This window comes from Schistocerca americana, chromosome 5, assembly GCF_021461395.2.
Source record: "Schistocerca americana isolate TAMUIC-IGC-003095 chromosome 5, iqSchAmer2.1, whole genome shotgun sequence".
NCBI classification, from domain to species: domain Eukaryota; kingdom Metazoa; phylum Arthropoda; class Insecta; order Orthoptera; family Acrididae; genus Schistocerca; species Schistocerca americana.
This window is the reverse complement of record NC_060123.1, coordinates 48,077,681-48,149,769: the sequence shown is the minus strand read 5'-3', so window position 1 is coordinate 48,149,769 and position 72,089 is coordinate 48,077,681.

Genomic DNA, 72,089 nt, shown 5'->3' with positions numbered 1-72,089 from the left:
ATGGAATTGCCGGCCGGGGTGGCCGAGCGGTTCTAGGTGCTGCAGTCTGGAACCGCGCGACCGCTATGGTCGCAGGTTCGAATCCTGCCTCGGGCATGGATGTGTTTGATGTCCTTACGTTAGTTAGGTTTAAATAGTTCTAAGTTCTAGGGCACTGATGACCTCAGAAGTTAAGTCCCATAGCGCTCACAGCCATTTTTGAACCCAGATGGAATTGTACTTTTGTAAAAGTAGAACTTGTTCCTCGAGAGAAGACTTTGCAACTGTGTAGTTTAAGAGGTACTTTAACGTTGAAAGACAATTGTAAATATTCGACATTCTCCTGTGGCAACGGATCGTATGAAGTTACGCAAATCTTTTAAACATTCTTCTAATAAAGTGAATTAATGTTTCACACGTTGTAGTTCCAATCAGCAGTCTCCCAGAACGATCAAAAAAACCACAGTTACGACCAGATGGTTCTCGTTTCATCAGGTCATAACAATAATAGTTTTAAAGATTTGTGAATAAAATCTGGCCGGCCGAAGTGGCCGTGGGGTTAAAGGCGCTGCAGTCTGGAACCGCAAGACCGCTACGGTCGCAGGTTGGAATCCTGCCTCGGGCATGGTTGTTTGTGATGTCCTTAGGTTGGTTAGGTTTAACTAGTTCCAAGTTCTAGGGGACTAATGACCTCAGCAGTTGAGTCCCATAGTGCTCAGAGCCATTTGCACCATTTGAATAAAATCTGAGAAAAACAGTCTTATCGCACGAAAAATAAATAAATGTTTATGCAATTAAGACGGTATTTATCAAATTTTATTGATATACGTGAGATGACTGTTTTCTTAGAACAGCGTTACGGGAAGTATTAAATCCTAGTTTTAATGGTCGCCTTGTGGTTAGAGTCCTTGCGTTACGGAACTGAAGAAAACAGGTTCACACCCTGTTGTGTACTCACATTTTCTTTTTTCTTCTTCGTGTTTGTAACCAATTCTGGCTTCAAAAATTATATTTATATTCCTCCTTGTCAGAAATATATCGCCGTTTATCTAAATATGTCGTGAAATCCGAGAACGTTGTTAGGCAGCAGAATTGACAAGAGTACGATAAACCACGTTAAGAGTTTCAATTCCAAAGTTATAGGCAAATTCCGCGACTAAAAACAGCGACGTACTGACCCAGTTTTTCTTCATTGAATGCTTACTGCTTTCCAACTTAATGTATTTCTTGTGAATTCGTTTTTCTTTCTTTTTGCAATATTGTAGCACGTTGGTAAGATATTCCATGAGCCGTCACTGACCATAATAATTACTTAAATATATTACAAAACGCTTTTAAGATTTCGGAACAGAGTAGGAAAGATCACATTGACACCATCTACATAGGTCACCAAACACACAAGAGTTAAAAAAAAAATTAAAGATTGCTTCTAACTCCATTGCTACCTCCTTCCGCAGCTTGGAAGTAATTTTTCTCACGTGATACTGAGGCATCTTTCGGTCCCACAATCCTTGCATGCATCAGACTGACTATAGATTCTTGCAATCCCTCATTGTGCCGCGTGGCTGGCTCCGAAAATTTAAATTGATTTGAAGCTTGCGCATGGTCGCATGACAGTGTAAGAGAACAGACAATCGGTCCGCTCGCAGAAGTAGCAAGTGCCCCCATTCCTAAACAATATTGTCCGGAATAGTGGCAATGAATTTCTCCCGATGCCGTGAAGTCCGAGCAGTTTATAAACTTCCTTGTGAGTTGTAATGCAGCTGTTATGATGGGTGGCTTCTTTGGATACAGTGCTGTGCCCTTATAAAGGTTGGATTGTGACTTTTGCACGGTACCGAAGATTGCTTTATTTATCTATCGTACGACAATAATTAAACAAAACATAGAAAATTACTACATGCTAGCATTTAAACACAAGTCTCCAGGATAAAATAACACAAATGACAACGGATATATATCAAGGTGTTACATGTATTTTATTATACCACTCGTCGCTGTGAGTAAATATTTGCAAGAACTCTTGTAGGTACCGGTGGAACATGTTTATACAGTATGTGCAAGTATCTGTCGTTCCATACCATAGTCACACGATAGTCATGAAGACATACCCCAATTGTGGATAGCGTCTGTGCATCTTCCATTGAGTCTGGATTCGGCTCATGGGAGTCCTAATATGCCGAGGGTGATCAAATCCGTTTCAGGGCAGTTTCAGGAATTGTGGAGAGGACAGTTTTCTTGCCGTCAGCGTTCCCATTCATCGATGCCACTGAATTCAATTTCTGTAAGAGTCCTGGCTGTGATAAGATTGAGATGTCTTGATGTTAATCTTTTTCGCTTCGCAGAGGATACGTCGTTCAATGTTAGAGGGATAGGATTATCAGCAATCTTCTGGTACAATAGCGCGCTCTTCCTTGTGATATCAGCAGGTGGAATGTGGCTCAAGATAGGTAATCAGTACGTGGGAGTAGATAGTATTGATCCACTAATAATGCTCATGGCTTCGTTAAGCTGTACCTCTATCTGTTTTGGTAGGGGACTATCAAACCAGACAGTCGCACAATACTCTGTTGCTGTATATAGCAATCCAAGTGCCGATAATCGAAAAGTGTCTGCTGACGATCCCCAACTAGTGACACAAAGTTTATGGAGAATGTTGTTTATGCTTTTGAGCTTAAAAGATGTTCGAATGCTCCTTTAGAAAATTGTTCTATGTAACGTCATTCGAAGGTGTTATGGATGCATGTTATGATGCAGTTTGTCTGCTACAACACATTCATCAAGGAATCTGTGAGCCAATCTATTGGACAGATGATAACATGCAACTTCTTTTTTATTTGAGTTTGGCTGCAGCCTCCATTTACGGAAATATGGGCCTAGACGTTCGCACCAGTAGTTAGGAACTGCTCAGTTGGTTCGAATGTTTTGCGTTGGAATATCTCTTGCCCAGTGGTCCTCATAGTCAAACTTTCGGACGGATCCCTGTAAGAAGCGATTATTCGAAACTATTGGACAGCTAGTATCTGTTCCCGTAGTAACAGTGTAGTTATTGTAAATGTCCTTCTAGTTAAAATGTTGTCAACCATTTTTATTGCCCGTCTGCTGGGACAAGTTGTAATAACTTGTAGAAGATCAGTACACGCCTCCAAACCACGTCACATGCTGCCCGTATATCAACGAAAGCAGCTGATGTTTTCTGCTTCATTTTGTATCCTGCTTCAATAAATGTGGTTAAAGAAAAGACTTTATCAGAGCTGCTCTGGTCTGGTCGGAACGCAGCCCGCTCAATAACAAGATTCTGAAAGATCACGGGACTAATCCGATTGTTTCGGATTCTTCCAAGTTACTTACAAATACTGCTCAATAGTGCGACTGGGCGATAGTTCCTACGCTTGTCTGCTGTCTTGGCGGACTTTAGTACTGCTACGAATTTTTCTTGGTTCATATTTTTGGGACTGTTCGAGATACCATAATGTCAGAGAACAAACGTGCCAGTCATATTTTTGCATGCTTCCCACTACTCAAAAGAAATTCTGGATGGACTCCATAATTTTACTGTGCATTTCCAGGTTTTAGAATTTTAAAAGCGGCAAAAATTTAAATGCAGAGGAAGTTCGTGAGAACTCAGATTGTTTCTGGGCAATGTAAGTTTGCATCTGATGTACCTTGTATCAATTTTATTCCTTGGTGCTCTTGATGTAGACAGTGCTCTTGTTGTAAACAATAAATGTGACACAATCCTAGTAGCTGATATATCAATGTAGTCTCCTGCTTTAATTTTGTTTCCATCCAACCTCCTTAGTAATGACCATACTTCTCTAATTGATTTTGGAAAACTGAGAGACTAAAGTGTCTCTATCCATATAGTATGGATATATCGAGATTATGAAGTAGGTTGTCCGATATTTCCAGGGCACCGCTTTTTTAAAATCATCACATTGTTCATTCCAACCTGTGATATATTGCTTCCGCTAGTCCCTAAGGATTATCTTATCATACGTCTGACAAGCCGCTCATAGCTTTCCTGCTATGTTTTCCAACCAAGACATTTGTCCAGATTTGTAGCAAATACTTTCCGTTATGCCTTTAGCAAGTTCTATCTATGTCGTTGAAACGATGATACGGGGGTCAATGACCTCTGGACGGTGATAAAGAACAGCCACTTCATGACAAATATCTAAAGCCGAAACGTTGGGGATTTTCTCTGCCAGGGGACTGGGTGTTTGTATTGTCCTCATCATATCATCGCCATCATTCGTGAGAGTGACTATATGAAATTGTGTAACAATTGGACTGTGCCAAATTGTGACTCTCCAAGGGCGCTGATGACTGCGGAGTTGAGCGCCCCACAAACCAAAGATCATCATCATGATCATCAACATCATCACTAAAGACGAGAAGCTGAAGCAGACAGATAATCGCAAAGATCTCCTGTATTTTTCGCAAGACCAGGACTCACATGGTTCTTCTCAGGACGCTCCAGCTACAAACATTGGTGCAGAAGACTCATACAAGACACAGTATAACAGCTGAGATAGGTGTAAGAATTTAAGGTGGAGCTTGACACTATTTATTTATTTTACTGGCCTTACCCAGTAGATTCACTTGGTCAGCATATCAATCTTGTTATGATAACGTCAGTGGTAGACGGTAGATGGATTCTCTTCCTGTAACCACCCTTCAAATAAATGAAAATTGCGTCTAATGCCGTACGTGTGAATGCATGAGGAAGTTTTAGAATTGTGTAACTGAGTTGTAAATTAGGAACTGTCCCGTTATTCACTTCTTTGGACGTACAAAACCGCTTAAAATCACGTGCAGCTGGGCCAGCACAAAGGCTCTCGTCATTAATACACCGGGAGAATTATATCTGGGCAGATACCACTTCCCGAATCGCGTTAAGTGCCTCCTAAAGGGAGGGGCTATGCGGGTCGGAGCAGATGGAGCTAGACTGTGCTAGGATGGAACCAAAATAATTTGAGGGAGGTCAGTCGGAAAACTGATAAATTAGGAAGTGGCAGCCGGACAGGAGTCGCGGAAAGAGCACATAATATGACTGTTCCCTTATTGGAAACTAGGTAATGGTTTAACCTTGCATGTCAGATAGGTAAAAAAGAGTCGTTAGTACATGTAAGTGTAGCCAAGGTGCAGCAGGATTACAATAGGAAATTAGGAAAGATTAGAGAGTCCTTCAGCTGGGTAGCTGCAGTGGATGAGCTGCTGGCCACCCGTTCGAGGAAGTCAAAGTGCCAAGGCACAAACATCTTAAATTTGAATGTGTGAAAAAATTAGTTACTTTTGCAAGGATTCGTAGTACTTGATGTCGCCTCAAACATTATTGACAGTAATCAGAGTTACAGAATTGCGAGGGACGTAAAGATAAATTCGGCAACGAACCGTACAGATGTTGAGTGTGTTCCACAATGAGGAGAAAGAGGAGACAGCTTCCTAAAAGGAAGACAGTCTACATACATATAAACATATAAACGTATATAAATGTCAAATAATTTACATATGTTTCAAACGTTTTGTTGCCTTAGGCACGACACAGAGTAGGGGGAAATGGGGGTTACTTAAGGAGGAGCTTAAATTGGATTATGAAAAACTTGTGTGGCTGTTTAGTAAGTGACACACTTATGCCCTCTAAAATACATTGCAAAAGTTCAGAAACAATGTTTTACACTACTGTGTTTAAGTTCCATGTACAAAGTGAATCAAATGAAAATGTTGCTGTGATTAGTAATGCCAAAAGACGGGGACTATAATGGGCAGAGGTACCTTCAAGGAATTAAGCTTAAGGAATGTTACGTGGTCACAAACATGGAAAAAACACAAATATAACATTAAAATTAAGGAAGCCAACTCTCAGGTCAAGACGAATGTATGTAAAATCATATCAAAACTCCATACGAAATCCAAAAAAATTGTAGCCTGATGAAATCTGAGTAAGCGAATATTTCCTGTTTAGTTTGCAATTGTGTTTACACAAATATCAGGCTTCTAGTAATCTGGTTCATCCCCCCTTGCACAATATGTACGTGTCCATGGACCACAGACTGTACATCTGTATCGTATTTCACCGTCCCTTCAATAGTCTGCACAAAGTAGACACTTTTCACCGTCAATGTTGTCGTCCGAATTCATGGGGTATCAGGATTACAGCGAGCTGCCGTTTCTGTTCTAGCCTAATCTTCGGGGCGTTGCTTGGTCCTGGAATTTGTGATATTTCTGCAAATGACTTTCTTTTGCTGAAAGACATTGCACGTTGAGTTTGATTCCATTGCATCTTTCAGCTAGGGAACCTTCCTTTCTGAAGACTCGAATGCGGCTCACGTTGATTCTACCTACTTGACAGATATTGTGAGTTTCCTCTACTGCTAAACCATCCCTACGACGCATACGCCCAACTTTCTTGAAAATATTAACTATTCTGTTCATTTCTTCAAGTTCCATAAGACCGATGCCATAAAATATGGTTGCCAACTTCTTGACACGTTGTGCAATTTCTTTCTCCTGCCGAACAGTCACTATCCATTTGCGACCCAGTCTAGTGGAAGTTTCATCTCTCCTGAAGGGTGCTGACAGGAATTCCTTTCTCTTTTGCCAGTTACCTTCTAGATTTCCTATCTTTGCAAGCTTAATAGTATCTTGCAGCTGCACTTATGTTCATATGACCTTACTCGAAATTCTATTACGATTTCCCCCAGTCTGCATGAGAGTAAAATAAAACGATTATTACATGGGGGAATGCTGGTCCTGGAGGCAGTGCCTGTCATGTTGACCGCCATAACCACCACCCACAAGTCATCACACAGTGTGACCCAAAAGTAACTGTACAAACTTTATGGGTGTACTGTAAGCATCAAAAGAGTAAAACGTTAAAAAAGTTATGTATGAAATTCCTTTATCTCCCAGATATGCATAATCTCATTTGTGGTAGGCATTACATCATGCGCCAGTGCAGGTCTTTCGCGGGTCGTGTTCGTCTGCCTATCGACTGATGTCGTTTCGTACACCTCTCTACACTGCTCGGTTGGATCTGGCACGAAATGCTTTTCTTTATATGAGTTCGGTATGGTCCGTTGTACTGTTTGGTGCTGCTGTGGCGTACCACCACCAGACGTACTAAGCACACACATTCTGTCGCTAGTTCATACAGTGCAGTCGTTGTGAACGGTACAATAGTAGAAAGCAGTGTACGGGGAGTAAGACGTCGGTACCAGCATTTGTTGCCAAACAGAAGAGTACCAAACGATCAGACGTTCACAACTGTGGACAGGCATTTGAAAGACTTTGGCATTCGTGGTGTGCCACGCTTGGATCGTCTTCAGCTGGGTAGAGTGTATGATGAGAATGTCTCGGCCTCAGCTGGGTGCAGCGTATGATGAGAATGTCCAAAAATGGGATAAGAAGATCTGACCATAAATACTCGTCGTATAACTGTCACTATAGAGGTCCCTCAGTCAACTGTAAGGCGCCCACATCAGAGACAGCAGTTCCATCCATTTCACCTGCAGAACGTACAAGAGCTAACACTGTCAGAGTTTCTGCCAGTGTTTACTCGAACACCGTGCTGCTGATCCACTTTACGCTCGTCGAGTGTTGTTTACTGCTGAGACTCTTTACCCGTGCGGGTATCATGAGCACTCATAACATCCATGTGTGAGCGTATGAGAGTTCTAGTGTAAATACAGTACGAGGATATCAAAGTCGCTTTGCAATGAGTTTTGACGTGGTATAGTGGGCAACCAGTTACTCGGATTTTATGTTATTCCACAGCGCCTGACCAACAGAGTGTATCGACGCATTTTGGAACATGAATTGGCCAGTGTGCCGGTCTGCTCTATGTTGTTCACTCACTAAACGAACTAACTTATGGTTTATGCACAACGGCGCCCCCGTATATTTCAGTCGGGAGGCAAGGAGGGTATCTCAATATTGCTTATCCCGATAAGTGGATATGTTGTGCAGGACAGTTGCTTGGCTCACCAGATCTCTGGATCTTAACCACTTGCGCCCTTTGGGGCCGTCCCAGAAACTCGTGTATGGTACTGAAATTGACAATATAGCACAACTACAGTGGAGAACTGAAAACTGCTGTGCTTCTGTGAAGAAGGAGATGAACGGAGCATGCAACGAGGCCGTCGAGCACGTCGCTGTCTCCAGTCACGTGGGCATCATAGGGAAATTTGAGATAAAATTTTATATAAAATTTTACGCTTATTTTGATGCATAAATTAGACACACAGAGTGTGTACAGTTACTTTTTAATCACCAAGAACTGGTGTTGAGGTGCAATTGTGGTCCGTACTCTACTGCATATCTCGGAAATAAAACAATTTCATACATGTGAGACATTAACTTTTCGCGGCGAATCGAATGTTCAAATAACTTGCGGGTTTGTTGCCGGGTGACGTCGTCGACCACCGCTGATATTTCGACAGGAGCACACCCTGCCATTCTCAAGGCACAACTGGAAGGAGGAAGCAATGTGCAAGGGAATTTAGTACCTCGGTTCACAGAGGAGAAACAAGGAAGATACCACACACAGAACAAGTAACCGCAGAGTAAACACACAACCAAAGATAACCTACATCAGAAAAATCGATAGTGACTAATAATGAACAGGTGAGGTAGTACTAATTCTGTCCCTCTGTTTTTTGATTAGACACAGAGCCGGATTCCAAGAAGCATTTAAGCAAAATCTACAATCTCCGTTTATAAGGTTGCTTGATAGTTTGATATAAACAGCTTCCTTAATAACACTACCCCAATAGCTGGGCGTGCAAGCCAGAATCTCCGTGTTGTTGTTTCACGGACGTCAAAACGGACTTCTGTGCAACGGGCGAGTGACGATAGCAACGAAGCGGCACCCAAGTCTACGGCCTTTTTGCCTTACGCAGGCAGCATTTCCAACAGGATTGGCCGTATTTTGCGGAAATATGATGTGAATTGGGTTTTTCGACCACCTTATAAGATTAAGGCCCTGTGGGCGTCCGTGAAAGGTGATCTTGGTTTGCGTAAGGCTGGGGTCCATCGTATTCCTTGCAGTTGCGACGACATGTCATATATTGGTCAGACAATCAGGACTGTGGAAGACCAGTGTATTGAACACAAGCGTCAGACACGCTTACAACAACCGAGCAAATCAGCTATTGCAGAACATTGCCTTGACACCGGTCATCCTATGGAATACAACAACACAGAGATTCTGGCTTGCACCTCCAGCTGTTGGGATAGCCTACAACCAAAAAAAAAAGATGTGAGATAATGTCTTTTAACCATAATTATGCCTCAACGATTATAAGTATTGCAGACAAATTTAATAGGGAAGATGTTTCGTTTACTTACGATGAAGAATCCGCGCCATTATGTTCCAGTGCACACAGCTTATGACCTTGCAGCAGTGAAAACTGTATAATGCACTTTTTTTTATTCGTATGTGTATGAACATAATGTAAAGCACTACTCAGCACTAAAATTTTTCTTCATATGGAGGTATGAATACAAAGATGGTGGCATTACAAACTTAACAATGCCAAAGACTTCCACTCTCAGAGCTGTTTCGTTATGTGCATGTATGTGACCGTAGAAATTTACAGATTGCTAAAGTTACATTACTTACTACTTACATTGAAAGAAACCTGATTAACATTAAGATAAACAAATAAAGCAGTCAGTTATATAGTACTGCTGTAGTGTGAGTACGTAAATCTTATGGTATATACTGGAACAAAAGTAAATGATAAGGGACAGATGTACATAAATAAATATTGCGACTATGGGGGACATTTCATTGGAGGTTTCTTTAACTTTATATTGTAAAGTAGCGAATGAAATTTTGAACAATGGTTGCATTGGGTATCTCGTTTTGTTCATTGAGGAGATTTTGTGATTTGCTTTCATGAATACATATTTCAATCTCTTCAAGCAAATTCATTTAGCTACCTTGCTCGGCATAGTGCAATACTTGTACATGGGCCGGCCTGAGTGGCCGAGCGGTTCTAGGGGCTACAGTCTGGAACCACGCGAACGCTAAGGTCGCAGGTTCGAATCCTGTCTCGGGCATGGATGTGTGTGATGTCCTTAGGTTAGTTAGTTTTAAGTACTTCTACGTTCTAGGGGACTGATGGCCTGAGCAGTTAAGTCCCATAGTGCTCAGAGCCATTTGAACCATTTGAACTTGTACATGGTCTTCAGAGCTCTTTATTCCATGCCTGTTAGTAGTTGTGTGCATAGCAAATGTGGATTTTCAAATACTGTTCAGACGTATGGCACCTATATGCTCTTTGGACCGAATCTCAGTGCTTCTTCCAGTTTGTCCTAAATAGTAAGAGGGGCAATTTTGACAGCTGAGTTTGTTTTCTTTAGGCGGTTATTATTCTTTAAGTTGTGGACTTCTAATGCAGGAGTTTGTTGTTTGTGTGGAAGTTTATTTTAATCTTAGTGTTTTTAAATAGATTGCTTCTTTTATAGGGTATGCTCCCTATGAAAGGTAGTGCAATATATTTTCTGCTGTATTCTACTGAGTCTTGTGTAAGTAGCATGGTTGTCTGGTGTGCAGCTGATGGCTTTTGGATTTTTTGTGATACTTTGTTTATCAAGCCGAGCTCCGGGTGGCCAAGGAGGTACTGGAGGAAGTGAAACTTCTGGGTGGAGAGAAGCTTCTTGCTTGCACTGACTCTGTTACTGGTCTGCTGGCTGTTAAGTGAATTTTTCCAACAGATATGGTTGTTAAGGATGGTCCAGGGGTCCTGCACGCTATCCACCACCTTCACAGGTAAAAGAAAGAAGTGTTCACCTGCTGGGTCTCTGGACACGAGGGAATGAGTCAGATGACGGAGCAAGGAAAGCAGTCTACTACTGTAATACCACATTTAAAATTCACATTCCCTACAAGCTTTAGTGTGATGGATGACGCAGCTAGTGTTGACTGAGTGGGAACGGCAGTGGCTGGAAGTGGGTAACAGCAAGCTGCAGTCGGTCAAATCGACCATTAACCCGTGGTACACATCTTTTTTGAGCTCCACTTTCGTAGATGACATTGTTCAATGATGCTTGAATCTCTCTTGTGGCTGCAAGATGGTGATGCTTGCGACGTCACACCTACGGCCCACCATGTTTAAAAGTCATGTGTGTTGTATGCTGATAGGCGGGAAATCTTCTGTCTACCGACGGACTTAGCCGCCATTTTAGGCGATAACGAAACAATACGACGAAAATTCTTGAAATACTCTATGGCATCAGGAGTTCTGCCCACTTTGGCTGAAATGGTTCAAATGGCTCTGAGCACTATGGGACTTAACATCTGAGGTCATCAGTCCCCTAGAACTTAGAACTACTTAAACCTAACTAACCTAAGGACATCACACGCATCCATGCCCGAGGCAGGATTCGAACCTGCGACCGTAGCAGTCGCGCGGTTCCGGGCTGAAGCGCCTAGAACCGCTCGACCACCACGGCCGGCTTCCTGCCCAGTTTAATTGGGTAGAGTTTTTTTTGTGATCAACCAGGCTGTTTACTGATTTCATCTGTTTTATTGTTTCTTTTAACCTATGAAAACAGTATGATTGGATCTAACGGCACTCGCAGAAATTTCTATTATTGTTGGCTGTTTTTATATGGCCACTGCTTTCCGTTTCAACAACAGAACAAAAGTATTCCTCGTTCTCCAGTACCATGAAAGGATGCTAATGTCAAAGTTGTTTAGCACCAATAATTTCAAATCCGTCCACCCAGAAATGGAGGGCAAGGGAAGACTTTGGAAGGATGCGGAAATATATCAACTTTGCCATTTCCACAGGAAACGTCCCATAATTCACCTTAAGTGATTTAACAAGTCCACAGAAAACTTTGTCAGTTGAAAAATTTTTTTCTCTTTGAGCATTGTGGATTTTTTCAATGTGCGATGTAGCTATTGTATCGTACGTGGAAAGTCCGAGTGTAAATGGCTCTGTCAAGTTTATGTGGATTTTAGTGCCCTCTTTCAGTGTTTGATAAGTGATGAAGGGACAGGCAAATCCAATACTGGCTCATTGCCTGAACGCATCGAATAGCCCTAATGGGACCATCAGGTTTAATGTCCCAATTCAATGCACATAGCTCATTCAACATCACTAAAGGTTTCACTGCAGAGACGCTTGGAATTAAGTGCAGGACACTGGCGCTAAATTTACTTGTATACTTCAGAAACTGTAGGTGACAACTTCTCCTCCGCGATGTTGGTTTTGACTAAAGTGGAACCAGATATCTCAGAGCAGAGTCACACGGCACGAGTTTGATCAGCGACGTGGCGTATGTATAGGGATTGTAATGTTGTTTTCATTCTCTGCTCCAAACTCTAGAATAAGATGTAGTTCAGACTTTATTTCTACACTTGTCTGCTCCAAAGGGTACAGTGGGTTCTTACAGAAATGGCTTATAGTAAGTTTTTTTTTTCACTCATTACCAGGACAGTTTGTAGCTCAGCGTAGGGAAATATTTGGAAATAAACGTGAGGAGGCCACTAATTTTGATATTTGCCTTCCAACAAAGCGAAACCTACCTAAATGTTACGCTGATCGGGGGAATAGAGCTTCTTCAGCTTCTTTCTCTCAAAAAAGTGTGATCCAATAAACAAACAAAAACTCAGAAGTTAATATGGCTTTTTCTACATCCTTCTTTGTCAGCTCGATCTGTTGTGGAACGTGGTTCTTTTCAGCCAAAGACACCAGCAGTATGGGAGTTGGGCGGAGGGAATCCCAACTGGGAGTGACTGTGAGAAGATTTCCAATTCCGGTGTTCTTCTGATGAACAAGAGAATCCTCTCGGAACTCTTGATCAGAAGGGTACACAAGAGCTTTACTAACTGTCGGATAATGTTGTCCCAAGACGATTATTGTATACATGTCTTTGTCTATGTATGTGTCTATTTATGTATGTATCTATGTATGTATACACTATGCATATTGTATTTGGCTTCTACTTTTTTTCTTCACAGGAAGACATGGTTGGGTGCAGTAGGGCAAATCTGTTTTCGGAAAGTAGCTTTGATTCTGTCATAACAATCCTTATTTATTTGTGAAAGGGTGGTGGGGGGAAGATATTGGATATTCTGAGGGACAACTCTGCTACTTAACACACAGCCACAGGAAATATCAGTAACCCCGGACCAAAGCTGCCAGTGCTACAACCTTACTTTGTCGCGATGACAGCCATTGCGTTTAGCATAGCATGTCTTACGGCAGTAGACAGGTCCCTAGAGATTGCCTTCATTGGATTTCAGAGCTGAGAGCCGAAATTCAAAATTGGCCTCGGGTGTGCCGCATATTCACTTGTTAGGGATGAGGACCGCGCTTCAGCTCTGGTGCGCCGTCCGAGACAGCCTCTCTCACAAGCTGTTGGACGTTGGTTGTGACCTGCTGCAGACTGTCCAGCCGGAGCAGGGCCCCACTACTTCCTCTACCAGCCGCCAGAGTGAGCGCCAGCCGTCACCGGCCATTGGCGCTAACGGTATCTATTTCCAGCTAGTCGAGTTTTCATTGGCGCAGCAGAGCCTGGTCAGATGACTAAGTGGTCCTTACCGGACTTTGTACGTCATGGTGGTTGTTACTTGTCGCATTTTTGACTGGCGTGGCCACTGGCACATTTGACACAGATGGAACTGTTGGAGCCGTACTTGCCTCAAATGGCTCTGAGCACTACAGGACTTAACATCTGAGGTCATCAGTCCCCTAGAACTTAGAACTACTTAAACCTAACTAACCTAAGGACATCACACACATCCATGCCCGAGGCAGGATTCGCACCTGCGACCGTAGCGGTCGCGCGGTTCCAGACTGAATCGCCTAGAACCGCTTGGCCACAATGGTCGGCGAGCCGTACTTCACCACAGGGCTAAGCGCTTGGCATTTGAAGCATTGTGGTCCTCTCACCAGGTGATTCAGCATCATCTTTACCTTTATCAAAATTACTGGGATTTCCTGGAAGGAGAGTAATCTTTCAAAGTCAGGAACGGTTTCCTTCTGCACGTGAACCTCCGATGGGGCTGGGCGCTCATCTTTAAGATGAAAAGACTTGGCCACTTCCGTCTGGTCCGCTGGAGGAAGTACACAGTGCCCCACCAGTAAGCATAGTCGTGGAACACCTCACAGGTGACAGTCCATGGGAACCCATTTTGGCCAATCTTTGTCTGCCGTGCGTAACGATCAGTGGATGAGGAATTTTGTGTAATTAGAACGTGTGGTTCACTACTTTTCGTCTGTCGGTAGTCGTCAGTTATTCCTGCAAGAACTGGTCGTCAAAGGTGGTCTTGACTGTGCGTCAAAGGTTGTCTTGACTGACAAGCAACATTTAGCTGTTGAGGTCAGGTATCGAAGTTCTCACCATGAGACATCACCGTCGTACGAATGAAAATTGTAGTGGAGACATTTCATATCGCTCGGAGAACGAGATTTTCTGCTTCCCCCTCTATTAGTAGAAACTTGCTTCTGTCCTGCATTTTCTATCCGCTTGCGAGAGTCAGCTGCCTGCAGCCTGCCATGTTTCTTAGACATCTTTCTCCTTCCTGCCATCTGGATTGACCGCTGTACCATACTCTTAGGAGTAACGGCACGGCTGGTGCCCTACAATGAGAACTGCCCGAGGCGAGCACGACAGGCGAGGAACGTGTGTGACTTATGTGTGCCCTTTCATATTTCATCTAACTTCTCTCGAATCATAAGACTGCGAGCTAAACTGTCTCTTTTAATCAAAACTCAGATCCTGCACAAATAATTTTGTGACCGCGGCACTAACAATGTCATGATACAGTGATAAATATTGGTCAGAACTCTACATACCATTGGTACCAAATAAAATGATCTGATTTTTCTAAATTTCTTATATTTTAATTGGGTATTGTATGTTTCTATTCTCTATCGCTACTGCTCACGTAGGTCGCTGTTCAGATTTTCATTCATTCTTCGGGTGCAGAGAGTACCCTGGAATTCACTGTTCCTTGGCTTTGCCGAAAACATAACAGATTGACTGCGAGAACAGCAAAAGTATAATTCCGTGTTTGTCGAAGGAGCGTTATATCAGATCTGATAATATCTACTGGAAGTGTATTAGAAAAGCAAAGTGGATGGTAAGTCCTCCTATAAGTCGAGTCCTCTGCCGGTTGCTGATATCGACAAGCTTACAGCTGTGTGCAGAGTCGGGGTCCCCTCGTTTGCTTTTCTTAAGCTCCGCCTGTTTGCTCTCTACGGACGAATCGATACTCTCAGAGGACTGCGACCACACTGTTTGTTCGCCACATTAAAGCAGAAGTTGCAGGTATCTCCCAATTATCTCCTGACGACTCGTTTTCGAGAGAAATGCCTAGTTTATTCAAGCAACAGATAATCTCTAGTTCACAACGTGCAATATGGTTCACGCTGGTGAGTTTTGGTGGCGCAGTTTCCTTTTGAAACATCTTATCGAGCTTTCAAACCGATGCTGAGGTAATCTTCTATTCAGTTGTATTTTTTCAATCAGTTCCAGCACTTTCTTTACTCAGCATATTGTGACAAAGGCAAGACCGCGTTGTAAGAGTAGTGTCCTTCGATAATGAAAATACTCCCAAGGTGAATGAATCAGCAATGATAAGGGCTTATAGAGCGTGGAAGGTAATAGACACTAAAAGGCTAAAGATAAAATGAGTATGTGCAAAAAATTGTGATATCCTAATGGCAGCAACGGTGAGAGGTCTGTGCACTTGAAGTGTATGCTGAACTACTACTGTATACAGATTACGATGCCCAAGGCAGTCATACAACTCAATTACAGAATGACGAGAACCCTGCACACATATTGCTTGAATAATCCATCTTTATTTTATGGTTACTAGTACATGCAAAGGCGCAATTCACTTACCAGTATGTTCTGTTCGAGGTCCATTAAGGGAACTTTGTAATGTAGTTCCACTTATTTTGCATCAGCAAAATAGTAGGAAAAATATACATAATAGTAGGTGATTAGGATTACAGTATATGAAATTAACAGGGTGTTTCAAAAATAACCGGTATATTTGAAACGGCAATAAAAACTAAACGAGCAGCGATAGAAATACACCGTTTGTTGCGATATGCTTGGGACAACAGTACATTTTCAGGCGGACAAACTTTCGAAATTACAGTAGTTACAATTTTCAACAACAGATGGCGCTGCAAGTGATGTGAAAGATATAAAAGACAACGCAGTCTGTGGGTGCGCCATTCTGTACGTCGTCTTTCTGCTGTAAGCGTGTGCTGTTCACAACGTGCAAGTGTGCTGTAGACAACATGGTTTATTCCTTAGAACAGAGGATTTTTCTGGTGTTGGAATTCCACCGCCTAGAACACAGTGTGTTGCAACAAGACGAAGTTTTCAATGGAGGTTTAATGTAACCAAAGGACCGAAAAGCGATACAATAAAGGATCTGTTTGAAAAATTTCAGCGGACTGGGAACGTGACGGATGAACGTGCTGGAGAGGTAGGGCGACCGCGTACAGCAACCACAGAGGGCAACGTGCAGCTAGTGCAGCAGGTGATCCAACAGCGGCCTCGGGTTTCCATTCGCCGTGTTGCAGCTGCGGTCCAAATAACGCCAACGTCCACGTATCGTCTCAAGCGCCAGAGTTTACACCTCTATCCATACAAAATTCAAATGCGGCAACCCCTCAGCGCCGCTACCATTGCTGCACGAGAGACATTCGCTAACGATATAGTGCACAGGATTGATGACGGCGGTATGCATGTGGGCAGCATTTGGTTTCCTGACGAAGCTTATTTTTACCTGGACGGCTTCGTCAATAAACAGAACTGGCACATATGGGGAACCGAAAAGCCCCATGCTGCAGTCCCATCGTCCCTGCATCCTCAAAATGTTCTGGTCTGGGCCGCCATTTCTTCCAAAGGAATCATTGGCCCATTTTTCAGATCCGAAACGATTACTGCATCACGCTATCTGGACATTCTTCGTGAATTTGTGGAGGTACAAACTGCCTTAGACGACACTGCGAACACCTCGTGGTTTATGCAAGATGGTGCCTGGCCACATCGCACGGCCGACGTCTTTAATTTCCTGAATGAATATTTCGATGATTGCGTGATTGCTTTGGGCTATCCGAAACATACAGGAGGCGGCGTGGATTGGCCTCCCTATTCGCCAGACATGAACCCCTGTGACTTCTTTCTGTGGGGACACTTGAAAGACCAGGCGTACCGCCAGAATCCAGAAACAATTGAACAGCTGAAGCAGTACATCTCATCTGCATGTGAAGCCATTCCGCCAGACACGTTGTCAAAGGTTTCGGGTAATTTCATTCACAGACTATGCCATATTATTGCTACGCATGGTGGATATGTGGAAAATATCGTACTATAGAGTTTCCCAGACCGCAGCGCCATCTGTTGTTGAAAATTGTAACTACTGTAATTTCGAAAGTTTGTCTGCCTGAAAATGTACTGTTGTCCTAAGCATACTGCAACAAACGGTGTATTTCTATCGCTGCTCGTTTAGTTTTTATTGCCGTTTCAAATATACCGGTCATTTTTGAAACACCCTGTAGCTGCAGCAGCAACTGCGCCAATTCAGCTGGACACAGAGTCTAACTGGGTTTGGATGACAGACGCGGACATGCCACTACACATCGTTTCCCCTCTGTGCCAGAGTTCATTGTAGTGGCAGACGAGTAGAGGTGTGCCATTCTCTCAGCATCCTATTACTAGGTCCATGGTTTGCATAAAAATATTTAAAAAACCATAAAAACAACACATTATCATGCCTAATACGGTGTAATTAAACCACTGGCGTTCAAACCAGCTTCCAAAATGGATGAATATAGGTCCTGTATGATGTTCAACGGAATTTTGTACCATTCGTCCTGCACAGTAGTAGCAAGTTCAGGCAACAAGGATGCAGGTAGATTGTGATTACTCACACTTCTCTCCAAAGTAGACTACCAACACTCAATAACATAGAGATCTGGTTCAAATGGTTCAAATGGCTCTGAGCACTATGGGACTCAACTGCTGTGGTCATCAGTCCCCTAGAACTTAGAACTACTTAAACCTAACTAACCTAAGGACAGCATAAACATCCATGCCCGAAGCAGGATTCGAACCTGCGACCGCAGCAGTCATAGAGATCTGGTGAGCGCGGTGACCAGGGAAGATGCGACAGTTCACCCTCGTACTCACAAAACCAGTCGTGGACGATGAGAACTGTGTGATCAGGAGACCTGTCGTCTTGGAACAGAGCGTCGCCATTGGGGAATGAACATTGTACCGTGGGATGGACCTGATCAACCAAACTGCTCACATAATCCGTGACAGTAACGTGACCTTGCAAATCCCCGATGAGCTCATGAAATGCCACTATATGGTTGCCCAAATCATTGCACAATCCCCGCCATGTTTCACTCTCGGACACAAAGTCGGCCAGAAGTTGGAAACGGTATGCAACAAGACTTATCCGACGAAATGTCTTTCTTCCATCGTTCCGTAGTTCCACTTTCTCCCGTTACGGGTATTGTCATCACTAGCCTTGATATTCCAGCTCACCCCATAATTCTCAAATTCTGGAGCTCCTTTTATGTTGCTCCGCAGTGACAGAGTTCCGCTGTGAATTTTACTGCTGTCGTTCCCGTATTTCTCGTCAAAAACCTCTTGAACAAGCGTCTGCCACGATCACTGAGCAACCACTTTCATCCGGGTTGTGACTTGGCGGATGATATTTATCCGCTTTCCCTGAATGCAGTGTAAATCTTCAATATGTTGTTTCTTGAAACGCCAAGCACTTTGGCGGAAGCTCCCACCATAAGACCACCAATAATTTTCCCATATTGGAAGTCACTTACCTCCAACACAATGAACTCATAACTAAACGGACTACCTTTCTGACTACGGCTGATACCTGCAACGTACTGAGCACACTGCACAGATGCCGTTTGTGGTTAAATACACTCCTGGAAATGGAAAAAAGAACACATTGACACCGGTGTGTCAGACCCACCATACTTGCTCCGGACACTGCGAGAGGGCTGAACAAGCAATGATCACACGCACGGCACAGCGGACACACCAGGAACCGCGGTGTTGACCGTCGAATGGCGCTAGCTGCGCAGCATTTGTGCACCGCCGCCGTCAGTGTCAGCCAGTTTGCCGTGGCATACGGAGCTCCATCGCAGTCTTTAACACTGGTAGCATGCCGCGACAGCGTGGACGTGAACCGTATGTGCAGTTGACGGACTTTGAGCGAGGGCGTATAGTGGGCATGCGGGAGGCCAGGTGGACGTACCGCCGAATTGCTCAACACGTGGGGCGTGAGGTCTCCACAGTACATCGATGTTGTCGCCAGTGGTCGGCGGAAGATGCACGTGCCCATCGACCTGGGACCGGACCGCAGCGACGCACGGATGCACGCCAAGACCGTAGGATCCTACGCAGTGCCGTAGGGGACCGCACCGCCACTTCCCAGCAAATTAGGGACACTGTTGCTCCTGGGGTATCGGCGAGGACAATTCGCAACCGTCTCCATGAAGCTGGGCTACGGTCCCGCACACCGTTAGGCCGTCTTCCGCTCACGCCCCAACATCGTGCAGCCCGCCTCCAGTGGTGTCGCGACAGGCGTGAATGGAGGGACGAATGGAGACGTGTCGTCTTCAGCGATGAGAGTCGCTTGTGCCTTGGTGGCAATGATGGTCGTATGCGTGTTTGGCGCCGTGCAGGTGAGTGCCACAATCAGGACTGCATACGACCGAGACACACAGGGCCAACACCCGGCATCATGGTGTGGGGAGCGATCTCCTACACTGGCCGTACACCACTGGTGATCGTCGAGGGGACACTGAATAGTGCACGGTACATCCTAACCGTCATCGAACCCATCGTTCTACCATTCCTATACCGGCAAGGGAACTTGCTGTTCCAACAGGACAATGCACGTCCGCATGCATCCTGTGCCACCCAACGTGCTCTAGAAGGTGTAAGTCAACTACCCTGGCCAGCAAGATCTCCGGATCTGTCCCCCATTGAGCATGTCTGGGACTGGATGAAGCGTCGTCTCACGCGGTCTGCACGTCCAGCACGAACGCTGGTCCAACTGAGACGCCAGGTGGAAATGGCATGGCAAGCCGTTCCTCAGGACGACATCCAGCATCTCTACGATCGTCTCCATGGGAGAATAGTAGCCTGCATTGCTGCGAAAGGTGGATATACACTGTACTAGTGCCGACATTGTGCATGCTCTGTTGCCTGTGTCTATGTGCCTGTGGTTCTGTCAGTGTGATCATGTGATGTATCTGACCCCAGGAATGTATCAATAAAGTTTCCCCTTCCTGGGACAATGAATTCACGGTGTTCTTATTTCAATTTCCAGGAGTGTAGAACAGTCCACCATTCGGGCTTGGCTAGTATTTGCATGTACATTCAAGCGTCAGTTTCTCGCTGTTTTTCTACATTTTTGCATGGCTCCTTTTGTTTTCAAGAGTGAGAGGATGGGAGAAACTGCTGACCAGTGGAACATCCTGCATTTCGAAGCAGGACAGGACATTACAGAACGTGTACGGTCTCACGTTTTTTCATTGAAAGATAAAGTCTCAGAGACTACGACATCACAAGCAAGATTAGGAGACGTGAGCCATATATACTGAATGGCTATTACCCTATGAATGAGTCTTTTTCCGTAATCTGGTTGAACAAATGAGTGTACGGACTAATTGTTCTGCAATGTATCATGGTACCCGCTCCCTGTCATAATTACATTTTCCTAATATTAGCCGTGGCTAGCTCAAAAGTTTGTAATGTTCCTTACATTTGTTTAGGAGCTTCAACGACGTAAGCGACACTTGAATCGTATTAAGCATGCGGCAGACACGTTTAAAATTGTTGCGTCAGTGGGCACGTACGGCACTCAGTGTCGCCTACGCTTAAATACATAAAAAAACAGTTTTTTCATTTTTTGTTGGAATTAATTATTTATTGTTTAGAACATCATTCGTAACAGCAACTTTTAATATGATCTGCATAAATAGGGTAAACAGCGGCATTTCACGCCGCGCTACCAGCGGCCTTGCCAGCACACTGAGTTGTTCTCTTCCGTTGGGGGTAGATGTCTTTCGATTTCGCGCTGCAGAATCTCACGTGTTTTCAAAGTACTGATTACTCCTCATAACAAGGAGGTAACATTTTTTGATTTTGCACAGTTGTTTATGTGGTATACACAAATTTTTCTGATTAGGGTTTGTGTTTTTGCGTTCGTTCGTTTAGACGTAATAGCCTTAGCTGCTCTAGTAAAAATCTTAGCATCTTAGCTGCCATCTTGCGCCACCCTAGAAAGTCTTCGCAAATACTGGCTGATAAACGTATTTAAAAGCGGATATTTAATTATTTGTAGTAGCATGCACGTGGTATAGATAGAGCACTTCGTTTTAAGCCAGATAATATATTAAATTTATATATCACGAATTAACCAAGCTATCACGAACTTAACGAGTTTTTTTTTTTTTTTTTCTTGTGCATTTTAGATGCATCCAAAACATCGCAAATATGCCAACCAAAATATTATTACAGCAGCAAGGTCGGTAAAAGAGGAGAAGTACTCAATTTACAAGGCATCAAAGCAATGTGAAGTGCCATGGTCTACCCTGAAAGACTTTCTTAGCAGGACTGAAGGTGAAAGTCTACGCTACCCAAATTAGGGAAACTGTTTGCTTTACCTGTACAAATGGATCAAAGAATATGGAATTACATACTTTCCATGCTGGAATTAGGATTCGGAATACTGTAATTCAGATTCGAAAACTGGCATATAAGCTAGCTACAGCAACTGGTAGGAAACATCCCTTCAATGAAGAAGAACAAGCTGCAGGGGACTGGTGGTGGAAAGATTTTAAAACACATTATGGGCTTACCTTAAGAGTGTCTGAAAATATACCTGCTTATACGTCTTCAATGGGAAATAACTTTTATCAAAATTTTTTTATCAAAAATTAGAAGCATAAGTCACAGATCTAGGAGTTCAAGATCGTCCAGATCTAGTATGGAATTGCGATGAGACTGGGCTCTCATGTGGTGAAAGCATCCAAGATCGTCACAGCAATTGGCAAAAAGTATGTATATAGCAGAACGTTTGCTGATTGAGGTGACAATCACACATAGCTTGCCTGTGTCAATGCTAGTGGCCACTGGATGCCACGTATGGTGATATTTAAGGATGTTCGAATGTCAGAAGAACTTCTGAAAGACGTAAGCCCGCATCTCGTGGTCGTGCGGTAGCGTTCTCGTTTCCCACGCCCGGGTTCCCGGGTTCGATTCCCGGCGGGGTCAGGGATTTTCTCTGCCTCGTGATGGCTGGGTGTTGTGTGATGTCCTTAGGTTAGATAGGTTTAAGTAGTTCTAAGTTCTAGGGGACTGATGACCATAGATGTTAAGTCCCATGGTGCTCAGAGCCATTTTGAAAGACGTAATTCCTGGCGCCATTGTGAAACTATCACCAAAAGGATTGATAAATGGAGAACTTTTTCTGCATTGGTTCAATCATTTCATGCAATGTATACCTCCTGCAAGACCTATAATTGTAGTACTAGATGCCCATGGTTCCCATATTTCAGAGGAGGTCGTTGATCCGTACAAGAAGAACCAGATCCTTCTCCTGACATTTCATTCTCACGCTACTCACACTCTGCAGCCATTGGATGTAGGGGTATATAGGCAACTTAAAAGATCACGAGGAACATCCCTAAAGAGCTACATGGTCAAAAATCCAGGTCTCAGACCCGACAAATCTGATTTCCAAAAATTGTTGGAACCTGCTTACTACAGTGCTTTCAGTACTGAGAGCATCATATCAGCTTTTAGGAAGACTGGGATATGTCCATTTAATCCTGCCGCTGTGACTGATGAGGCAATATTAACATCAAAGCTGACAGACAAACTTGCAGCAGACAATCTGCAATCAGCATCAGATGATTCAGAAAGTCATTCAGAGGTGAATGAACTTCTTGCACTACCTGTCTTAACAGATGGTGGGAACAAATGCAAGCGGAGGAGAAAGACAGACAGCAAGGCCAAATGTCTGACTCCAATTCAAGAAGCAGCTGCCAAAGGAAGCAGAGGTAGACTGACGCATTTTCTAAAATACACTCCTGGAAATTGAAATAAGAACACCGTGAATTCATTGTCCCAGGAAGGGGAAACTTTATTGATACATTCCTGGGGTCAGATACATCACATGATCACACTGACAGAACCACAGGCACATAGACACAGGCAACAGAGCATGCACAATGTCGGCACTAGTACAGTGTATATCCACCTTTCGCAGCAATGCAGGCTACTATTCTCCCATGGAGACGATCGTAGAGATGCTGGATGTCGTCCTGAGGAACGGCTTGCCATGCCATTTCCACCTGGCGTCTCAGTTGGACCAGCGTTCGTGCTGGACGTGCAGACCGCGTGAGACGACGCTTCATCCAGTCCCAGACATGCTCAATGGGGGACAGATCCGGAGATCTTGCTGGCCAGGGTAGTTGACTTACACCTTCTAGAGCACGTTGGGTGGCACAGGACGCATGCGGACGTGCATTGTCCTGTTGGAACAGCAAGTTCCCTTGCCGGTATAGGAATGGTAGAACGATGGGTTCGATGACGGTTAGGATGTACCGTGCACTATTCAGTGTCCCCTCGACGATCACCAGTGGTGTACGGCCAGTGTAGGAGATCGCTCCCCACACCATGATGCCGGGTGTTGGCCCTGTGTGTCTCGGTCGTATGCAGTCCTGATTGTGGCACTCACCTGCACGGCGCCAAACACGCATACGACCATCATTGCCACCAAGGCACAAGCGACTCTCATCGCTGAAGACGACACGTCTCCATTCGTCCCTCCATTCACGCCTGTCGCGACACCACTGGAGGCGGGCTGCACGATGTTGGGGCGTGAGCGGAAGACGGCCTAACGGTGTGCGGGACCGTAGCCCACCTTCATGGAGACGGTTGCGAATTGTCCTCGCCGATACCCCAGGGGCAACAGTGTCCCTAATTTGCTGGGAAGTGGCGGTGCGGTCCCCTACGGCACTGCGTAGGATACCCTACGGTCTTGGCGTGCATCCGTGCGTCGCTGCGGTCCGGCCCCAGGTCGACGGGCACGTGCACCTTCCGCCGAGCACTGGCGACAACATCGATGTACTGTAGAGACCTCACGCCCCACGTGTTGAGCAATTCGGCGGTACGTCCACCCGGCCTCCCGAATGCCCACTATACGCCCTCGCTCAAAGTCCGTCAACTGCACATACGGTTCACGTCCACGCTGTCGCGGCATGCTACCAGTGTTAAAGACTGCGATGGAGCTCCGTATGCCACGGCAAACTGGCTGACACTGACGGCGGCGGTGCACAAATGCTGCGCAGCTAGCGCCATTCGACGGCCAACACCGCGGTTCCTGGTGTGTCCGCTGTGCCGTGCATGTGATCATTGCTTGTACAGCCCTCTCGCAGTGTCCGGAGCAAGTATGGTGGGTCTGACACACCGGTGTCAATGTGTTCTTTTTTCCATTTCCAGGAGTGTATATTCTTCTTGAAGTCTGATGGTATTTCGCCTGTCTCATACATCTTGCTCACCAAATGGTAGAGTTTTATCAAGACTGGCTCTCCCAAGGCCATCAGTAGTTCTAATGGAATGTTGTCTACTCCCGCAGCTTTGTTGCAACTCAGGTCTTTTAGTGGTCTGTGAAACTCTTCACGCAGTATGATATCTCCCATTTCATCTTCATCAACATCCTCTTCCATTTCCATAATATAGTCCTCAAATACATCACCCTTGTATAGACCGTCTATATACTCCTTCCACCTTTCTGCTTTCCCTTCTTAGCTTAGAACTAGGTTTCCATCTGAGCTCTTGATATTCGTACAAGTGGCTCTCTTATCTCCAAATGTCTCTTTAATTTTCCTGTAGGCAGTATCTATCTTACCCCTAGTGAGATAAGCTTCTACGTCTTTACATTTCTCCTCTATCCATCCCTGCTTAGCCATTTTGCACTTCCTGTCGATCTCATTTTGAGACGTCTGTTCTCCTATTTGCATGCTTCATTTACTGCATTTTCATATTTTCTCCTTTCATCAATTAAATTCAATATTTCTTCTGTTACCCAAGGATTACTACTAGCACTCGTCTTTTTACCTTCTTGGTCCTCCGCTGCCTTCACTACTTCATCCCTCAGAGCTACCCATTCTTCTTCTATTGTATTTCTTTCCCCCATTCTCATCAATTGTTCCCTTATGCTCTCCCTGAGACTCTGTACAATCTCTGGTTTAGTCAGTTTATCCAGGTCCCATCTCCTTGAATTCGCACCATTTTGCAGTTTCTTCAGTTTTAATCTACAGCTCATAACCAATAGATTGTGGTCAGAGTCCACATCTGCTCCTGGAAATGTCTTACAATTTAAAACCTGGTTCCTAAATCTCTGTGTTACCATTATATAATCTATGTGAAAGCTGTCTGTATCTGCGAAATGGAATCCTATCAAGTACTAGAACAGTGCCACGTGCAGCAGTGCTGGCTGTAATTTGCGTAAATGGTATTTAGAAGTCTGAATCGTCAGGCGAAGAGTTTAGCCGCTCTTTCTCCGTTTGTTCCGTATTTTGGTGAAATAGGGGATTCATGGAATAGGTGGATGTCCAAGCACAAAATGAAGTGTTTCGCAGACGTATTTGATAGTTCTCAAGGAGTGGTCTGAAGGACACCGTTGTTTAATATGGACGATATTAGGCCAGTACCTTTATCTCCAGATGCTTCCAAGATGACTTCCGGACATTGGCTCATGGAGTGGAATAGTTAACGGACGTTAAAATATTCTAAACGCTCTCCACTGTCTCCCCTTGGTGATTCGTCTAGCGTTAGCCCTCGCCTGCGAAATGGCTGCGAGATTGCCTCCACTTGGTCTGCGTCTAAACCGATGCAACGCAGCACGCCTGCACCTAATTGCTAAACGACGGCTTTTCTTGTAGGTTGTCGAAAAGATGTAGGAATGGCGAACTCATGAGCATGGTGCATCACGGACGCGATGTTTTCCACCCACTTCCGGGCGCGGCTGTTGGAAAACTGTCAGTTGCATTTCAGCAAAGGGAGAGATCTGTAGTCGCCAGAAGTGCGTCATATCCACAGTATTAAGTAAGCAGATATCCTCTGACGATATCAGTCTTTCAGTTCCCGGGGCAGACGGTAAAGCAGCCCCTGAGTACGTTATGTGCTTTGATACCACCAGGTAACAGGAGTGGACGTGAGAGCTGTTGCATGACTGCGCCTGCCAAAGCGCTGCTGCAGTTATTAGCTCGCCAGTGCTGCGTCGTCAAGTGGTCCCTGCGGCAGGATGTGCATCTACATCCACATCTACATCTACATCTACATTTATACTCCGCAAGCCACCCAACGGTGTGTGGCGGAGGGCACTTTACGTGCTACTGATATTACCTCCCTTTCCGGTTCCAGACGCGTATGGTTCGCGGGAAGAACGACTGCCAGAAAGCCTCCGTGCGCGCTCGAATCTCTCTAATTTTACATTCGTGATCTCCTCGGGAGGTATAAGTAGGGGCAACCAATATATTCGATACCTCATCCAGAAACGCATCCACTTGAAACCTGGCGAGCAAGCTGCACCGCGTTGCAGAGCGCCTCTCTTGCAGAGTCTACCACTTGAGTTTGCTAAACATCTCCGTAACGCTATCACGCTTACCAAATAACCTTGTGGCGGAACGCGCTGCTCTTCATTGGATCTTCTCTATCTCCTGTGTCAACCCGACCTGGTACGGATCGCACACTGATGAGCAATACTCAAGTGTAGATCGAACGTGTGTTTTGTAAGCCACCTCCTTTGTTGATGGACTACATTTTCTAAGGACTCTCCCAATGAATCTCAACCTGGCACACGCCTTACCAACAATTAATTTTATATCATCATTCCACTTGAAACCGTTCCGTACGCATACTCACAGATATTTTACAGAAGTAACTGCTACCAGCGTTTGTTCCGCTATCATATAATCATTCAGTAAAGGATCCTTCTTTCTATGTATTCGCAATACATTAAATTTGTCTATAATTTTTAACATTTTTTTGCAGCGACAGCAACTGAAATTGTTTAAATAAGAATATGCAGCCTGCAGTTGCAGGTTAACTTTATCGTTTACCTAGGTTTCAACGTTGTTAATAACGTCTTCTTCAGAACCTGCAACAAGTTAATATATGAGAAAGACGGTGACAAGTCAGTGAAATCAGGCGTATATAAGATTATGTGTGATGATTGCCCATGTTATTACGTAGGTCAAACAGGCAGAGCTATAGCAGTAATGTTTAAAGAACATCTTCCAATAAAGCGCGTAGGAACACGGGGGTCAGCCTTTGCGGAACATCTGGTGCAAATGGCTCATACACCTAAACCTACAGCTACTACATCATGAAGTTAAGGGCTACAGACTCGACACGCTTGAGGAGCTACAAATTTATGCACACCTAACTACAGATACAAGCAATTTACTGAACGATCAACTGTATCTAAAAAATAGGGCATACTTCGAAGGTTTCTAACCTATACTAGGTTTACAGCAATTAATAATGCATGTGACCTTTTTTTTTTTTTTCTTTATTGTATTTCAATTCCCCATCGGGGCGGGCTGGCAGCAGCATATGCGCTGCTCTTCAGCCGAAAGACATAGAACAAAACAATAGAAGACATTTAAAAACAGCAAAGGAGAGAAGAAGGCGAACATAGATATAAAAAAGGGAGAACATCATGGAAGGCAATAGACAAAAAAAACGGGGTGACTGTAAAATGGAGATAAAAAAACTGTTTAAAAGTAGCACAACAAAAAGCCACACACTGCGACGATTAAAAGAACACAAGGCACAGTATGACTGGAGCATAAAGGTGTTGACGGATGGCAGAGCACACAACGTAACACTGACGGCGAACCTCAAGGCAGTACACAATTAAAATCACACCTCTTGACGCACACGAAAAACAGCACTAAACACAACACTGATGTGGCACAGTGATGATGATCAATACAGAGGATCTGCCAGGTTCAAGGAGATGAGGGAGACCTGAAGAAGGGAGGGAAGAGAAGAGATGGGAGAGAGGAATGGCGGGTGCGCGGAAGAGGGCCAGGTAGGGAGGGATGTGGGAAGGAGAGAGGCAAGTATGGGGTGCAGGGTCTCAGGGGAGGGGGGGATGGAGGAGAAACCGCTCTGGGAGAAGGATGAAAGAGGAGAAGGGGGCCCTGGGGAGGGGGGGGGAACAAGGCCGGGTTATAGTTGGAAGGAAGGGTATATGTCACGGCGAATTTCGTCATCCGGGAGGGGGAGGCGTTGGAAATTGCCCTGATGAAGGAGATGGAGGGTGTGGAGGTGGAGAGAGGGAGGGATACAGCAATAGAGGCGGGGCAACGGGCAGGGGGTGGAGAGGAAGGAGGAAACCAGAGGGTGGGGGGGATCAACCCTGCGAACAATATAAAGGATGCGGAGATGTTGGAGGAACAAGAGGAGGTGGGGGAAGGGGATTAGTTCACACAGGAGCCGTGTGGGGGAAGGAAGGCGGATACGGAAGGCAAGGCGGAGCGCATGGCGTTCAAGGATTTGGAGGGCCTTGTAAAAGCGGGTGGGGGCGGAGATCCAGGCGACGCTGGCATAACAGAGGAGCATGTGACCTCACAGTTTCTGTAATAATAGATCCTCTCCCACAGATGTTCATACGAGATTTGTAGGTCAGTTTAGAAAGCTCTGTAATAGAATGTAAAACGTAGTCATGCTGAATACTGTAATTAACTTACAATAGTAAAATATAAAATTAATTCGTAGCAAAAAGGTTACCTGACGCGTGCGTATTAAGAGTTTGACTCTATACGTCTCGCGCATGTGCGCCGCCCTCTGTGAGGCAGACAGCGAAGCCCTCGCGGTCCGCAGTCTCTAGTCGCATGACGAGGCCCTTACAACGGGCTTAAAGTGAATTTGCCACAGCTTGTTTAATAGAAGTGACAAAAGCTTACGGTTATGCATCAAGTTTTATGAAGTTGACTTAGGACATGGCCTGTTTTAGGCAAACATTTAAATAATAATTTATGTAATTACTATAAGTTGCACCCTGTAGGATGACCATATGTAATATAATTTGCTAGCGCATTATAATATTAACTTGTTGCAGGTTCTGAAGAAGACGTTATTACTAACGTTGAAACCTAGGTAAACGATAAAGTTGACCTGCAACTGTAGGCTGTATATTCTTATATAAACATTTGTCTATGCTAAGGGTCAGTTGCCCCTCCCTGCACCAAGTGCCTATTCGCTGCAGATCTTCTTCCATTTCACTGCAATTTTCTAATGCCGCAACTTCTCTGTATACTACAATATCATCCGCGAAAAGACGCATGGAACTTACGACAGTAACTACTAGGTCATTTATAGATATTGTGAAAATCAATGTTCCCATAACACTCCCCTGTGGCACGCCAGAGGTTACTTTAACGTCTGTACATGTCTCTCTATTGAGAACAACATGCTGTGTTCTGTTTGCTGAAAGCTCTTCAATCCAGCCACACAGCTGGTCTGATATTCCGTAGGCTCTTACTTTGTTTCTCTGCCGACGGTGCATAACTGTATCGAACGCTTTCCGGAAGCCAAGGAAAATGGCATCTTCCTGGGAGCCTTTATCTAATATTTTGTGGGTCTCATGAACAAATAAAGCGAGTTCGGTCTCACACGATCGCTGTTTTCGGAATCCACGTTGATTCCTACAGAGTAGATTCTGAGTTTCCAGAAATGACATGATACGCGAGCAAGAAACATGTTCTAAAATTCTACAACAGGTCGATGTCACAGATATAGACCTATAGTTTCGCGCATCTGCTCGTTGATTCCTACAGAGTAGATTCTGGGTTTCCAGAAATGACATGATACGCGAGCAAAAAACATTTTCTAAAATTCTACAATAGATCGACGTCAGAGTTTCGCGCATCTGCTCGACGACCCTTCTTCCACTGAGCACAGTATAAGGTGAGATGGCGAATACGCTGCTACTGCAGTCGGTTGTAACAAAGTGGTGAGGGCGATGGGGGAATAGTATGTTGGGTTGTCGTACACAGCTACACCATACTTTGATGTAAAAGCCTGGCGACACAGGATTATCTGTGGACTTGAAGTACGCCTGCTGAAGCAGATGGTCAGTAGCTGTTCTTATACAAACAATTTTAATTTCTCCAAATGTGTCCAATAACCGTTCAAATCCCATTGAAGAATCAAAGCCGGCCGCGGTGGTCTCGCGGTTCTACGCGCTCAGTCTGGAGCCGCGCGACTGCTGCGGTCGCAGGTTCGAATCCTGCCTCGGACATGGATGTGTGTGATGTCCTTAGTTAGGTTTAAATAGTTCTAAGTTCTAGGGGACTGATGATCACAGATGTTAAGTCCCATAGTGCTCAGAGCCATTTGAACCATTTATTTTTGGAGAATCAAACATCTCAGCAATTTGATTTAAGCGTCGCTAATTCCTGTGTAATTGGAGGGGAGCTCAAAAGGACGGGAGGTGTGGTAGACCGACTCAATAGATCGCCGATACAAATGTCTAGGTCCATAAAACAGTCATCCCCTTTTGAAATAATAGAAGCACTACGGTTAGAGGGCTGGACGTCATACGTTTTAGGCTTGGCCTTCCCACCTCATGGTTTTCCTCTCTCAGGGGAGGGTGGTAAAGAAATTGGCGTAGATGTCTTGTGACTAGACATCTGTTTTAGAGCAGAATTGACGCGCTTTTCCATATACCTCAACACTGGCGTGTCTGGCAAACTAGTAACTGCAGCAGCGCTTTAGCAGCTGCAGCTAAAATCACAAGTGAGTGTGCTAGCATCGAGACTGTGAGTTTGTGTGTTATCAGACTTGGTTGCTGCACGATGGTACAGGATGTTTGCGATGAGCCATCGCTGCAGCGGTTGTTTGACTACGGTAGAGAATGAAGTTGCGAATGCTGGAGGTAGCAGAGCCTAGAAAACCTTCTCTGCTTCCATGTGCGGTAACCGCCTGGTGACCCAAAGCTCTTGAGTCTTTCATTCCTGCGCATAAAGAACTCATTGTTTTGACCAAACGGGATGTCCGCTGGAGCTGTTAACACAACAAGGAGGTCGGGTGTATGATGAGCTTGGATTATGAGCGTCTAGACCACACATTCCTTTCCACGATTGAATTGTGTGCCCAAATATCTCACACTGAAAGCGACATATAGGACTGCGAACATATTGACGGATCCTAAGATGAAATAAATCATCCTTTGCATATTAAGGCAACATAGGGGACTTTATAAATCACGATAGGCGTCTTTATAATTCACCATCCACCTATTTCAACACATTTCTCACGTGAATGATTCTTTCGCTTTGCTATTCTGCCACAAGGTCATTCTGGTCTGGGTACGTAAGGTCACTGACGACAGCTCTGCGGCAGTTGAGCGTGTTGTGCATTTCAACAACTGTATGATATTTCCCAACATTTTTGCTTTGCAGGTACTTATGCGCTTGACGTCGTTATCTCTGTCAGCACGTGTCATTTCATAAGCTTTTAACAGATATAATAGTTCCAGCAATTCCTTCCCCTTCCTTCTGTATATGGAAAGGGGATATTCTCTCGAACGTGCTCTCTTCCCACTTCATCAAAAAGCATACGTTACTATGCGTTGGCACTGTTCTGTCCCTGGTATTCGACATTAAAATTGACGTATCATGTTGGCTGTCCACCAGAAGTCTCTTACAAGGGGAAGCCATGACGTTTGGAACACGGATTTACTGTAAATTTCGCACACTCGCAGTAATCCATGAGGACAACAAAATGTGTAAGCAGTAGTGCGTACTCCTCAAGCGTTACTGAGAAAATCGCAAGACAATTTCGGTCGTCAAATACGAGGGGCGTTCAGAAACTAAGCTCCGATCAGTCGCGAAATGGAAACGACTATGAAAATCCGATAAAGCTTTGCACAGATGTGTTGGGTAGTGTCTCTAGTATAACCCCAGTTAGCATCACGTCGCTCTTCTCATTTCTGAGCTCGCAGTGAGTGCGTAAAGATGTCTAGAAAATAGTGTCTGCCGCCAAGTACGAGGGCCTGAAGCTATGCAGCTAACATTACATAACTGTCGCGCTGTTTCTTCTTCAAGACAATTCTCAGCCGCATTCTGCAGGGGCAATGAAGATGCTCCTGCATCGTTTTCAAATGGAAATGTGAGATTACCCACAATACAGTCCGCAATTGTCTCCCCCTGAGTTTCATCTCTGGTCACATGAACCGCTGTCTTTGAAGACAACATTTTGACACAGACAACGAGGTGTAGGCCAGCGTGGAGAATTGGCGGAAAGCACTGGCGGCTGCCTTCTATGATGAGGCTATTGAAAAGTTGGTACAACGCTATGACAAAAGTCTAAGTCAGATCGGCGACTACGTAGAGAAGTAGCTGAAAGATGTAGCTAATTGTTACAAGTAAAACATTTCTGATGTTCACTGTGGTTTCAATTTGGCAATCAATCGGAGCTTACTTTCTGAACAGGCCTCGTATATATATGTGGGCGGCCATTTTAACCATGAAGCGGCTTCAGCCGAGTGGTGCCGGCACGGTATCTCAGCATGTTAGCCGGCACGGTAACTCAGCGTGTTTGGTCAGAGGGCTAGCTGCCCTCTGTAATAAAAAAACTTAGTTAATGGATCAACAACGAACTGACATCGGTGTCTTTCGACGTCCACCCCGAGCAGATACAACGAACGAAAACGAACAAAATGAGATTAAGAAAAAACAAGTGTGTTTGGTCAGATCGTTAGCTTTCCTTTCTAATAAGAAACTGAGCGAACGGATGAATGAAAAAAACTGAACGGGTGTCATCGGACGTCCGCCCTGAACCAATTCAGCGAACAATATAGAACAAAATGTATTTTATTTTTTTTAAGTTGTTGGCGTTGAAGCCGCTGGATCGCTGGATCGAGTTCCGTTCGTCAGTTTTTTTTCATATTTTCAACACAGTCACTTTCTTTACTATTTATATTACAATTGATATAATGGGAAAATACTTGTTATCGGATGGACTTTTATTAAATCTACAATGTTATTTGGCAGTCTACTAATTTTTATTATCACAAATAATAAAATATTCATAACTATCGACTAGTAAACGACCAAATGCGTAAAGTGATACTGAAAATGTATGCTTGTCCGTGTCTTCAAAGCTGTTCGTATTTAATTGAAAGAGAACGAGAAATTGCTTCTTGCAAGACGCTATTAAAATACACTCGATACTGCATAACCAATTATCAGCGCCGATTTTTGAGGAAATACTGCGTTATGCATGGTTTGCTTCCAAACTATCGTCTGGAAGAGAGGTTTTAAAAAATGTTAACGAAGTTTGTTTTTCCACGGAAAACGTCAAAAGCCCTTGCGTATGAGGAAACATAGAATTTATTCAATGCATCTGGTGCCGTTTCACTTCACGTTTTCCATGTTTTTACGAAAAATACCATCCTCCAACTTGTACCCGTAAAGTCGAAAGCGACGATTAATTGTACATCTTTCGTAAGCTGTCTGAGGCGGTCAAAACTTGGAGGTAACAAGTCGTTTCGGGCTCCTTCCAGGTATATGGGAGTTCTCAAATCACGGACAAGCATACATTTTCAGTATCACTTTATGCGTTTGGCCGTTTACTCGTCGATAGTTATGAATATTACATTATTTGTGATAATAAAAATTCGTAGACTGCCAAATAACATTGTAAATTTAATAAAAGTTCATCCGATTACACGTATTTTCCCCATTATATCAATTGTAATGTAAATAATAAAGAAAATGACTGTGTTGAAAAAAAAAACTGACGAACGAAACTGGATGCCGCGATCCACCGGCTTGAACGCCAACCACATTTTTTTTCTTTTTTAAGTCCTGTTCTATATTCTTCGTTGAATTTGTTCAGGGCGGACGTGCGATGACACCCGTTCAGTTTGTTAGATGTTCCGTTAGCTCAGTTTTTTTTTATTATAAAGGTAACTAAGGCTCTGACCGAACACGCTGAGCTACCGTGCCGGTTAAAATGGCCATGCGCAGATATATATTTGACGACCGAAATTATCTTACGATTTTCTGGGTACCGCTTGAGAAGTACGGGCTACTGCTTACACATTTTGTTGTCCTCATGGAGTACTAGGAGTGTACGAAGTATGCAGTAAATCCGCGTTCCAAACGTCGTGGCCTCCGTTTGTCAGTGAAACGGGTAGTTAAACCTTACAGTGGCCCACTACTTCCACTGGGCGTTTGATGTTTATTTTGAGAGCCATGTTTGTCTCACGTGTCGCTAGGAAATCACTCGTCCGCTTAAACAGATCCCTGTTTGCCTAGGAAAGCTTTTTATAACTGAGACTTGGCTGGTTCCCCGCTGACTATTCTGCCTCAACAGCCATGCATTTTACTGACGTCCAACACACTTTGAGTTCTTTTTTATTGAGGTCTGTGCTATCTTGACGACCCAGGTAGTGAAGCCACATCTCCATTCCCTGTGGCACACAACATTCCCCCGCCGCGCCTCACGGTGGTCGCCGAAGCGTGCCGAGAGCTTGCTGTGACACAGGAATCGCGGCGCTTACCATCCTCCAGTCAGGATCCCCGGGGTCGCCATGTCTCTACCCAGCATACGAATTCGGTCCACTGAGGGCGCGCGTTGTCTATTGTTACCTCCAAGTCGACTCGCATGTTATTATTGTACATCAGTATAACATTAGCTTTACATCTGTTAACTTACAAACTGTAAATGGGGAATGTCGTGTTGCATCTTTTCACTCACGTGATCTAGCTACACTCAAATAACGCAACACTTACGTTAGTTCTCCATAAGAACAAATTAATGTAGCTACACACTGGCGTTACAGAGGGTTATTTTAAAGACCATTAATTTAGAAAATGGTTAACTGTAACTTAAGCTTGACGGAATTATTATAATGGTAACTGTATTGTCACGAGGCGTTTTAGTCGTTCTCTAAAACTCTTTACACACATAATGATCGCCTTACCGAAGCCATTTTTCAAGTGACTTCGAAACATCTAATGTACCATAGAACTTGTATTCAATACGAGGACAAGAATCAGTACATCTTTACCTCGCGACTCTCCTTTCTGAAAATACGCCGTTTGCTAAATAATTAAGTCAGCAGTCCTGAGGGTAGAAAACTGAGAGTTGTCTTTATATCTTTAATGGGTTTCATTAACAGAAGCCATCATGGTGTTTTTTTGCTTGACCTTGGTGAATAAATACATAAATCAAACAGCACAATTTTTATCCCGTTCGCTACCAACTTTACTGACATTGTTCACCGACGATCATCACCAGTTATGAGATGGCCGCTTTACGTTCATTTTATAAAACTTTAGTAGTTAGTTAACCATGAATTTTTGCAAAGTGTTTATTCATGTAAATAGACAGAACTGGTATTTGTTTTTAAGCTATGACTTTTTCAGGTATTGGTCATTTTCAAAATAAAAGCAATTAAGAATAACAAATTAACTAACCACTTTTAATATATGCTGAAGACATTGCATTGACACTTGTGGAGCCGGCCACTGTGGCTGTGCGGTTCTAGGCGCTTCAGTGCGGAACCGCGTGGCCGCTACGGTCGCATGTTCGAATCCTGCCTCGGGCATGGATGTGTGTGATGTCCTTAGGTTAATCAGGTTTAAGTAGTTCTAAGTTCTAGGGGACTGATGACCTCAGCTGTTAAGTCCCATTGTGCTCAGAGCCATTAACACATGTGGAGTGTAACATTAACGTCAATTCACTAAAATTTCAGCTGCCTATAAAAGTCTTCATTTAACTATACACGGGGTGAGTCCGTAACTATTGCTAGGAAGAATAGCTCCGAAAGTATGACAATAGATGAAAAGTTTGTGGGACAAAAGTAGCATGAGACAGCGGGGACAATAATATGACGTTGGTTCTTGGTTGCTAGATGGGGTCGCTTCGGAGATATGAAGGTCATTCCTTTTTTTTTGTGGGGAGCTATAGTTTGGTACTTATTTTCTGACAGTGGCTATCAAGATGAATCCAATGATGTGTAACAGTAAGGTCTTTGAAGGTCAACGAAAGTCACAATAGTACCAAGAACGTCCATTTACAGAAGATGTTCGAAGTGATGACCGTTGGTATCAAAGCTGTGCTGCCGTCTTCCTAACATCGATTGAGTGGTATTCCCTATTACATCGGCATTTATCGAAGCACACGCTCTGAAAATTCTCTCTCGCATATCTTCAGGTGCAGTTGGAACACCTTTATAAACAATGTCTTTTACGAATCCCCGCAAGAAAAATTCCAGAGGTGTCAAGTCTGGCGAACGAGACAGCCACGTACTATACAAAGATCTGGTAATTGTCTCTGCAATTCATTTTTAGCCATCAGCGAAAAATGTGACGCACACCCATCGTGTTGATACCACATTTTGTTCCTTGTTCCTAAAGGTACACTATTGGCCATTAAAATTGCTACACCTAGAAGAAATGCAGATGATAAACGGGCATTCATTGGGCAAATATATTATACTAGAACTGACATGTGATTACTTTTTCACGCAATTTGGGTTCAGAGATCCCGAGAAATCAGTACCCAGAACAACCACCTCTGGCCGTAATAACGGCCTTGATACGCCTGGGCATTGAGTCAAACAGAGCTTGGATACCATGTACAGGTACAGCTGCCCATGCAGCTTCAACACGATACCGCAGTTCATCAAGAGTAGTGACTGGCGTGTTGTGACGAGCCAGTTGCTCGTCTACCCTCGACCAGAAGTTTTCAATTCGTGAGAGATCTGGAGAATGTGCTGGCCAGGGCAGCAGTCGAAAATTTTCTGTATCCAGAAAGGCCCGTACAGGACCTACAACATGCAGTCGTGCATTATCCTGCTGAAATGTAGGGTTCCGCAGGGATCGAATGAAGGGTAGAGCCACGGGTCGTAACACATCTGAAATGTAGCATTCACTGTTCAAAGTGCCGTCAATGCGAACAAGAGGTGACCGAGACGTGTAACCAATGGCATCCCATACCATCACGCCGGGTGATACGCCAGTATGGCGATGAAGAATACTCCTTCCAATGTGCGTTCAGCGCGATGTCGCCAAACACGGATGCGACCATCATGATGCTGTAAACAGAACCAGAATTCATCCGAAAAAATGACGTTTTGCCATTCGCGCACCCAGGTTCGTTGTTGAGAGTACACCATCGCAGGCGCTCCCGTCTGTGATGCAGCGTCAAGGGTAACCGCAGCTATGGTCTCCGACCAGATAGTCCATGCTGCTGCAAACGTCGTCGAGCTTTTCGTGCAGATGGTTGTTGTCTTGCAAACGTCCCCATCTGTTGCCTCAGGGATCGAGACGTCGCTGCACGATCCGTTACAGCCATGCGGATAAGATGCCTGTCATCTCGATTGCTAGTGATACGAGGCCGTTGGAATCCAACACTGCGTTCCGTATTACCCTCCTCAACACACCGATTCCATATTCTGCTAACAGTCATTGGATCTCGACCAACGCGAGCAGCAATGGTTCGATACGATAAACCGCAATTGCGATAGGCTACAATCCGACCTTTATCAAAGTCGGAAATGTGATGGTACGCATCACTCCTCCTTACACGGGGCATCACAACAACGTTTCACCAGGCAACCTTATGTGAATGCTCTGAAAAGCTAATCATGTGCACATCACAGCATCTTCTTCCTGTCGGTTAAATTTCACGTCTTTAGCACGTCATCGTCGTGGTGTAGCAATTTTAATGGCCAGTAGTGTATTTCTTCCAATAACAGGCATAATGTTTCTTGCAGGAATGTGGTGCACTTCCAACATTAAGATTTCCTTCGGTGATATAGAGGCCTATAATTCCGTCCTCCAGAATCCCACACCATGCACTCATTGACCACGGTTTTTGGTGTGCAACTTGCCTCAGCCAACATCGATTTTCAGTTGCCATATAATGCATGTTATACAAATTAACATTTCCATGGTTCGTGAAAGTAGCCAAGTCAGTAAATAAAATAAAATCAATAAATGTGTCATCCCTCTGAATCTGAAGTTGAGCCCATCGGCAGAATTCAGTGTGATGCATACAATTCTTGATGGAGATAGATATGGTAAGGATGATATTTATGGCGTTGCAGAACACGAACAACACTACTCTGGTTCATGCCAGATTCCCTTGCGATTTGACGCGAACTGACACAAGGATCTCGAACGACAGAGGCAAGAGTACCAATTTCCGTTTCCTCGTTAGTAACTTTCCTTTGCCGGATCCAGTTATTCTCAATTTATCATACACATATTTAATTGTACGACGTGTAGGGTGAGTGCGTTGAGGATATGTTCCTGCGTATGTCTCTAGCTCTCTCGGCATTTCGTTGGCATTCACCGTATATAATAAGGATATCGTCTTGTTCTTCGAAGGAATACATCATTCATATTCGCTTGATTCGCCGATACTAATCTTACCAGCCGGCCGGGGTGGCCGGGCGGTTCTAGGCGCTACAGTCTGAAACCGCGAAAACCGCTACGGGCGCAGGTTCGAATCCTGCCTCGGGCATGGATGTGTGTAATGTCCTTAGGTTAGTTAGGTTTAAGTACTTCTAAGTTCTAGGGGACTGATGACCTAAGTAGTTAAGTCCCATAGTGCTCAGAGCCATTTGAACCATTTTGAACTAGTCTTACCGTTCCTATTAGTGTTGTATTACGAAACTGTCGAATGGTGTTTACATGTCAGTGGGTCGTTAGATGGATATTCCGTATTCTGCGAATATTTAGTATTTCCCAATGTTAGTGTTTTAACTCTACCTTAGATCTTATGTTTTTATGTTGTCTACCTTCCCCAGCAATATACAGCATTCTTTTCCGATACAGAAATTCTCTATGAACACATTTCTACTTTTAGTTTTGTGCTTGGGAACAGTTTTTAACACTGGAAACTCAGTGTGTTTCCATTCAACATAAACGCACACACATACATACATAAACACACATACTCTCTCTCTCTCTCTCTCTCTCTCTCTCTCTCTCTCTCTCTCTCTGTCTCTCTCTCACAAACGCGCGCGCTTTTATATATTATTATTGTTATTACTATTACTTGCGTCGAGTCCCTGTAGGACCACGCAAAGCATTCTGCCTCATTTGAGTATTCTTTCTGATCTTCCGCGATTGTCTCATTTTTTATCCATGGAGTCTCTTTCTGTCTTCAATCCACTTTGTCCCTGGTTTCTTTGGGACTTCATTCTCTGACCTCACATTCCACTTGTGTATCTTGTCCCTGTGTACATTTCTGTCTTCAGTTTCTATTTGGATCGATTTTTGCTGCTTCTAGGTCCAGTTTGACTTGTGTAATCCATGGTATTGTTTATTTGACCCCTTGTATGTACGTTAGAATTCTCTTGGTGAGAACGACCTGGCCGAAAATCTGCCTTGTATTCACCAACTTCGAGTTCTCTCTGTTCTCTGGAGTGAGCATGCTGAGAAAATTTTGTAGGTGCGGTTATTAGAATCTTAGCACAGACCCGTCAGTCATATGTGCGAAGGTTTTGTTTTAGAACTACTATCATTTGTCAGATGATCTACGAGTCACTTTCATGTAAAAAACTGAATTAAATGTGATTCTAGTTCCTTGTAAGAGGCATTACTTCATAATTTATCATATCGTAGCTTGACAGTTAATTCGTGTCAGATAACAGGACCAGTTAGAATACATTCAGATAAACAAGATGATGGTTCCAAGTATTTTTGCTGACTGTTGTTCAGGATCTATTGATTTGTGAGCTTCTTACGCCACTGTTGAATCTGTGAAATTTATATGTGACAGAAGGACTAGCATTGCTATCTACAAAATAACTACCTAAAATTATCATTAAATTACTAGCGTGGAACAATTTGTGCATTATTTTGAGGAGCGTATATTTCGGTAATCCAGATGAAGAAAGTTTTTTGACGTAGTGCAGTAATTTTATGATAAATTGATTAGTGTTTTTCTTGAATATGAGGTATGTTTGAATTTGAACATTTTTGACAGGGAATGCCCAGTTCACCAGAGTGAGAGCTAGGATTTTAGCGCATATGAGAGGGATAGAGAGAAAAGTTTCAGAAAACTTAGAAGGATTCGGAACTAGCCGTAGGCAGTGCAACGAAATGAGCAAGGAAGGTGGAGTAGCGTTTCAGACTGAAACAATATGAACAACAGGCAGGGCCGGAGCAAACTAATGACGAAGAATCTCAAATAGAGTTAAAGAGAATAGGTAAGAATGAAAACCTACATACAGCAGAAAGTTCAGAAATTACAGGCTATAATTGTGCAGTATAGGATAAAGCCATTCGTGAGCCCATGCGGCCACCACCTGCTGCATGCCACTTAAATAGCTCAACAGCTGAACACTTTAAGTAAAATGCTATTTTACTTAAGCAAAGAAAAGAAAAAAAGATGCACGTTTCAAGAAAGTAGATGAAAGACTTGAGAAAAGCGAAAATCTAAGCAAAGCGACGAGAGAAAGGATACACTGCCCAAGAAAAACGAATATAAACTGGACGTCGAATTTGAATAAATTAAGCAGGAATTTAAAAAAACTAAAAGAACGGATAGATAAACAAGCACACACCGTGAAGCAGCAGCTTGTGGACCACATAAAGAAATGCGAAGAGCAGTTGAAGTCTTTAGATACGATGACAGATGATGAGACACAACAGGGTATGAGGATAGTTGCACTAGATCAGGAGAATCAAGGGATGACAGACGGATTGAGAAAAGATATTAGCACTAATATAAAAAACGTAAAAACTCGTAAGACGTACTTTGAGAACCACCTGAAGGTTATTGATGCAGGCACTAAAGATACCGAATGGGTTTTGTGATGGAGGGAGGAGTAAGTAAGCTCACAGGAGAATACAGTAAGGAATGTAATATAGCAAGTCGAGCTGCTAACCACTGCTGTTGAACAGCTATTGAATCATACTTAAGCAAGATTTTGAGAAAGTATTTATCCTCTTATGTGAAGCTGGTAAAAGGGGGGGGGGCAAAGACCACTGCTGTTGAACAGCTATCGAATCATACTTAAGCAAGATTTTGAGACGGTATTTATCCTCTTATGTGAAGCTGATATGGAAGGCGGGGCCGTTGCTTGTGTTCTGAGCCAGAATATAGGTGGGCAAGGACATGCAGCAGTGTATGCATCAAGGCAACTGAACACAGTGGAGTGCAAGTAAGAAGTTTTTGAAACACTGTGTTTGGGAAACTGAGTGTAACTACCCGGTTACGAAAATGGAAATGTTTGCAGTGATATATCAAATAGCGTGCTTTTGTTGTTGTTTTATGGCTGGACGTTTGTCGCAGAATAAACGCCATTAAAATGATACTCGAGGCTGAAAGAGGCTTTGAGCAGGTTAACAAGGTGGCCAAACAAACTCCGCCAGTTTGGTTACGATGTGATCAAAAATCAAATGGCTCTGAGCACCATGGGACTTAACATCGGAGGTCATCAGTCCCCTAGAACATAGAACTACTTAAAGCTAACTAACCTAAGGACATCACACACATCCATGCCCCAGGCAGGATTCTAACCTGCGACCGTAGCAGTCGCGCGGTTCCGGACTGAAGCGCCTAGAGCCGCTCGGCCACCAGCCGACTACGATGCGATCCATAAACCAGCTAGGAAGCATGCAAATGCAGATATGTGGAGTAGGAAAGTTACTGTGCTGAATGCACTAACGAAAGTAAACAGAGTTGCGGAGACCACAAGCGGACAACAAATAAAATCAAGCATTCAGGTCAGGTTGTTTCTTGAAACAAAAGGGCTTGCTCTGCAGAATGACAGAAGGCAAACTGGGCACAGGGGTTTCGGCAGTGCTCAGGGATGAAGCGTTGCGACAAGCGCATGAGAGTGTTCTCCAGTCATGGATGACGGTGAAGAAGGGACACACGAGAAGGAGGAAGGTTCTGGTGGAGAAGAAGAAAACGTGATGTCGAGCAGTAAGTGACGGGCAGTGTACCTTGTGCACAAAGAGCTGATCTTAGTCATCAAAAAATGTCTTTGGAATGAGTACCATAACCGTTCAAGCCCTTTCGAACGGTTGGACTTTAAATATTAGCACGTTATAGCATAACATAATGAGTTCACGGTATCGTATCTTGTTTTATTATGTTAATACACTTCATACAGGCTGAGTACATATTTGTTGTGCAATATGTAGTTTGAGCGTATAATTCTAAAATGTATAGTGGTATGGGTCTCTCTCTCCCTTCGAAGGGGTATATGGTAGAAAAATGTCGTCCCCCTTTGTTGTCATAATTCCTAAATTAGGAACAAACTGGGAATCAGTTAAAAGATTTACAAAATAGATACATAAGGTATGGTAGCAATGGAAGCGGGCCAACACTGAAACTTTATGGGTGACAGGAACAGTCCATACAGACTGTGGGAAAACTGCAAGAATATCAAGTGCGTCAAATGGTATTAGTCACTAATCCCTGCATGCGTAAAGGAAAGACAAAAATTTTTGACTATCAGGGTCCTCACCAAATCATCGAGATGACTTTTCCAGCAAAGGTGAATGTACAGTTTCCGACTAAAACGCCTGTTGTCCACGGAAGTAGGTATGGTGGATGCAGTGCGACAAGTCCCGACGAAGAAGTCAGAGTGCAAGTAAAACGACTAAACAGTATGTGACAGTACCCAACGGCTACTGCTGAGTAGTTGCGCTCGAAATAGTATCCCTTATGAGCAAAGCAATTGAATATTTACCTACACTTGCCCATACAGTAGGTACCTGGGCTATGCTCGGCTCTGTTGTAGTCGATGCAGTCATAGGATCGAGCCGGATACGTCCGCTTCCTTCACCCGCAGCTAATACACGGCATTAATAACCGGTAGGTGTTATCCTGCAGTTAAGTAGTCTATGCCTTGGCTAAAACTGCGAGTTAATAAAATACAAAAAAATACGAAATAAAAGCTAAATGAATAATTTAATAATAAGGATGTTATTCTAATGGTCTATAATTGATGCTGTGCACAGAGAATTATCTGGAATAATGTTTATTCAAGAAAAGAAATCTCGAATAAACGGACCGCTCCTACAATATTCAGTCAAAATACATACAGAAAATACCGTTACCGAATGCCGTAAAGCTAAGGTGACAGCGTTGCGAGAATAGTAACAAAATCCCAAACTAAATAGTCATCGAAGATACACGAAAAGCCAGCCGGAGAGGCCGTGCGGTTCTAGGCGCTACAGTCTGGAGCCGAACGACCGCTACGGTCGCAGGTTCGAATCCTGCCTCGGGCATGTCTGTGTGTGATGTCCTTACGTTAGTTAGGTTTAATTAGTTCTAAGTTCTAGGCGACTGATGACCTCAGAAGTTAAGTCGCATAGTGCTCAGATCCATTTGAACCATACGCGAAAACTAAGTCAATTTCGCAATCAGAATACACGAAATATTATCTAGCACAAGACAGTTCAGAATTCAACATGCTGATTTAAAAAATTAACGCAAGTGATGCTTCTAATAGTGATTCATACTCTTCCGATTCTCAGTTTCTTAACACAAGCAGAGTTAGTTAGAATTCCACTCTGGAGCACATTCAGGCCTTTCAAAATCGCCTCAAATGTTGTTGTACTGTAGTGACCATTCACGCAGAGAATCAATCACCAATACAACGAGTTACGCATGTTACCATAGGCAGGTTTGTCCTCTTCCATCACTGTACACAATTTGTCCAGTAACGCCGTCTTGAGCTTTGCCTTCGAAAATTCCAAGCCTCCACTAGACTACCGTAGTGTTCTGCTGTAGTCTGCTTTTCCATTGGCTGAAGCCTGTCCCCACTAAACATACATCGTTCTTAGGAGCTACAGGCGTCTTTATGACTAGGCAGACTAAGCTAATATATTACACCAATATGTAAATAAAGAAAAGTTATAAACTATCTGTTGCACTTAGAAAATTTTAAATAACTTTAAATAAACGTTTGCCCATAAAGAAATAGGCCAGCAATTCTGCGCACATGTTTTCGCTGTAAATTATATCACATTATCCTTATACATTGCTTAAACAATTCTTGAGGCCTGCTTGAGATAAGAGTCTTTTGATTCCCTGTTCGATTGTGGTGTCCACCAACACACGCGACTGACTCTGTTTAAGTTAGCACGGTTTTTTAACAGCACATCAACATTTAAATAAAGTTACTGGCAAAATTGTTAAATGTTCATTAAATAAACACGTGAGTATGACAAAATATGAGGTACTGCCGCTGTATACATTTTCTGTGTAACTGTGGTGGGACTGATGTTCTGAGAAGCATTTGCATAATGTAACAGACATAAAAGATGTCATAAGTCAATAAATAAAATTCATAGACACACGTAGCTTTAAAGGATGATAGCTGTAGTGCAATACCACCATCTGAAATACCGTTAGTTGAAATAACATGAAGTGATTAAAAGTTGTTAATATGGACGTTCATTATGTAAATGTTTATTCACTATGAAATATCAACGTCTGTAGATTTAAAGATATTGCAATATCGGTGTCATTGAATGCACCTCACATATCTGAAATCGCTGATTTATTCAGATTTGTTTTAGTACTTAATATGAAATATTATAGACGTGCAAAGAGCTATAAGAAGCTGTCTTTCAGCTTGTGTGACAGTGCGCCATGTGTTGTATGTAGCTTTGTCCCCTGCACAAAGGCGATGCGAGCGACAGCCATCAAATTCCCCGTACTAGGATTTTTCCCATTTCTGGCGACGCTCCTAATCTTTGTACCTGGACTTGTTCGTACCGGTCAGCAAGCTGGAAGCAGGAACTCCTGCGGTGCATCGTGAGACCTGGCCCTGCTCATGTTCACCCATACAACAAATTCGTCTACCTCGTACCAATACTGGGCAGCTGATCAGCGCGCCTAAATACGTGTAAGTTCAGACTTAAAAAGCGTATACCAGTCGACAAGCAGGATACATATAGCGAACCCGACACACTGAGGTCACACAACAAGCAGAAGTATTTAAGTTTAGCTGTGTTATGACTATCAGCTGTTTAAGGGGCCATTCATAAAATTTATCAAAAATGTCCATTTTCAATTTCTTATTTATTTATTTATTTGTGGAGCTGATAGCCATTAAGCTCGCAAAGTTTCAGTCATCAAATCGTATCCGAAGTGACCGAAAAATAATTAAATGTTTGACGTGACCTTCCTCCCACAACCACTTCGACACTTGGTCTGTGAACAATGATACCGTGGATTACTTTCAAGCAACCTTGCGCAGGATACATCTACAAAGCTTTTCGGTTTTGTAGATAATTTGTGACTCGGTTCCATATCTAAGAAAAATTGCTTTGTTTGTGATGAAGCACATCTTGTTTTGGCATATTTTCTTCATCTGTTACAGCTGTAGTTTTTATATTTAATGATGGGAAACTACGGAGGATGAAGATATTAAATAGAACGGGCTTTGATATAGGAAATTTCACTAATGGCATCTTGAGAAAAATAGGTTTACACCGCTTCTCTGCAGCTGACAGGTAGGTTGAAGACCTGGTAGAGGAAAGAAGGAACAAAACTGAAAACCACGAAAGGAACCTTGAAGTGAAAAAGGGACCTGAATAAAAATGTTGGACCTTTTAAAAATTTTTAGATTCCGAGACTAAGCTGAGACATGGGGAAAAAATCTCTAAATGACGCATGAATTTTATATTATACTTACAAAATTCAAAAGTATTAAAATTCTCTGATTCTATACTTTCAGAAAACAAAGGAATATCAAGAGCTCAGATGGAAACCCAGTTCTAAGCAAAGAAGGGAAAGCAGAGAGGTGGAAGGAAGTATATAGAGGGTCTATGCAGGGGCGATGTTCTTGAGGACAATATTATGCATTGGAAGAGGAGGTAGATGAAGATGAAATGGGCGATATGATACTGCGTGAAGAGCACTGAAAGACCGAAGTCGAAACAAGGCCCCGGGAGTAGACAACGCTCAATTAGAACTACTGACAGCCTTGGGAGAGGCAGTCCTGACAAAACTCTACCATCTGGTGAGCAAGATGTATGAGACAGGCGGAATACCCTCAGATTTCAAGAAGAATGTAATAATTCCAATCCCAAAGAAAGCAGGTGTTGACAGATGTGAAAATTACCGAACTATCAGTTTAATAAGTCACAGCCGCAAAATGCTAGCGCGAATTCTTTACAGACGAATGGAAAAACTGGTAGAAGCCGACCTCGGGGAAGATCAGTTTGGATTCCGTAGAAATGTTGGAACACGTGAGGCACTACTGACCGTACGACGTATCTTAGAAGAAAGATTAAGGAAAGACAAACCTACGTTTCTAGCATTTGTAGACTTAGAGAAAGCTTTTAGACAACGTTGACTGGAATACTCTCTTTCAAATTCTGAAGGTGGCAGGGTAAAATACAGGGAGCGAAAAGCTATTTACAAGTTGTACAGAAACTAGATGGCAGTTATAAGAGTCGAGGGACATGAAAGGGAAGCAGTGGTTGGGAAGGGAGTGAGACAGGGTTTTAGCCTCTCCCCGATGTTATTCAATCTGTGTATTGAGCAAGCAGTAAAGGAAACAAAAGAAAAATTCGGAGTAGGTATTAAAATCCATGGAGAAGAAATAAAAACTTGCAGGTTCGCCGATGACATTGTAATTCTGTCAGAGACAGCAAAGGACTTGGAAGAGCAGTTGAATGGAATGGACAGTGTCTTGATAGGGCGAATTAAGACGAACATCAACAAGGAGGATAATGGAATGTAGTCGAATTAAGTCGGGTGATGCTGAGGGAATTGGATTAGGAAATGAGACACTAAAAGCAGTAAAGGAGTTTTGCTATTTGGGGAGCAAAATAACTGATAACGGTCGAAGTAGAGAGGATATAAAATGTAGACTGGCAATGGCAAGGAAAGCGTTTCTGAAGAAGAGAAATTTGTTAACATCGATTACAGATTTAAGTGTCAGGAAGTCGTTTCTGAAAGTATTTGTATGGAGTGTAGCCATGTATGGAAGTGAAGTATGGACGATAAATAGTTTAGACAAGATGAGAATAGAACTTTCGAAATGTGGTGAAGAATGCTGAAGATTAGATGGGTAGATCACATAACTAATGATGAGGTATTGAATAGAACTGGGGAGAAGAGGAGTTTGTGGCACAACTTGACTAGAAGAAGGGATCGGTTGGTAGGACATGTTCTGAGGCATCAAGGGACCACCATTTTAATACTGCAGGGCAGCGTGGAGGGTAAAAATCGTAGAGGGAGACCAAGAAGGATGTAGGATGCAGGATGCAGTAGTTACTGGGAGATGAAGAAGCTTGCACAGGATAGAGTAGCATGGAGAGCTGCATCAAACCAGTCTCAGGACTGAAGACCACGACAACAACGACAACAAGATACTTTCAGAAAACCCCATGAGAGAAGGTTACTAAAAACAAAGAGATTAAAGGTAGAAAATTTTGTAGAAACTTCTTGAATAGTTCCCGAGGAAAAGCTACATATATTATTTGTTGATACAAAAATTTTGAAATTCCGTTATAAAAGTTAAATATATATAATGCAAGGATCTTAATAGTAAGTGTGTAAATTTTGTGGTGTCACCGCCAGACACCACACTTGCTAGGTGGTAGCCTTTAAATCGGCCGCGGTCCGCTAGTATACGTCGGACCCGCGTGTCGCCACTAACAGTGATTGCAGACCGAGCGCCGCCAGACGGCAGGTCTAGAGAGATTTCCTAGCACTCGTCCTAGTTGTACAGCCGACTTTGGTAGCGATCGTTCACTGACTAAATACGCTCTCATTTGCCGAGACGATAGTTAGCATAGCCTTCAGCTACGTCATTTGCTACGACCTAGCAAGGCACCATTATCACCTGCTATTTATCTTGTGATGCATGTACCGTCAGGCCGATGTTCACCAATTATGGATTAAAGTTAAGTATTCCAACAGCTACGTACTTTATTTGCTAGACTCAAATCCTTTAACTGTTCCAGAGCTCACGCCAGCCTGCGTGAGCTTAAACGCGTGCCTGTCGGCTTCACCTCCTAGTGGCTTGGCTGTCTTGCCATGTCACAACAAATTTCATATAAGGCATGGTACAAAATTTCATTGCCGTATCTCCAAAATTGTGGATTTGGTGCATCTTTTAAATAGTGTGTGCTTTTCATCAACGCACTGCCTCCCCTCCCCCTTCCCTCGCCCTTAATGCATGCGCTTATCTATTTTTGTTTGAGTTTACTCTGTATTTGTACTAGTTAGCATAGGTCGTGGGTTGCGTCTTATTTATTTGTTGTTTCGTTGAGCGTACGCATTTTCTAAGGAGTGAAGGAATGACGAAGTTCTTTTCCTTAGGTGGCAGATCACCAGGAACAACCAGATGGGATGTGATAATCCTTATGCATCAATGGAGAAGCAATGCATATATTTCGAACTTAAGTCTTAGTGTGTTGTTTTCCCGACAACGGGATATGTTACTGACCAGTCGTCAATGGACGTTGAAGTGTGAAACATAAGGAGCGAAGTCTCGAGGTTGCAGGACGAGTTCATAAAATTCTCACGGAGGTGCTGTATCATTACCAAGAAACTGATGCTATAGTATGGTGAACTGAGAGCTCAATACAAGTCACTGACATTGTAACACAGACGCTAGGTATTTAGAAAAGAGGTTGGTTTTAAGAGTGAGAACGTCGATTTCTACTGGTAAAAATACTTGAAACGGTGACTCACTTCTCGTTGGGTTTCATTGCCTATTTACGCACTATGTTTTATATTTGTTCATGTTTAGTGTTAACTAATAACCTTAAAAGAACAAAGGAAGAATTTTCTTCTGACACCAGCTAATTTTGCTCCATTCTTATGATTAAAAGACTCAAACTTCAGGTGCTTTAAAACACTTAGTGTTCTACAATTTAATTTCACTCCTGTCAGTTACTATGTACTGTATCACGTACCAACGTAATAGCCGCACTGCGCGTCAGATCAAAAAGTTCTTTACTTTTACAGTCTCCCTAGCATATTGTTCTTATGACTCCTATTCGTAATATGCGCTCGAACTGGGTTGTTATACTTTGATTGCTAGTACTGACTCTGTTAACGTGTCCAGATGTAGTTTTGTAAATTAAATGTAGTCTCTCTTTTAAGACTAATGCTGAAGCTCCCTGAGAATGGATATGAAGGTTCCGTATGGGCTATACTGACCTGTTTCGGTTCTTGAGACGCTTCTACGATATCTATGTCTAATGTTAGGCGTTCTTGACAGACTTCAATCACTGGAGCAGTTCCTTTGTATTGTATACTGTTTCTTTTACAGAAGCACTTCTGTTCCCCAAAACTCCATCAAGAAGTGGATGTACTCGTGTTAGATTTAATATTGCTGGTACTCTGGTTAGCACACTGGAGACGCATTCGGTAGGACGATGGTTCATGTCCGCGTCCGGATGTCCTGATTTAGATTTTCCGTAATTTCACTAAATCACTTCAGGTAAATGTTTGGATGGTTCCTTGGAAATGGTATGACCGACTCCCTTCCCCATCCTTCCCTCATCCGAGGGACCGATGACCTCGCTGTTCGGTCCTTTTCCCCACATCATTCAACCAACCAGGGAGTATTACTTATTGCAAACTGTTCCGTACTAATTAAGAGTTTTGTCAATTCTTGGTAACACAAGACACTGTACCTCTAAAGAAGACTGATTTTGTCCCTCCAGAGCCCCTCATTCCATTCTTACCACTGATCTACTCTTCGTCGTCGCTGAACACCTTGTTAAGTAGGCTGTTTAGGTTCTTATATTGGTAAGGCCAACGCCACGTAGCACTCTGTATGAAAATCACTGACTGTGCTGTGTGCAGTCTGAGGCTGGTCGGCATTGTTGCAATATTGGCCATTGTAGTGTTGGGCAGTTGGCTGTTAAAAGCGCGTAGCGTTGCGCAGTTGGAGGTGAGCCGCCAGCAGTGGTGGATGTGGGGAAGTGAGATGGCGGATTTTTGAGAGCGGATTATCTGGACGTGTGTCCATCAGAAACAGTACATTTGTAAGAATGGATGTCATGAACTGCTACATATATTATGACTTTTGAGCACTATTAAGATAAATACATTGTTTGTTCTCTATCAAAATCTTTCATTTGCTAACTATGCCCATCAGTAGTTAGTGCCTTCGGTAGTTTGAATCTTTTATTTAGCTGGCAGTAGTGGCGCTCGCTGTATTGCAGCAGTTCGAGTAACGAAGATTTTTGTGAGGTAAGTGATTTGTGAAAGGTATAGGTTAATGTTAGTCAGGGCCATTCTTTCGCAGGGATTATTGTAAGTCAGATTGCGTTGCGCTGAAAAATATTGTGTGTCAGTTTAGTGTTGATCAGAAAAGGTAAAGAGCGAAATGTCTGAGTACGTTCAGTTTTGCTCAGCTGTTTGAAAATCAAATAATGTAAGAGATTTACCAGCACAGTAATTCAATAGTTTTTCTAAGGGGACGTTTGAACCTATTTCCTTTGCCACCGTTAACGTTATCATCTTTGTTTTTAATTTCATCGAATGTTTGACTGACTTTTCTTTGTGATGAGTAAATCCTTCCGACAATCTTTTTCTTTTCGATTTCTTCCCAGCTCTTTCCATTCATGTCATTTCCTAATCACTGATCTTAACGTATTGCTTTCCTTTCTTTTATCTTTTTGTAATGCCTTCTTTCGTCACTGAACTGAAGTGCTGTTTCTCTTAATCTCAATTTAATCGCCCCTTACTTTCCTTAGGACTGTATATGTCTCTCGACCTCCTGTGATTACACTTGTCAGAGATGTCAATTCTCTCTTATCGTAACTATTTGCGTTCTACTGGTCAAAAATTCTTCAGAGTAATGGGATATCTGTGTAACTAGTCCCAGTCATGCGTCTAACGAATAAGACTTAGTCCTGCGGTGCACGGTTAGCGTGAACTCAGAAAGTCACCAATTACCTTCTGTAGCCGAAGTTCATTATTTGGGATTTCCCCGCGTTAGGGGAGAGTTAGTATTCATTACACGGAATGGATACTCTGTCTTGAGCCAAAAGCGGCTCATCTCGCCATAAGGAGCCAGACAGACTCTGTTCAGGCCGGGATTCGTGGCTTGTGTCGCAATTAAACTGTCTGGGGCGACGTCGTCTGGGATTGCTGGGGACGGCGAACTGCGCCGCTGCCGGCGAACCCAGGGTCGCTGACGGCAAGGAGCGGCTGCCATTGCACCAGCAGCCGCCGTTACTCGTGCAGTCGGATTTCTGACGGTGTAATTCTAGTAGCCGACCTCTCCCACAAGTTACGTTCCGAGGGCTCTCTGCTGCGCTGTGTGAAATAGGGGGAGTTACACACTGTCTAGCGAACCAACTTCCTTCACTAAATGTACTGTGGTGCCCCAAGCAATTGCTTACTCTCCTTTGTACCTTTAAAGGCGGTATAATGTGATAAAAACTTTGACATGTAGGCGAAAATATACTTTAATTTTCAAAGTAAGCCATTATAATTTCGATTGTTGTAACTTTTCTCCCTTAGCGGTCGACTGTACTTGATGCGTTGGATGACTTGTGTGTCCCATCCATACATAGCTGAGCAGTGGTTACAAAAAAAAATCGGAGGGGTGTCTGTGGAGCGACCAGACCTACAAGTGATTCCTGAAGAGGGGAAACAGAGTTTTCGGTAGTTTTAAAATGAACAGAGCGACCGATTCATTTGGACTTGGAGCGTTAGCCAACCAGGCTTTTCTATGTTGGCACTGTGTACCGGCTGAAAGGGATGGGAAACTACACTGCTTGACAAGTGCTAAGGAACAACTGAAATGCGTTAAGGATCAACTGCCAGTTGCTACAGAGGAACCGAAAATTGTCCCGGAACACCCGACCAATGATTGTGAAAGGATATGTAGATGGCGGGACTTGTTAACAGCCTGTGCACGAACGCTCTGTAGGCAGTACGGTGTTTGACGAAGGTGGTAGAGAACGAATTAGTGCGGCATTCTGTGTGGTATGGCAACACGCCTGCAAGATATCATTTGAGTGCTTACGATCGTTGTCGAGCAGTTACTGGCTCGAAGCCGGCCAAAGTGTCAGTACTGGGGCCACAGTAGTGGGCGTGTCCAAACGTGTTACCTCGCTAATAAAACAGGCCGCTGAAGATGAAAATGCTATGCAAAAACACGTTGGTGGTCGAAGATGGGCCACCACACCGCAATAGGATCGATACGTAGACCTAGTGGTGAAAAGGAACAGACTTCTCATTTCTTCGCAAATCGATGCTTTCTATTCAACCGCTACCGGTACACGTTTCACTGCCAGAACCATTTTCGGCGATTAAATCAGACTGGTTTGTACGCATTTCAGCCAAGTCATCGTCTAGAAAGAGTTCGTTGGCTTAGGGAGCACGTTGGTTGAGGTCCACAAGAGTGGTCCTGAGTGATGTTCTCCGACGAATGGTGCTTCACTGTGGCAAACAACTGTGGCTACCAGTTAGAGTGAAGACATCGAGGAACCCCGTAGTTACGGCCTACTCAGTGTGGTGTGGGCATTATGCACAATAGTCGAACGACCCTGCATATAATTTGTGCGATATACATTTACAGCATAATGGTATTACCCCGGAAGATAATTCTCGATCAAGTCCGTCTGTTTAGGGGTGCAACTGCTCTCGATTTTCTTCTTATGGACGACAATATCTTCCCACACAGGACTGTTGAGATGTCGGACATAATGTAAAGTGAAGATATTGATGGTACGGAAAGGCCGGTGTACTCCCAGAAAATAAACCCTATATATCATCCCTGGGATGCTGTTGGCAGACATCTAACTTAACGAACACCACCGTTCCCGGACGGCGCAAAACTGAAAACCGGCCTGAGAGAGGAGTGGGAAAAAAACCCAAGCACTCCTCACCAGCTTCGTAGCCAGCATGAATAACAGGTGCAAAATGTGCGTTAGTGCCAGAAGATGCATTACTGCCCTTACTGAGACTCCGATATCGACATTTATGTTGGGAGTCTGACCTATGTTAAACACGAATGTTATTTATGTCTCTGATCGTGTTTTCCCATGTGGTGAAAACTATACGATTTTTCGTTTCAGATATGCCACTCCGCCTCTATAACGTATGTACTGTGTTTCCCTGTCATTCATCATTATGATAATTCCTGATCAACAATATCTTCGTTCCTTATCAATTGCCAAGCTGTGTATTATAATTCATCGAAGTCATACACCTCTACTGCACAGTTTAATGATAATGACAACTTCTTCAGTAAAATATTTTGGAGGTACAACAGTCCCAGGTGCAACAGGGCTCCATTCAGATCTCCAGTCGGGAACTACTCAGAAAGATGTAGTTATCTGTAATACCCAATGTGGGGTTTTATGGGTAGCAGTGTGGAGTTTTAAATTCCTTAAATTTGCAGATATGTTAGAGAAATAGGAAAGATGAGAGAACTATGAAAGACAGTAGGTAAGCTAAAGTTAAAGATGGTGGAAGTACAGTGGACAGAAGAATAGATCTTCTGATCTACTTATCAAAGCTCTAACAACCCAAAAGGAAATACATTCAACGCCAGAGTACGTCTAATAATGAAGAAGAAATTACGAATGCACATGAATATTATGAACAGCATTGTAATAGGATTATCGTAGACAACGGAGACACAAAATCACAACGCGCCACCGTGATTCCAGCATGTATGCCTTCCTGCTTTGTAAATGATGTAGAAAGTTTTAAAAAAAAATATGATGATGTGAACGAAATCACTCACTACGTTAAAGGAGGCGAAAATTTGATTTTGGTGGAAGATTGAAATTGTATAATATTATTGCAAAAGGAAGAGAAGGAAAGATAAACACAGGCTGGATGACATTCATGATAGTTAATACTGCTTCATAGAAAGTAGTATACGGTACAAAACGATTATTACGAAAAGTTAGTTTAGGAATTGTGAAAATAGACTGAGGAGAACTGGAGAAACAGGCACTTTTATGAAGGTAAGACAGTGACTTAGCAACCTGGGTTGAAATTCTGTGGTATTTGCGGGGATAGATGTGTATTGTCACCGTAATTTCTTAGTTGTGAAGTGCAGTTCAAATGTGTGGGAACCACTAGTAGGGAATAAAGTGCTGAAATAGGAACGGGATATATTGAAAAAACGGGAGTTTGTTGACAGTTACAAAAGTGAGCAATCCACAACGTTAGAATACTGTGCGAATGATTTGATAGAGCACTGAAAGCCGAAATATAGTACCTGCAATGGACGACATTCCCGTAGAATTTATTAAATCCTCGGGATATCTAATTATGACAAATCTACATACAGTATATGAGGTGAAATATCCTCAGACTTAACAAGTGAGACAACAACAAGTGAGACGACAACAAGTGAGACAACACTGACCCTAGGACTTATGTTACAAGACAGACCGGAAAGGATGAATCATAATTTATAACATTTCTAGATTTAGAAGTAAGCTTTTGACATTGTCAAGTGGAATATAATGTTAGGAACTGAGGAGTTATCTGGGATAAAATATAACGAGCGAAATGTTATTTACAAGTCGTATCGAAAGCAGACTAATGTTCTGATAGAGTCAGTAAATAATATGGGAGTGAGACAGTTTGTAGCCTATCTCTATGTAATGCGCCCTGTGTGTAGAGCATGATGTAGTGGAAAGGTGGAACCAATTTGAAAAACTAAAATGAAATTCAGTTACAGTAAATAAACGTTTTAAAATTTTCCAAATACATTGCAATTCTTTCAGAGACAGCAAAGGAACTGGAAGATCGTTCTGGAGGAACTGACAGTGTGTAGAAAATTGGTAATAATATCAGTTTAAACAAAAGTGAAATCAGAGTAATGGGATGTGCTCGTTATGAGATGCTGGGGGTGTTAGATTAGGAAAGTAGAAACAGAAAGTGGTAGAGGAGTTTTACTATTTAGGCTGGAAAATTATTGATGGTTACAGTAGGAAAGAGGATATAAAACGGATATTGGTAAGAGCAAGAAAATTTTATGAAGAAAAGAAGTATGATAACATTTAAAACAAATTTAAGTGTATGTATTTCCGGAAAGTATTTTTATGGTGTGGCTTCGTATGGAAGTGAAATTTGAGCAATAAACAATAAAGACAAAAAGAGAACAGATGTTCTAGATGTGTGATATTACAGAAGAATGAAGAGGATCGATGGGAAGATTTCAGTCACAACTTGACTAAAGGTAGTGAGAGGTTGGTATGTCACATCGAGAGGTATCAGAGAATCTCATAAAGTGAGAAGTGGAATGGCGAGAGAGTCGTACTTACTTTCAGTAAGTATGCAGGTTGAGATGTTATGAGTTACAGTAAATATACAAAAGAAGAGACTTGAAAACGATAAAGTAGCAAGGAGAACTATATAAAACTAGTGAATATCTGAACGCTACAACAACACAGTTTTCTCCCTCTGTTGCGAGATAATACATGCTACTTTGAACTTCCATGACTGTGATGATATTCAGTTGAGAGAAAATCAATTGCAAGTAGTCACTGTATTAACCTTTTTACTTATGTATCCAAACCTCACCTGGCTTCAGACAAATGTGAGAATTTTAAGAGGGCGGCATTCCAACATTTCGAGCTACATAGTTTCTGCCATTGCACAGTGTGAGAAAAAAGTATTGCGGGACGAAGATTCTTTAATTTGAACCAACGTAGTTAATTAGAAAGGGCCCTTTTTTGCTGCACTTGCTTTACTGTTTGTTGCTGTGGTATCGATAGCAACGCATAGTTTCAAAGGCTGGCACTACCACGAGACACAGACGACAACGCCCTCTAGACGGTGCTGTCGAGTTCTACGATCTCCGCGACTGCTTCGCCCTTTTCATCAGGTGCAGCCAGCCAGAAAACTTCGCTTCGGTTTGCTCTCCGTACGACGAGTCAAAGACTTCGCATCTGTACAAAGTTATGTATTCTTTCTTGCACCAGTAAACCATTTTTAAACTCACTGCAGTACCGACGTATTTTTCCTGCTCCTTCTCCTACCCACGCACCGCCTTCCAGGCCGGATACGAAAGTTGCGTATCTCCATAATAGTGTCTCACGTGCCTGTCATGTCTGATGGGCAGCATGTGACGTCCTCTGAAACAGTGGCAGCTGGCGTTGCCAGCAACATTGCTAATCCAGTCGTGTGTCGGTTCTGCAGAGCAGGAAGGGAAGGTGGCTGGGCTGACGTGTGCCGCCGGTGGACTGTTTGCGGCTCGCAACAAGCAGGACTCACATCGAACCAACGACCCCCGGAACCAGTCTGAAGTGGCAGCGATGGTATTCGCTGGATGGCTTCGCCTTGGGTTATCCAGTTTGAAGCTCGGAACCATCAGACCTAGCTAACAGCTCCTATATCCGAGGCTTTGCTTAGGTGCTGACGCTGCTCAATGTGCACGTAGCAATACAGCAAAACACTGCGTTGTAGGGTGTGGATATAGCGCTATTGTAGCTTCCATGCGCCTGATTGGTTCTGTGTCTCGCTTGCAAATCCTTCAGCTGCATTAATATCACTTCGCAATTTTCGAGTGACATTTTCTTTAGCATTCTTTATGGAACATAACTACCAACAATTGATATCCTTTCAGCACTAATGCTTGGACAATAAAACTAGAAACATCTTCATTATTCTTCAGTTAAAGCTTCTGGGCTAAGAAGCCTTGGTGCTGGTATAAAACTACTTCCCGGCGTTTCGTATCCAACTGCAGGAGACGTCTTTAGAGGTAAAACGGCTATCTCGGAAGATTTCTCTTGCAGTTGCAGACGGAATATCGACAAGCAGTTTTATACATCGACCACATCTGTCAGCCAGGAAGTTTTAACTGAAGAAGATGTCGCCATGAAAGCATACATTGCATATCCATTATTGCAATGAAAACTATAAATATCACTTTTGTAGGTTGGTTATTATGCCTCGTAAACAACCAGTAGACTGGCAAGTGGACTATTACGGGAGTGCTCAAGTGTATATCAATTAACAGTCAACAATAGATCTCTCAGTAGCACACTTGACTGTCTGCAAGATTACGCCAATGTCATCTCCGAATGGTATTAGTAACCGGCGGGTGACACGTTTCCTTTGGCTGAAACGAGAACTGCGTTTAAGCTGGTGTTTAATGGCTATGACCCACGGGTGACCACTGTGGCAAAATACCGAGTGACCTGTGTGCTCTACCGTAGTGTCTCTTATGAAAGCTTGCAACAACGACAGTAAAGTGCAGAAACAATGTATCTCAGGTAGATGTCTTCCATAGCGTTCTACAAAGCCTTCCATTTGGTAAGAAGGCTTGTGTGGGGCCAATTTCTGTCTGTAAGTTTCATGATTTTTATTGAGCCAACTTTCGATAATTTCAGATGACTAATGAAAGTGATAACGATTGTATTATCCCAGAGATATGGTGGATAGAGCAAGTTTTCAATTTGCAAGGAAAAAAACTATTTCTATAATTCTTTCCGGAATCGTGACACCCTCAGAGAGGTACAAGAATTTTACGTTCTGGTAGGGGTGTTAAAAAACTGCATACTGATGTCACACTTTAATTTATGTGATGGTCATATGAACGAGATAGAACAAATGTGACGAGAATTTTTTAATTTCAGGCTTTATATATCCGATTTCCAAACCTTTAAATCTTGTTATTCCTGATGTTTGCTTGCATTTTCAGTTGTTTTGACTTCCTTTTGACAGTCGGAAAGGTTATGTTTGTTTTCTAGTGCTTGGCGAATTTTTGCTTTCCAATAAGATGGATCAAAGATCTTTTATTAAGTTATATTCGAAAAATGGAATAAAGGGAAGCAATGTATTCGAAGTGTTGACAAGAGTTTACGAGTGGTATAAGCGTTTCAAAGAGCTCTGAGAAAACCTTGAAGGTGACGGCCGCCCTCGGTCCCGTAGCGCAGTAATTACTAACGAAAATGTGCAAGAAGTAAAGAAAATGGTTCCGAAAAATCACCGAATCACCATCACAGAGGTTACTGATGATGTCAGCAATTCCTTTACCTCATGCCAAGAAACTGCATCGGATGCTTTGGACATGAATCGGACAGCAGCAAAGTTTGTTCCGCAATTGCTGAATTTAGACCAAAAAGACGTTGCATAGGCATCGCCCAGGAATTACTGAATGAAGTCGACAACGATGTAGTTGACGATACATTGATATACGGGTGTGACGTCGAAACGAAGGCACAATCGTCAAAATAGAAATTTCCTGAAAAGCCACGACTGAAAAAAATTTCAGTAAGTTCGATCAGATGTGAAGGATCTTATCAAAGTATTCTTCGGTAAGTATAGTGTGGTGTCACCGCCAGACACCACACTTGCTAGGTGGTAGCCATTAAATCGGCCGCGGTCCGGTAGTATACGTCGGACCCGCGTGTCGCCACTATTAGTGATTGCAGACCGAGCGCCGCCACACGGCAGGTCTAGAGAGACTTCCTAGCACTCGCCCCAGTTGTACAGCCGACTTTGCTAGCGATGGTTCACTGACAAAATACGCTCTCATTTGCCGAGACGATAGTTAGCATAGCTTTCAGCTACGTCATTTGCTACGACCTAGCAAAGCGCCATTATCATTTGCTATTTATCTTGTGATGCATGTACCGTCAGACCGATGTTCACCAATTATGGATTGAAGTTAAGTATTCCAGAAGCTACGTACCTTTTTTGCTAGTATAATTACTTTACCTGTTCCAGACCTCACGCCAGCCTACGTGAGCTTAAACGCGTGCCTTTCGGCTATCTCATAGTGGCTTGGCTGTCTTGCCAAGTCACAACATATAGGATAGTGCTTCAGGAGTTCTTGCCCTATGGTCGTACAGTCAACAAGAAAGTTATGCGCCATTTGCGTGAAGGAATCCGGTGAAAACGAGAGCAGAGTTGTAGCAAGACCACTCGTGAAAATTGCTGCACGAAAATGCTCCCGCTCACATTTCAGTGTCTCTTCGTGACGTTTTGGCAACAAAACGAATCATGTTGCCTCATTCGCCGTATTCGACAGACATGACGCTCTGTAACTTCATTCTATTCCCGATGCTGAAGAGAAACATGGAGGGACGTCGTTCGGTCACCGTCGATGAGATAAAAAGAGAACCGCTGAAGAAGCTGAAGACTACGATGGAAAGTGAGTTCCAGAAGCGCTTCCATGATCGGAAAATGTGCTGGCACAAGCGTATTGGGCCGTGCATGACTCATGTTCGTGCCATTTCTCATTTGACATCCTGTTTTTACTGTACTACCACCTCGTTGTGTTAATTTCAATTACTGGTGTCACTGAGCTGCCGCCTTGCCTGCCCGTGAGCGGCAGCACCGGCGCTTATCGATATAAGCCCTGGCGTATTATCTTTTCTAGCTGCTAATACTTCCAGGTTGTCGTGTGTTCGGAGTTAGTTCGGATCTGCCAGTGAGTTGGGAGGGACTACCAGTGCAGTTCGGACCTGGCAGTGTTTGACTTAGGACACGGCAGAAGTTCAGCCGGGGCGCGGCTGTAGTGAGGTCCGACCAGCCATGACTCCCCCGACGGTTGCCGATACATATCACTTGAGTGTGGACCACCTTGGTTGGTCGTCGGTCTGTTGTCGTGTCGGACGACGTGTATGTTGACCGGCGATGGCTAATGGGTTGCCTGCGTGTGCCGACTCGTGATTCGTCCTTGTTATTGCACAGTCGCTGCCGTTAGTATTGTCTAGTCCTTCGTGCAAGTGTTTGTGAAACTGTGTATAGCTCGCAATGTCGACTGCTCGGTTATTTTAGTGCTGTCTCCGTGCTGACGTGTGGCAGACGATCGGTTGGCGATGTTTGGCCGGGCCCGCTGGTAGTCTCTACGCATTGTCGGAGTGTCTGGGGCTGTTCCAATTGCTACGAGGTCCGTGTCTCACCGACCCTGAACACGAAAGTTCAGTTTGGATTTGATTTACCAGCAAGTCAAGACCGTTCACATTGTGCCCTTTGGTTCTCGTTGTTGGCTGTTGGGATATTCCCGCGAGCAACAACGTGTGTGTTCGATTTGGCGAAGGTTTAGCCACTGTCCGATGAAGTCTAACTGTATTTGGTTATTTGCAATTGAAATGCACCAGCGGAATTTTCTGCTTTGTGGCCGTTAACGTTCCATTTACCTGCCCTGGCAGTTGACTTAAATTTATGCAGTGTCCTATCCTCAAAGTGTTGTGGCTGTCCAGCACGGTGTGTAGTTTGACAGCTTAATGTATGCTTGGTTGTGGGCGTCCGTACCTTTTACTTTTGCATTCAACTTCCGGTTGTGCTGGTCGAGAAGAGCGCAAGTCGCGTTGTCAGTGGGTCCGTTGACTGTCTGTTGGTTGGGTTGTCGTCGGATGGAGAATGGTTGGGCCAACTGCCTGTCTCACCTAAGTGAACGTTAGTATTTCAAGTGCTGGCCGACCCACGAAACTTCTGAGCACCGTTAGCTGCACTGCCTTTTCTTATTTTCTGTTGTGTGTATTTGTATGGCTCATAGCCGATGGTTTTGTATTAAATTCGGATTGTTTTTAGTGGTGTTTTAAGTCCAGGGCCTTCAGCCGTTTTAAAATCAAAGTTCCTTGCATGTCAAGTGTTAGATTGTTTGGGCCTTCAGCATGCTAAATACATTGTCTACTTAAATTATTTTAGATGTGTTTTAAGTCATGGGCCTTCAGCTATTTTAAAATTAAAGTTCCTTGCTTGTCAAGTATTAGATTGTTTGTGGCCGTCAGCTTAATTGAAAGTAAGGCGCCGGCAGTGGTGGCCGTGCGGTTCTAGCGCTGCAGTCCGGAACCACGGGACTGCTACGGTCGCAGGTTCGAACCCTGCCTCGGGCATGGATGTGTGTGATGTCCTTAGGTTAGTTAGGCTTAAGTAGTTCTAAGTTCTAGGGGACTGATGACCGAAGATGTTAAGTACCATAGTGCTCAGAGCCATTTGAACCATTTTTTGAAAGTAAGGCTTTGTTGTTTAAACTTATTTTACCTTGAGTTTTAAGTCATGGGGGCCTTCAGCTTTGTCTTTTGAGCATCAGACTGTTTGGGGCTTTCAGCCTAATTGGAGATAAGGCCTTCTTCTTTGTGTTTTTATTTAATTTTACCTCGAGTCTTTAAATTAAGATTGTTGTTTTTGAAGTGTTAGCTTTTGGGCCTTCAGCCAAATTGTAGAACTTACTTAACGTGAGGCCTTCTCCCCTCTAAATATTATCTTTGGCGTCTGAATTTTGAGTTAATGGCTTCTAGCCGTTTTTTTTTAATTAAAGTGGTTGTGCCCTTAAGGCGTAAGATAATGTGGTGTATTCAGCCGATAACTTAGTTGAAGAATTTGTAATGTAATGTTGGTTCAAATAAATGCAGTTATATGTGTTCGAGTGTAGCTGACAGCCGTTCGCTTTGTCCCGTTTCCACAATTCCAACTACCTGTCCTCTCCTGCCGATTTACCAGGGCGTATCACGTATAATATCTGAGGAGAATAGCGTTTAAGGGGACAAAATTGATGATGATGAATAAATAATGATTTTTTAAGGAACACAAAAATTCCCGTTACTTTTAGTTTACACCTCGTAGTTCCAGCAACTTTCATTAACACGACTGCGCCCTTTCGCACGCATCGCGCGGACCTCCTATTTTGCGCAGTGGGAGTGCAATTCCGTAATCTGTTGTGGGGAACGGGGGTGGTTGCGGGAGCCATCTTCTGTCCGTCGATACTCCTGCGCTCATCTGTTCCTCAGCTCTCTCCTACTAACAGGTGCTCCAGAAATCTCTGCAGCATACGTCGAACTTTCCGTCTAGGAAATGCATTATTACGTAAACATTCACGCTGTTTCGGAGTCCCGGATTATTTTTTGTGGAAAAAATATATAAAGAAGAAAAAATTGCCTCAAGGAAACCGAACGGAAAGTTTGTGGGCAGCGGCAAAGTTATTCAATATCACGTCACGTGGTGAGGGAAGTTTGCGCCCGCCGGAGAGGCCCGACGCATCTACGGCTTTCGTATTTCTCCGTGTTTAGATTGGCCGCTTGTGGAGTTTGGATGCAGAATTTCGCTTACGTCAGCGCCCACATCTATGCCAGATAGGAGACTCCCAAGAGGACGAACAATATAAGGCGACCGACACAAGACAACGGACGGGCGTTAAATCCACGCAAGTCTTATCACAACGAACCCCTTGAAGGCGAAGTCACAGGTTTTACCTTTAGTAAGGCTCATTTTAAAGTGTTGTATTAACAATTGTGACAGGAAGCATTGTTGTTGTTGTTGTTGTGGTCTTCAGTCCTGAGACTGGTTTGATGCAGCTCTCCATGCTACTCTATCCTGTGCAAGCTTCTTCATCTCCCAGTACCTACTGCAACCTACATCCTTCTGAATCTGCTTAGTGTATTCATCTCTTGGTCTCCCTCTACGATTTTTACCCTCCACGCTGCCCTCCAATGCTAAATTTGTGATCCCTTGATGCCTCAAAACATGTCCTACCAACCCATCCCTTCTTCTAGTCAAGTTGTGCCACAAACTTCTCTTCTCCCCAATCCTATTCAATACCTCCTCATTAGTTACGTGATCTACCCACCTTATCTTCAGCATTCTTCTGTAGCACCACTTTTCGAAAGCTTCTATTCTCTTCTTGTGCGAACTAGTTATCGTCCATGTTTCACTTCCATACATGGCTACACTCCATACAAATACTTTCAGAAACAACTTCCTGACACTTCAATCTATTCTCGATGTTAACAAGTTTCTCTTCTTCAGAAACGCTTTCCTTGCCATTGCCAGTCTGCATTTCATATCCTCTCTACTTCGACCATCATCAGTTATTTTACTCCCTAAATAGCAAAACTCCTTTACTACTTTAAGTGTCTCATTTCCTAATCTAATTCCCTCAGCATCACCCGATTTAATTTGTCTACATTCCATTATCCTTGTTTTGCTTTTGTTGATGTTCATCTTATATCCGCCTATCAAGACACTGTCCATTCCGTTCAACTGCTCTTCCAAGTCCTTTGCTGTCTCTGACAGAATTACAATGTCATCGGCAAACCTCAAAGTTTTTACATCTTCTCCATGAATTTTAATACCTACTCCGAATTTTTCTTTTGTTTCCTTTACTGATAGCTCAATATACAGATTGAATAACATCGGGGAGAGGCTACAACCCTGTCTCACTCCTTTCCCAACCACTGCTTCCCTTTCATGCCCCTCGACTCTTATAATTGCCATCTGGTTTCTGTACAAATTGTAAATAGCCTTTCGCTCCCTGTATTTTACCCCTGGTACCTTCAGAATTTGAAAGAGAGTATTCCAGTTAACATTGTGAAAAGGTTTTTGTAACTCTACAAATGCTAGAAACGTAGGTTTGCCTTTTCTAAGTCTTTCTTCTAAGAGAAGTCGTAAGGTTAGTATTGCCTCACGTGGTCCAACATTTCTACGGAATCCAAACTGATCTTCCCCGAGGTCGGCTTCTATTAGTTTTTCCATTCGTCTGTAAAGAATTCGCATTAGTATTTTGCAGCTGTGACTTATTAAAATGATAGTTCGGTAATTTTCACATCTGTCAACACCTGCTTCCTTTGGAATTGGAATTATTATATTCTTCTTGAAGTCTGAGGATATTTCGCCTGTCTCATACATCTTGCTCACCAGATGGTAGAGATTTGTCATGACTGGCTCTCCCAAGGCCACCAGTAGTTCTAATGGAATGTTGTCTACTCCCAGGGCCTTGTTTCGACTCAGGTCTTTCAGTGCTCTGTCAAACTCTTCACACAGTATCTTATTTCCCATTTCGCCTTCATCTACATCCTCTTCCATTTCCATAATATTATCTTCAAGTACATCGCCCTTGTATAAACCCTCTATATACTCCTTCCACCTTTCTGCCTTCCCTTCTTTGCTTAGAACTGGGTTTCCATCTGAGCTCTTGATATTCATACAAGTGGTTCTCTTCTCTCCAAAGGTCTCTTTAATTTTCCTGTAGGCAGTATCTATCTTACCCCTAGTGCGACAAGCCTCTACATCCTTACATTTGTCCTCTAGCCATCCCTGCTTAGCCATTTTGCACTTCCAGTCGATCTCATTTTTGAGACGTTTGTATTCCTATTTGCCTGCTTCATTCACTGCATTCTTATACTTTCTCCTTTCATCAATTAAATTCAATATTTCTTCTGCTACCCAAGGACTTCTATTAGCCCTCGTCTTTTTACCTACTTGACCGTCTGCTGCCTTCACTACTTCATCCCTCAGAGCTACCCATTCTTCTTATACTGTATTTCTTTCCCCCATTCCTGTCAATTGTTCCCTTATGCTCTCCCTGAAACTCTGTACAACCTCTGGTTCTTTCAGTTTATCCAGGTCCCATCTCCTTAAATTCCCACCTTTTTTCAGTTTCTTCAGTTTCAATCTGCAGTTCATAACCAATAGATTGTGGTCAGAATCCACATCTGCCCCTGGAAATGTCTTACAATTTAAAACCTGGTTCCTAAATCTCTGTCTTACCATTATATAATCTATCTGATACCTTTTAGTATCTCCAGGATTCTTCTAGGTATACAACCTTCTTTTATGATTCTTGAACCAAGTGTTACCTATGATTAAGTTATCCTCTGTGCAAAATTCTACAAGGCGGCTTCCTCTTTCATTTCTTGCCCCCAATCCATATTCACCTACTATGTTTCCTTCTCTCCCTTTTCCTACTGACGAATTCCAGTCACCCATGACTATCAAATTTTCGTCACCCTCCATTATCTGAATAATTTCTTTTATTTCATCATACATTTCTTCAATTTCTTCGTCAACTGCAAGATCACGCACAAGAGAAAGTATCGTAGGGAGGAGAGCACTTCCATCTTCTCGCAGTACAATAAATAACTTTCCAGACAATTACCTTCCAGATCAGTAGTCGGCATAATTGTATACGAATGCGCTAAGGCATTGATGTTAGCTGATCTTGATACAACTTTATGGTACCTATAATTTGCAAGGTTCCTTTCACACGCATTTCCTCTTCGAAGCTCGATTAATCGGAGTTGAAAACAAATTCCTTACCGAACGATGGGATAAGTTTGTTTATCGTATGTAGAAATTTTCGGGCCGATTCCGCAGTATACTATGCTTCGTGAAGTTCGCGTTTTGTTTGAAATTTGTTTTCTTACGTCTTCCTTTTCTGTAGCACTGATTGAAGTTGTGCAACCATCCACTCCGTCCCTTGAAATCACCGTTGAATTACGCAAACACCAGTTTTTGTAACAAGTGCGCCTTGTCCTGCGCTGAATATCTGCAGTTTTTCTTATGTACTACGTGGTCGTAATTCTGCAGACTTACCGGAAATCGTTTCGTAATTGCCTTTTCACTACGCTGCCGACGATCTTTAGTGTACGTAATTATGTATAGTACCCGCTGCTTGGACAATGATTGCCTTTTACTACATTTCATTGGAGACTGGATTCGTGGCTCCTTATCTGACAAGGACAATTAACGACGTGGCTCGACACCTATTTCGATATCACTTGATAAGCACGTTTCTCCTCATAAACATTGCTCGCACAGTCAAGAGTATACGTCACTACACATTCCACCGACTCGTCTTTCAGAAGCGCCGATATTTCAGCTGCCACTTCTTTCTCACCCTGCGAAATTCCTTGGTTTCCTTTCTGACGTTATGCAAATTTTGGCAAGTGTTGTTGTAGTTATAATGCAATGGCTGCTATTTTTCTGCCTTTATAGATAATTTTGAGATTGCATCACATGCAATATGTGGGGCGTCCAATGCCGTAAACATTACTGGCCTTATGCGGGCTCGCACACTTGGAGTTTAGTGTCAGGTAAGAGGAGCTACGGACGAAACTCCATCCTCGAACACTCCAATGCTGTCGTCCCTAGAATGATTTTCCAATTGTCTCTTCTCCGCTCATATACTTTGCTTACGTCTTCACGTGTCTGCAGTACCAGCTGGCCGCATTTCATCTACCTGTGGGCAGTCGTCGTAATGTTTGAACCAACAGTCTGTATGCTGCAATAAGGTGGCGAACCGAAGAGCTCACACATAAGCCACTACTTCTTCGGCCGCTGTCTGTCTAGACAGATTTTACTTTACTTTTGAATGCATTACGGGAACAGCAGTGATCAATGTCTTATAAATAATCACTATTAAAAACAGCCTTGATCACGATTTATTTAACAAGGTGACCGGTTTCGACCACTACTGTGGTCATCTTCAGACCATTGAATAGGAACCTCTTTCTGTTGGAGAATCTCCGTAGGTGCGAACCAATCACAGACCTGTGTGGGCCTCGTGGCGTGTTTTGTTTGCGAAGAAATAAGTATTCTTCCTCTGTTGTGTTCTGTTCCTGACTTCCCACGGGAGGCTCTGATGTTTTGCTACGGATGACTGGTGTGGTAGCTTCCCTTGAAGTTGCTCTCCTACGGCCATTCGCATGCAGCAAGTAACAAATGTATGGCGTGGTAGTTTGTAGCTAGGCGTAATATTTGATTGTAATATTTTCAGGTCGTTTACGTGCCTTTGGGTGTGTTCAAACTTAAGATTTGCTGTTGAGTGAGGAAGTACAATACGGGAACTTAATATTGTAATCCGCTCCGAAGGGGTGTTAACTCCATCACTCATTTCTTTAAATGTGTTCAAGATGTTCTGATGTAGCCATAACTTTACATAAAGTTTTTCTGATGTGGTGGCCCTGCATGCCACGTGGTCTACGTAAGGACGATCGTACTGCTTCTTGTAGCAATGCTAATGTGATTAATCGTAATATTTATACATTCAAAACTGTAGTTTATGTTATTTATTTTCATTCATATTTGTTCCCAGTTCCATATCAAGAACTTGGTGACCATGAATGCGACTACTTATGTGCCCTTGTGTACGTTTTCCAATCGGCATCATTTCAGATATGGGCAGTAATCAGAACTTTGCCTACAACGGAAACCAACTGCCACAAACACAAGCTTTTTTCAGAACTGCATTCAGCAGAAACCGTTTAATACTCTCGTTTACAGCAGGAAGGTAAGTGGCAGTGTGGAGACTGCTTGCTGCTTATTATGTTATGGTCGAAGTGATTGATTTGCATCTTTATGCTTGTGGTTTAGTATGTGAGGATGTTAGGCCAACACAGCCACACATGCTCACTGCACGTGATCTGCCTATAGGGATGACCAATTACATGTTCTCGGGGTCAGAATACGAAATTACTAGAGGTAGTTGTCAACTTTAATTTCGCTCATGTGTACATTTACATCACAGTTTCTAGCCACGACCAGCTTTTAAATACATTTGTGAAACGTGGTCAGATGGCGCTACAAATTATTTTTTGGGTCAAACAGGGGCGCTTATTCAGGGTATTTTACTGAAAATATACACTCCTGGAAATTGAAATAAGAACACCGTGAATTCATTGTCCCAGGAAGGGGAAACTTTATTGACACATTCCTGGGGTCAGATACATCACATGATCACACTGACAGAACCACAGGCACATAGACACAGGCAACAGATCATGTACAATGTCGGCACTAGTACAGTGTATATCCACCTTTCGCAGCAATGCAGGCTGCTATTCTCCCATGGAGACGATCGTAGAGATGCTGGATGTAGTCCTGTGGAACGGCTTGCCATGCCATTTCCACCTGGCGCCTCAGTTGGACCAGCGTTCGTGCTGGACGTGCAGACCGCGTGAGACGACGCTTCATACAGTCCCAAACATGCTCAATGGGGGACAGATCCGGAGATCTTGCTGGCCAGGGTAGTTGACGTACACCTTCTAGAGCACGTTGGGTGGCACGGGCTACATGCGGACGTGCATTGTCCTGTTGGAACAGCAAGTTCCCTTGCCGGTCCAGGAATGGTAGAACGATGGGTTCGATGACGGTTTGGATGTACCGTGCACTATTCAGTGGCCCCTCGACGATCACCAGTGGTGTACGGCCAGTGTAGGAGATCGCTCCCCACACCATGATGCCGGGTGTTGGCCCTGAGTGCCTCGGTCGTATGCAGTCCTAATTGTGGCGCTCACCTGCACGGCGCCAAACACGCATACGACCATCATTGGCACCAAGGCAGAAGCGACTCTCATCGCTGAAGACGACACGTCTCCATTCGTCCCTCCATTCACGCCTGTCGCGACACCACTGGAGGCGGGCTCCACGATGTTGGGGCGTGAGCGGAAGACGGCCTAACGGTGTGCGGGACCGTAGCCCAGCTTCATGGAGACGGTTGCGAATGGTCCTCGCCGATACCCCAGGAGCAACAGTGTCCCTGATTTGCTGGGAAGTGGCGGTGCGGTCCCCTACGGCACTGCGTAGGATCCTACGGTCTTGGCGTGCATCCGTGCGTCGCTGCGGTCCGGTCCCAGGTCGACGGGCACGTGCACCTTCCGCCGACCACTGGCGACAACATCGATGTACTGTGGAGACATCACGCCCCACGTGTTGAGCAATTCGGTGGTACGTCCACCCGGCCTCCCGCATGCCCACTATACGCCCTCGCTCAAAGTCCGTCAACTGCACATACGGTTCACGTCCACGCTGTCGCGGCATGCTACCAGTGTTAAAGACTGCGATGGAGCTCCGTATGTCACGGCAAACTGGCTGACACTGACGGCGGCGGTGCACAAATGCTGCGCAGCTAGCGCTATTCGACGGCCAACACCGCGGTTCCTGGTGTGTCCGCTGTGCCGTGCGTGTGATCATTGCTTGTACAGCCCTCTCGCAGTGTCCGGAGCAAGTATGGTGGGTCTGACACACCGGTGTCAATGTGTTCTTTTTTCCATTTCCAGGAGTGTATTTTGCTGTACTCAATTCATTACACAAAATGATTAGGTGGCTTACAAGGTAGATAGCCTAACATCATGGGGAAGCCGAGTGCTTGAGAAAACTGTGAAAAGCGGACGAGAGTCCTGGTTAGGCTCTGATTTTCACTAGTTTCTACTTATTCACCTCACTGAGATACTCCTGGAAACGCGAGTGAGTCACGCCAAATTATTGTAACTTAGGTTTGTGAATCAGGGTTTATTATTCACATTCTGCAGTTCTTGTGACAGACCTACCGCATAGGAACAGGCGGGGCAACTACTCACAAGGAACTTTGACTGCGAGGTCACAGGTTCAATCTTTAGTAAGGTTCACTTGAAAGTGTTGTGTTAACAATCACGACAAGAAAAACATTAGGTGTTAATGAATCACCATGTGCATCAGGAGGAGACTGAAAATGAGTGTCTGGAAGGTGCAAAGGTCATCCATCTATGGCATGTATGGATTACGCGTCACAAAACCGACATCATCGACATTCCAGAAATGTTCCAAGCAAACCATTAATTTACACGAAGAGCACTGAATGCATAATGGCGCACCACGGTGGTAACAAAGTTTTTAACCATCAAGATCGAAGGCTAACTCCTTGGGAGTTGAAAACCGTGCAGGACGTTCAGCTAGGTATCCACTCTTCAAGAATACATAAACACCGAAAAGCCAAAGAAAATCTTACACCTGCCTAATATCGTGTAGGGCCAGTGGGAGCACGCAGCGAGTCCCACACCACGACGTAGCTCGGACTCCGACTAACGTCTGAAGCAGTGTTGCAGGGAAGTGACGCCGTGACGCCCTGAACCCTGCAGGGCTGTCCATAAATACGTAAGACTACGATGGGGTGGCAATCTCTTATGAACAGAACGTTTCAAGGCATCGCCGTATGCTCAATAAAGTTCATATCTGGGGAGCTTGGTGGACAAAGGAAGCGTTTAAACTCAGAAGAGTGTTCCTGGAACCACTCTGTAGCAATTATGGAAGTATGGGGTGTCGCATTGTCCTGCTGGAATTGCTCAAAAGTTCGTCAGAATGCACAATGGACATGAATAGATGCAGATGGTCGGACAGGACGCTTATGTACGTCTCACTTGTCAGAGTCATATCTAGACGTACCAGGGGTCCCATATCACTTCGACCGCACAAGGCGCACACCATTACAGAGCCTCCACCAGCTTAAACAGTCCCCTGCTGACATGCAGAATCCATGGATTCATGAGGTTGTTACAATACTCGTACACGTCCATCCACTCGAAACAATTTGAAGCGAGACTCGACCGACCTGGCAACACGTTTCCGGTCATCTACAGTCAAATGTTGGTGTTGATGGACTCAGGAGAGGCGTAAAGCTTTGTGTTGCGCAATCCTCAAGGCTACACGAGTTGGCCTTCTGCTCCGAGTGCCCATATTGATTATGTTCCGTTGACTTGTTCCCGCGCTGGCACTTATTGATGGCTCAGCATTGAAATCTGCACTAATTAGCGGGAGGACTACAATTCTGTAAAGTTCAACAATTCGCTTTTATCGTCGTTGGTCCCATTCTTCCAGAATCAGTTATGGCAGCGTAATGGCCTTACGTGTCCGCCCCTCGTGGTCTCGCGATAGCGTTCTCGCTTCCCGAGCACGGGGTCGCGGCTTCGATTCCCAGCGGGGTCAGGGATTTTTCCTGCCTCGAGATGACTGAGTGTTGATGTGTCGTCTTCATCATCATTCATCCCCATTACGGTCGGAGGAAGGAAACACCCGCATCATTCCACTACGGTCTGTAAAGAAGCATGGCATTTCATTTCCATTTTTCCAATGTCCTTACGTAATGTAGTATGATTTTAATATTCCGGCTGCGAGTACCAGCGATGATGCGCTACCGTAATTTAATACGACAACGCTCTTTGCTCTGACGATAACGTTCTTTGCTGAAAGAAAAAAGATGAGCATCTATGTTTTCTTGTAATTGTTGGGGATAAGAAATGCCGATTGGACATTGTGCCTTTTTGAGGTCAGAAAAGTTTTGCATGATGAAGTAATTTGAAGTCAATATGTAATCGCGATTATCAAAATTAAAAATTAAATTTGTGGAAAAAAGGTTCAAATGGCTCTGAGCACTATGGGACTTAACATCTATGGTCATCAGTCCCCTAGAACTTAGAACTACTTAAACCTAACTAACCTAAGGACATCACACAACACCCAGCCATCACGAGGTAGAGAAAATCACTGACCCCGCCGGGAATCGAACCCGGGAACCCGAGCGTGGGAAGCGAGAACGCTACCGCACGACCACGAGATGCGGACAGGAAAAAAATGAAAGTACATATCTTTATGAGCCTTTATTCGATGTTGGATCCTCGGACCTTCATAAAAACTATTACTGTGTTTAGCAATACAGTGCATAGTGATTTCTTCGCGAATTAACAGTACTGGTCTAATCTGCTACTATCATGGTCCGAACGACGCGCAATTTTCACCGTCAGCTTGTATGTTCATGAACTTCCTTAAGCGACCAGTTTGTTACAAGATATCATACTGCCACTGTTGTTCAACCTTATCTTTCTGAAAGTGTTCCCAGAAAAGAAAATCTTACGGTGACTGTGAATATTGTAGCTGCCAAGGCAGACGGCGTCTTTATGGCGATTTGCAGCAGTTTTCTCCGATTTTGCCTGGCGTTCCCTGAGAATCGGAGAAGCAGAAACCTCGGACTACCTACTCATCCTGTACCTAACTCGTTATCTCTTTACAGCATCCACTAAGAAAACACATTCATCTATAGTAAAATTTTTTCATACATTGTTTGTATAGGGTAAAAATTTTATAACGTATGCATCTAGACAAAAAATTCAAAAAGGAGTTTTTTTAATGCAGCCAAAGACCAAAGTCAAAGAGCAAGTTCATTAATTAATTTTTTTTGCGTAGCAGTTTCATTTCACCTACGATTGTAGCAGCATTAACCGAACTAACAACTGTGCCAGACACTTGTCTTGTATAGGCGTTGCCGACCGCAGCGCCATATTCTGCCTGTTTACGTTTCTCTGTATTTGAATATGCATGCCTATACCAATTTCTTTGGTCTGACGGGATGATGCAAAATGGTGGAGTGTTATGGCATGCAACCGAATGCGAAAATGTCTGTCGTGGAGCTTGCGGTGAAACCGCCTATACTAAAGAATAGGGCGACTGCAGATAATGTGATAGTATGTTTGAAAGGCAAAAGAAATCAACTATCCCGAGGCTGAATTTCTCCAGTGGTTCCTGGTGTTATGAACTGCAATGTCACAAACTTTTCAGGAGGGATAGTTCGCTCT